Below are 72089 nucleotides of genomic sequence, written 5' to 3'. Positions count from 1 at the left end.
TCTTTTCTTATGTTTTTATATCAAAAATATTTTAATATGCAAGCCAAGTCTCATGTCTTTTTTCCATAGTTTTTTTTTTTTTTTTTTTTTTTTTTTAAACTGCCCAATGTTTAGAGAAAGTTCTTCCTTTTCATTTTTAACATACTCATTAAATGTAACCACAAAGTTTTTAACTATAGAACAATGTTCATTTTAAATTTCCATATTTTAAAGCAACACGATAATAATCAATACTTGAATAGCAAATCTTGCAAATATATTCACTGCAATATTATTACCCTGCCTTTTCTTCAGCCACGCACACTATAAACACAGTTCAACTCTTTACTGGCCATCAGCAGCATAAAAACAATAGAATATGGAAAGGCAAATGAGAGGAGTAGCTTACGGTGACGACGCAGAAAACCATACATCAGCACAGAGGGAATCCATGAATGATGGTGGGAGGGGAATGTTTTGGGTTAATCTTAGTGGTTGGAAGAAATTTGTAATTTGTTAAAGGTCTTTTTGGATTGGTTCACTTAATGTAGGTGGGAAGGGCCTACATGACATATATATATAAATTGCCTAAAGTAGAGCAGATTTATATGGGGGATTTCTTGCATTTATCGCCAGCAAATTCTTGTCTTTATCATCAGCAAATATACCGCTAGATTTAGAGTTTTGCGTTAGAAGGGGTGCGTTAGCTACGCGTGTTTTTTCCCCCCGCACCTTTAAACAACGCTAGTATTTAGAGTTCTCTGAAGGGCTGCATTAGGCTCCAAAAAGGGAGCGTAGAGCATAATTTACCGCCACTTCAACTCTAAATACCAGCGTTGCTTACGGACGCGGCCAGCTTCAAAAACGTGCTCGTGCACGATATCCCCATAGGAAACAATGGGGCAGTTTGAGCTGAAAAAAAACCTAACACCTGCAAAAAAGCAGCGTTCAGCTCCTAACGCAGCCTCTTTGTTTCCTATGGGGAAACACTTCCTAAGTCTGCATCTAACACCCTAACATGTACCCCGAGTCTAAACACCCATAACCTTACACTTATTAACCCCTAATCTGCTGACCCCACTATTGCTGACCCCTGCAGTTTATTATTAACCCCTAATCTGCCGCTCCGTACACTGCCGCAACCTACATTATAGCTATGTACCCCTAATCTGCTGCCCCTAACATCGCCGACCCCATTATTATATTTATTAACCCCTAATCTGCCCCTCCCCAACGTCGCCACCTACCTACACTTATTAACCCCTAATCTGCCGACCGGACCTCGCCGCCACTATAATAAATGTATTAACCCCTAAACCGCCTCACTCCCGCCTCAAAAACCCTATAATAAATAGTATTAACCCCTAATCTGCCCTCCCTAACATCGCCGCCACCTAACTTCAAGTATTAACCCCTAATCTGCTGACCGGACCTCGCCACTACTCTAATAAATGTATTAACCCCTAAAGCTAAGTCTAACCCTAACACCCCCCTAAGTTAAATATAATTTAAATTTAACGAAATAAAATAAATCTTATTAAATAAATTAATCCTATTTAAAGCTAAATACTTACCTGTAAAATAAACCCTAATATAGCTACAATATAACGAATAATTATATTGTAGCTATTTTAGGATTTATATTTATTTTACAGGCAACTTTGTATTTATTTTAACTAGGTAGAATAGTTAACTAGGTAGATTAGGGGTTAATAATTGAAGGTAGGTGTCGGCGATGTTAGGGAGGGCAGATTAGGGGTTAATACTATTTATGATAGGGTTAGTGAGGCGGATTAGGGGTTAATAACTTTATTATAGTAGCGGTGAGGTCCGGTCGGCAGATTAGGGGTTAATAAGTGTAGGTAGGTGTCGGCGACGTTGTGGGGGGCAGATTAGGGGTTAATAAATATAACATAGGGGTCGGCGATGTTAGGGCAGCAGATTAGGGGTACATAGGGATAACGTAGGTGGCGGCGGTTTACGGAGCGGCAGATTAGGGGTTAAAAGTGTAATGCAGGGGTCAGCGATAGCGGGGGCGGCAGATTAGGGGTTAATAAGTGTAAGGTTAGGGGTGTTTAGACTTGGGGTACATGTTAGGGTGTTAGGTGCAGACGTAGGAAGTGTTTGCGTTAGGAGCTGAACGCTGCTTTTTTGCAGGTGTTAGGTTTTTTTTCAGCTCAAACAGCCCCATTGTTTCCTATGGGAGAATCGTGCACGAGCACGTTTTTGAGGCCGGCCGCGTCCGTAAGCAACTCTGGTATCGAGAGTTGTATTTGCGGTAAAAATGCTCTACGCTCCTTTTTTGGAGCCTAACGCAGCATTTGTTTTAACTCTCGATACCAGAGTTAAATTTATGGTGCGGCCAGAAAAAAACCCGCGGAGCGTTAACAGCCCTTTTACCGCCAAACTCCAAATCTAGCCGTTAGATTAGTTGATTTAATTGTAGATAATTGTAGATAGTTTAGTTAATTAATTTATTGATAGTGTAGTGTTAGGTTTAATTGTAACTTAGGTTAGGATTTATTTTACAGGTAATTTTGTATTTATTTTAACTAGGTAGCTATTAAATAGTAAATAACTATTTAATAACTATTCTACCTAGTTAAAATAAATACAAAGTTGCCTGTAAAATAAATATAAATCCTAAAATAGCTACAATATAATTATTCGTTATATTGTAGCTATATTAGTGTTTATTTTACAGGTAAGTATTTAGCTTTAAATAGGATTAATTTATTTAATAAGATTTCTCCAACATTGGTGTGTCCGGTCCACGGCGTCATCCTTACTTGAGGGAATATCTCTTCCCCAACAGGAAATGGCAAAGAGTCCCAGCAAAGCTGGCCATATAGTCCCTCCTAGGCTCCGCCCACCCCAGTCATTCTCTTTGCCGTTGCACAGGCAACATCTCCACGGAGATGGTTAAGAGTTTTTTTGGTGTTTAAATGTAGTTTTTTATTCTTCTATCAAGTGTTTGTTATTTTAAAATAGTACTGGTATGTACTATTTACTCTGAAACAGAAAAGGATGAAGATTTCTGTTTGTGAGAGGAAGATGATTTTAGCAGACAGTAACTAAAATCGATTGCTGTTTCCACATAGGACTGTTGAGATGAAGTAACTTCAGTTGGGGGAAACAGTTAGCAGACTTTTCTGCTTAAGGTATGACTAGCCATATTTCTAACAAGACCATGTAATGCTGGAAGGCTGTCATTTCCCCTCATGGGGACCGGTAAGCCATTTTCTTAGTCAAGCAAACAGAATAAAGGGCTTAATATGGGCTATAAAACTGGTAGACACTTTTATGGGCTAAATCGATTGCTTTATTTGGACTCCATATGAGGAGGTTATGGACAGAGTTCACGCACTTAAGTTGGCTAACTCTTTTATTTTAGATGGCGCTTTGCAATTAGCTAGATTAGCGGCGAAAAATTCAGGGTTTGCAATTGTGGCGCGCAGAGCGCTTTGGCTAAAGTCTTGGTCAGCGGATGTATCATCCAAGACAAAATTGCTTAACATCCCTTTCAAAGGTAAAACTCTATTTGGACCAGAATTGAAAGAGATTATCTCAGACATCACTGGGGGAAAGGGCCACGCCCTTCCACAAGATAGGCCTTTCAAGGCCAAGAATAAGTCTAATTTTCGTTCCTTTCGCAATTTCAGGAACGGACCGGCCTCTAATTCTGCATCCTCTAAGCAAGAGGGTAATGCCTCACAACCCAAACCAGCCTGGAAACCGATGCAAGGCTGGAACAAGGGTAAGCAGGCCAAGAAGCCTGCTGCTGCTAACAAAACAGCATGAAGGAGTAGCCCCCGATCTGGGACCGGATCTAGTAGGGGGCAGACTCTCTCTCTTTGCTCAGGCTTGGGCAAGAGATGTTCAGGATCCCTGGGCACTAGAAATAGTTTCTCAGGGTTATCTTCTGGAATTCAGGGAACTACCCCCAAGGGGAAGGTTCCACATGTCTCACTTATCCTTAAACCAAATAAAGAGACAGGCGTTCTTACATTGTGTAGAAGACCTGTTAAAGATGGGAGTGATACACCCAGTTCCAATAAAGGAACAAGGAATGGGTTTTTATTCAAATCTGTTCGTAGTTCCCAAAAAAGAGGGAACCTTCAGACCGATTTTGGATTTGAAGATCCTAAACAAATTTCTCAGGGTACCATCGTTCAAGATGGAAACCATTCGAACGATTCTACCCACTATCCAGGAAGGTCAATTTATGACTACCGTGGATCTAAAGCATTGCGTACCTACATATTCCTATCCACAAAGAACATCATCAGTTCCTAAGGTTTGCCTTTCTGGACAAACATTACCAGTTTGTGGCCCTCCCATTTGGGTTAGCCACTGCTCCAAGGATTTTCACAAAGGTACTCGGGTCCCTTCTAGCGGTTCTAAGACCGAGGGGCATTGCAGTAGTACCATACTTGGACGACATTCTAATACAAGCGTCGTCCCTGTCAAAAGCAAAGGCTCATACAGACATCGTTCTAGCCTTTCTCAGATCACACGGATGGAAGGTGAACATAGAAAAAAGTTCTCTGTCTCCGTCAACAAGAGTTCCCTTCTTGGGAACAATAATAGATTCCTTAGAAATTAGGATTTTTCTGACAGAGGTCAGAAAATCAAAACTTCTAAGCACTTGTCAAGTTCTTCATTCTGTTCTACGTCCTTCCATAGCGCAGTGCATGGAAGTAGTAGGGTTGATGGTTGCAGCAATGGACATAGTTCCTTTTGCACGAATTCATTTAAGACCATTACAACTGTGCATGCTCAAACAGTGGAATGGGGACTATACAGACTTGTCTCCAGTGATTCAAGTAGATCAGAAGACCAGAGACTCACTCCGTTGGTGGCTAACCCAGGATCACCTGTCCCAGGGAATGAGCTTCCGCAGACCAGAGTGGGTCATCGTCACAACCGATGCCAGTCTAGTGGGCTGGGGCACGGTTTGGGACTCCCTGAAAGCTCAGGGGCTATGGTCTCGGGAAGAGTCTCTTCTCCCGATAAACATTCTGGAACTGAGAGCGATATTCAATGCTCTCAGGGCTTGGCCTCAACTAGCAAAGGCCAGATTCATAAGATTCCAATCAGACAACATGACGACGGTTGCTTACATCAACCATCAGGGGGGAACAAGGAGTTCCCTGGCGATGAGAGAAGTGACCAAAATCATAAAATGGGCGGAGGATCACTCCTGCCACCTATCTGCGATTCACATCCCAGGAGTGGAAAACTGGGAGGCGGATTATCTGAGTCGTCAGACATTCCATCCGGGGGAGTGGGAACTCCACCCGGAGATTTTTGTCCAGTTGATTCAATTATGGGGCATTCCAGACATGGATCTGATGGCGTCTCGTCAGAACTTCAAGGTTCCTTGCTACGGGTCCAGATCCAGGGATCCCAAGGCGACTCTAGTAGATGCACTAGTAGCACCTTGGACCTTCAACCTAGCTTATGTATTTCCACCGTTTCCTCTCATTCCCAGGCTGGTAGCCAGGATCAAACAGGAGAGGGCCTCAGTGATCTTGATAGCTCCTGTGTGGCCACTCAGGACTTGGTATGCAGACCTGGTGAATATGTCATCGGTTCCACCATGGAAGCTACCTTTGAGACAGGACCTTCTTGTTCAGGGTCCATTCGAACATCCAAATCTGGTCTCCCTCCAGCTGACGGCTTGGAGATTGAACGCTTGATCCTATCAAAGCATGGGTTCTCAGATTCTGTGATATATACTCTAGTTCAGGCCAGAAAACCAGTAACTAGAAAGATTTACCATAAAATATGGAAAAGATATATCTGTTGGTGTGAATCCAAAGGGTTCCCATGGAATAAGATAAAAATTCCTAAGATTCTCTCCTTTCTACAAGAAGGTTTGGAGAAAGGATTATCTGCAAGTTCTCTAAAGGGACAGATCTCTGCTTTATCTGTCTTACTACATAAAAGACTGGCAGCTGTGCCAGATGTTCGAGCATTTGTTCAGGCTCTGGTTAGGATCAAGCCTGTTTACAGACCTTTGACTCCTCCCTGGAGTCTAAATCTAGTTCTTTCAGTTCTTCAAGGGGTTCCGTTTGAACCTTTACATTCCATAGATATTAAGTTACTATCTTGGAAAGTTTTGTTTTTGGTTGCTATTTCTTCTGCTAGAAGAGTTTCAGAGTTATCTGCTTTGCAGTGTTCTCCGCCTTATCTGGTGTTCCATGCAGATAAGGTGGTTTTGCGTACTAAGCCTGGTTTTCTTCCAAAGGTTGTTTCTAACAAGAATATTAACCAGGAGATAGTTGTACCTTCTTTATGTCCGAATCCAGTTTCAAAGAAGGAACGTTTGTTACACAATTTGGACGTAGTCCGTGCTCTAAAATTCTATTTAGAGGCTACAAAAGATTTCAGACAAACATCTTCTTTGTTTGTCGTCTATTCTGGTAAAAGGAGAGGTCAAAAAGCGACTTCTACCTCTCTTTCCTTTTGGCTTAAAAGCATCATCCGATTGGCTTACGAGACTGCCGGACGGCAGCCTCCTGAAAGAATCACAGCTCACTCCACTAGGGCTGTGGCTTCCACATGGGCCTTCAAGAACGAGGCTTCTGTTGACCAGATATGTAAGGCAGCGACTTGGTCTTCACTGCACACTTTTGCCAAATTTTACAAATTTGATACTTTTGCTTCTTCGGAGGCTATTTTTGGGAGAAAGGTTTTGCAAGCCGTGGTGCCTTCCGTTTAGGTAACCTGATTTGCTCCCTCCCTTCATCCGTGTCCTAAAGCTTTGGTATTGGTTCCCACAAGTAAGGATGACGCCGTGGACCGGACACACCAATGTTGGAGAAAACAGAATTTATGCTTACCTGATAAATTACTTTCTCCAACGGTGTGTCCGGTCCACGGCCCGCCCTGGTTTTTTTAATCAGGTCTGATTAATTATTTTCTCTAACTACAGTCACCACGGTACCATATGGTTTCTCCTATATTTTTCCTCCTGTCCGTCGGTCGAATGACTGGGGTGGGCGGAGCCTAGGAGGGACTATATGGCCAGCTTTGCTGGGACTCTTTGCCATTTCCTGTTGGGGAAGAGATCTTCCCTCAAGTAAGGATGACGCCGTGGACCGGACACACCGTTGGAGAAAGTAATTTATCAGGTAAGCATAAATTCTGTTTTATTTTATTTCGTTAGATTTAAATTATATTTAACTTAGGGGGGTGTTAGGGTTAGACTTAGCTTTAGGGGTTAATACATTTATTAGAGTAGCGGCGAGGTCCGGTCTGCAGATTAGGGGTTAATACTTGAAGTTAGGTAGCGACGATGTTAGGGAGGGCAGATTAGGGGTTAATACTACAGGGAGTGCAGAATTATTAGGCAAATGAGTATTTTGACCACATCATCCTCTTTATGCATGTTGTCTTACTCCAAGCTGTATAGGCTCGAAAGCCTACTACCAATTAAGCATATTAGGTTATGTGCATCTCTGTAATGAGAAGGGGTGTGGTCTAATGACATCAACACCCTATATCAGGTGTGCATAATTATTAGGCAACTTCCTTTCCTTTGGCAAAATGGGTCAAAAGAAGGACTTGACAGGCTCAGAAAAGTAAAAAATAGTGAGATATCTTGCAGAGGGATGCAGCACTCTTAAAATTGCAAAGCTTCTGAAGCATGATCATCGAACAATCAAGTGTTTCATTCAAAATAGTCAACAGGGTCGCAAGAAGCGTGTGGAAAAACCAAGGCGCAAAATAACTGCCCATGAACTGAGAAAAGTCAAGCGTGCAGCTGCCAAGATGCCACTTGCCACCAGTTTGGCCATATTTCAGAGCTGCAACATCACTGGAGTGCCCAAAAGCACAAGGTGTGCAATACTCAGAGACATGGCCAAGGTAAGAAAGGCTGAAAGACGACCACCACTGAACAAGACACACAAGCTGAAACGTCAAGACTGGGCCAAGAAATATCTCAAGACTGATTTTTCTAAGGTTTTATGGACTGATGAAATGAGAGTGAGTCTTGATGGGCCAGATGGATGGGCCCGTGGCTGGATTGGTAAAGGGCAGAGAGCTCCAGTCCGACTCAGACGCCAGCAAGGTGGAGGTGGAGTACTGGTTTGGGCTGGTATCATCAAAGATGAGCTTGTGGGGCCTTTTCGCGTTGAGGATGGAGTCAAGCTCAACTCCCAGTCCTACTGCCAGTTTCTGGAAGACACCTTCTTCAAGCAGTAGTACAGGAAGAAGTCTGCATCATTCAAGAAAAACATGATTTTCATGCAGGACAATGCTCCATCACACGCGTCCAAGTACTCCACAGCGTGGCTGGCAAGAAAGGGTATAAAAGAAGAAAATCTAGATTGATTCTGCTTCCTGTTTGCCTGGTGTGTTATAGTGCGACTAGAAATCAAAAGACAGAACATCATTCAGCATCTGCAGAAGACAAGATAATAAGAATATTGTTGGGGGGGGCGGAGCTGACCATAGACTGAAATGGCCGCAAAACAGTGAAGCTCCGCTAGACTACAGGCACAGTTTGGGGATAAGCCTTTTTATTTGTTAATTTACTGCACACAAAAAGCATTAATAAGAGAAATAACCTGATTGGGATGCACTAAAATACAAAGCAGACCGCAAAAGACAACAAGACAGCCCTCATTAAGAAGATGGGAAAAGAGGCGCCAAACTCCGCCATTACTATGAAACTAACTGAAAGCAGACCATAAGACAAAAGGATCCCGAAAATCTGCTGAGGTCTGCGACGGAGAGATCACAGATTGGAGTGACTCTTAATCGGATGAGAGGACTTACTGGGGAAAACAGACGGACGGAACTATAACCGGAATTGACGGTAAAAAGTCGCCTGCAAATCACACATACACATGTGGAGCGCTATTAACAATAAAGCTTACACTGGGGAGACCTTAGCTTAAGCTATTAAACTGACTTACCGAAAGCCGGGCAGAGACCCGCACAACAAATACACGGCCGTCACCTCACCCTGCAGCGAAAAACAGCAGCAACAGGGGAAAGGGGAATAAAGCCGCCAGCCAAAAGTACACTTATTAAACGCAATAACAAGGGCACAAGTAACCGGAGACCCACGAAGTGGAACACATCAATATAGAAAAGACCAGTAAGTCCTTACCGACATTACAACTACACTCTTTATCTGTGACCCACATTACAGACATCCTGCCTAAATGATAAAATACTAATTCACAATCAGGCCTGAAAGCAGAATTAAGCACATATCTTTCATTTTCTGTTGCCCTTCCTTCCTGCTTAAAGCAACATAATAAATTGCAGCTAAGAGACTTAAGACGGTACACGCTGCCCCGTATTGCACTGTCATTAGCCTACAGCCTATAAGGCAGAAAGCAATAAAATCCTCAGGGTCCCTATTTCGGCAGCACCTAGCAATAACAGAGTGGGTCACTAAAATGACTTCGAAGAGGGCTCCCAAAGGGGAGAAAACCCCAAAAAGCAATTCGAGAAAAATGAATATGTTTTTTAAAACAACTCACACCCCAATGGCAGAAGAAGAAGACTCCCTGCAGACCTTAGAAGACACAGATAGCCACCAAGACCCAACATTAGACATACCACTAACAAAAGCTGACCTTAGAGATCTACCCACGAAGGATGATTTTTCCACATTCATTCACCAAGTGGGCCGCATGATCAAAGACGGGCTGGCAGAGGTTAAAAAGGAGGTCAACGAATTAGGTAACAGGATGGAATATCTAGAAGAACAATCTGAATCTCAGACATCTGACATTGACCTTCTGAACAGAAAAGTTTTAGCTCAGGAATCCCAAATATCTTTCCTACAGGAGAAGCTGGAGGATTTGGACAATAGGGGGAGGAGGCAGAACATTAGAATTAGAGGCTTACCAGAAAAAATTGCTCAAGATAATTTGTCCTCCTCCCTCCAAGATTTGTTCAGAACTGTACTAAAAGAACCTGATCTCACAGAAATCCCTCTGGACCGTGCCCACAGAGCACTACGACCACAACCTAAAGATACAGATCCCCCAAGAGACGTCATCATAAAATTCCATAAATTTACAGACAAAGAGAGGATAATGAAAGCAACAAGGCAGCAACAACTAATATCATACCAAGGGCATCAAATACAACTCTACTCTGACCTCAGTCCTCTCACGCTGCAAAACAGAAAGGAAAATCGATTTCTAACTCAGCACCTGCAAGATAATGGGATCTCCTATAGATGGGGTTTCCCATTTAGCATAAAAGTACTGAAGAATAACAGAATTCATGTGTACAAATCTACGGAAGATCTAGAACCCTTCTGCTCCCAACTTGGTATTCCACAACCCTCCCTACCATCACTGCAAGAGGAGAAGAACACAGAGGAAGTAGGACCATTGCAGCAAAGGCCCAGATGGAAAAAAGTCCAAAGAAAAAGGATGAGAGAACCAGCAGCATCTGGATCACCACCTAACTCAACCACAGAAAATACATGAACGGGACTTTTCTGATCTGAAAAGACTATAACCTACCCTAGAAAGAGACTGGTTGCCTAAGGACTCTATTAGACAAACAGAATGATCGGAGGTCTCGAGAGACTCTAAGGGCAAAAAATGGGAAGGTCTGTTGTATAGATTTAACAACACTGTTATGACCCACTATATACTAAGTCGCATAACAATTACTGAAACAGGTATGGAGGGAGGGGAGGGAAAGGAAGAAAAAGGGAAAGGAGATAATTAAAAATAAAATAAAAAAAAAAAAAAAAATTTTGTGATAATTACAATTAATAGCAAAGGTTAAGCTAAGTAACCCCAACTGTGTCTGGACCGAATTAGGTCTGTAAATTCCCCTAATTTACTTGAATTCATTCCCCATAGATACTGGGAGAATGGAAAATGTTTTCTTGGTTAATTTTTGGTTAATAAAATTGTTTTGTTTATTTCAAAAGTTTTTACAGGTTGTATTATATGGTTGGTCGGGGGTGTATCGGGAGAAATACCTGGACGCTCCACAGTCATCAGATGATTTCGACACAGGTACCACACTACACTGCACTACACGGGAGGGGGCTAGTCAACACACACAATGGCTCACAATATAAAACTTATCTCGCAGAACTGCAAGGGTCTAAACTCCCCAACCAAGAGATCTATAGCTTTAGCTTGGTTCAGAAAACAACAGGGAACAATAGTGTATCTACAGGAAACCCATTTCGCCAAACAAAGAATGCCCAAATTATATTCTAAAATTTATACCCAGCAACACTTCAGCTCAAACACTAATAAGAAGAATGGAGTGGGCATATTAATAAGCAGGGAACTCCCACTTCAAATCCTAGAACAACATTCAGATGAAGAGGGCAGATTCCTAATACTGGTAGGAAACCTTTACAATAATCCCATAACACTAATGAACATATATGCCCCCAACACACGACAGCTACGTTTTTTTAACAAAGCACTAAATAAATTAAGAGAAGTACAGAAAGGGATGGTACTGGTGGGAGGAGACCTCAACATGACTCTACACCCACACATTGACAGTTCTACAGGCAAAAGCCACCTGACTCAAAAACAAAGGATCCATATCACTCAAACATTGGACACACTGATGCTGATAGATGTATGGAGATTGCACCATTCTAGAACAAGAAGTTATACCTTCTATTCACATCCTGGGCGTTCTTACTCAAGAATAGATTACTGGCTGGTAGATCATAATAACATTGCCAAAGCCACCGACACAGAGATCCTCCTGATCTCATGGTCGGATCATGCCTCGATTACCTTGGACATAGTGTGGCCATCAATCCCCCATCGCCAAACCACATGGCGCTTAGATCCCACTATACTACATAACCCAGTTGTTAAAACTCAAATAGAGACTAATATTAAAGATTTCTTCCTACACAATTCACCAACAGCAACAAACGGTATGAATAACTGGTTAGCGCAGAAAGCTACAATCAGAGGTGAACTTATTAAACAAAAAGCGCTACTAAGAAAACAATATAACACAGAATATGATAAATTACTCTCTAACTTACACACCTTAGAAAAGCAACACAAACTCAATCCCCAGAGCGAGGAAATAACAAAATCTGTTAGTAAGGCTAGGGAGGCCTTTCGAACGCTCCTACAAAAAAACGCAATAAAGAAAGCATTCTACTTAAAAAAATGTATTTCCATAACAATAACAAAGCAGGCACTTGGTTAGCAAAAGCCCTTTCTCAAAAAGCCTTCCAGGCCCATATTTTTAATATAGATAACGATAAGGGACAGTCTGAGATAGACCCAAAAAATATAGCAAACACATTTGGTCATTATTATTCCAAACTATATAACATCACAAACCAAAAGGCCACAGACAACCCAGATGACCTCAGAAACTACTTAGATTCGATAGACACCCCGAAAATAACATCACAAGAAGCAGATATCCTAGACGCTCCATTGACATTGAAAGAGGTGCTAGACGCCATAGATACTTTACCTAATAATAAAAGCCCCGGCCCAGATGGCTATTCCAATGACTATTATAAAATATACAAATCTACCATAGCACCTCACTTGCTACAAGCATTTCAACACATAGATGAAACAGGGCATTTCCCAACAGAGTGTTTAGAGGCCTATGTCTCTGTGATACCCAAAACAGGCAAACCAGCCAACCTACCCAGCAGCTATAGACCTATTTCCCTGCTCAACACCGACCTAAAGCTGTTCGCAAAGATTATAGCAGAACGTATCAATAAGATACTACCCCAAATTATACATCTCGACCAGGCAGGTTTTGTCCCTGGAAGAGAAGCGAGGGACAACACCATCCGGACACTACAATTAATAGACTACGCTAAGGTACATAGAGTCGGGATGGTGGTTGTCTCCGCTGACGCTGAAAAAGCGTTTGATCGCTTAAATTGGAAATTTTTACAAGCTGTTCTAGACAAGGCAGGATTTGGAGAAATCACTATTAACAGAATTTTTAGCTTATACCGCAACCCATCGGCCAAAGTAAAAGTCAATAACATCCTATCAGATGCTTTCCATATACACAATGGTACCCGTCAGGGCTGCCCTCTATCCCCTCTTTTGTTTGTCCTGAGCATGGAGATATTGGCCCAGAGAATTAGGCAGAATAGAAAGATATCAGGTATCAAAATAGGGAAAGATGACTACAAACTCTCGCTCTATGCAGACGACGTACTACTTACCCTAACCAACCCAGTCGACTCCATACCTGAAGTACTAAAAGAATTCAGAGAGTTTGGATCATTTTCAAACTTCTTATTAAATGATCAAAAGTCTGAGATCCTGAATATATCCCTCCCAAAAGCTAAATACTCTGAATTACTACAGAATTGCCCATTCAGCCCTCAAAAAAAAAACATTAAATATTTAGGTATTTATTTATCACCCAAACCCACGGCACTATTTGAACAAAATTACCAGAAATTATACAAAGAACTGAAAAAAGAGCTAAGTAGGTGGAGCGAGAAAACAATCTCCTGGTGGGGGCGTATCCAGGCAGTGAAGATGACAGTGCTACCCAGAATTTTATACATTCTCCAAGCTGTCCCAATCTCCCTGACTAGTTCTTATCGTAATAAGCTCCAAAAATTAATAAACGAATTTACATGGGGAAAGGTTAAACCCAGAATCCTTAAAAACACAATGTATCGATCTACTCAGACTGGAGGCCTAGGACTCCCTAATATAGAGATATACTATAAAGCAAAATGCCTACAAAGGATCTTGGATTGGCACCGTAGTGTAGAGAGTAAGGCCTGGGTGGCACTAGACTCACAAATTCTGAAGTCCCCATCCCCAGGAGTGCTGTGCTGGGTAGAAAAGAAAAGTAGACCACCCTGGATCGGATCTTATCCGCTTTTTCAGCACGTTTTTGAAATATGGGATAGTCTACTATCCAAAGACCAGAAAATCTCATCCCTAAGATCCCCTATGTCCCCAGTATCGCCCAACGCAGAATTACACGGAGGGTTAGAACAGAAACTGAATAGGCAGCTGGATTGGGAGATAGGGTACACGGCTCCTATATATACTTTTCTACAGGGTAACAAACTCAGACCGAAAACGGACTTAGGGAATACATTAGGAGGAGCCTTCACAAAATGGTTGAAGTACCACCAGCTTGACCACTTCCTAACCACATCGGCAGACAAAGACCAAATGACGAGACAACCCACACCTTTCGAGCAATTATGCCTACAGGACCGGTCATTAAGACACACACTAGCATGGGCGAAAAAGGCCCTAATTACCACAGATAAAACAGACACCCCATTATATGTTAATCGTTGGCACAGGGAATTAGATAGGGAATTATCTGAAATAGAGTGGCAACACATATTTCACAACACAAAAACATCATCAACCTCCACCAAATTCCTAGAATTGAATTTTAAGATCCTAACTAGATGGTACCTGACCCCGGCTAGGCTCAAAACAATATACCCAGCAGCATCAGACATGTGCTGGAGAGGTTGCGGCAGTAGAGGCACCATGACCCATATATGGTGGGCATGTAACCGCATACAACCCTTCTGGCAGCAGGTGGGAGAATATGTTAAATCCATAGGCAACCAACAGAACGATTATAAAATCCAACTCCCCACGGCTTTATTAAATTTGCTCCCAAAATGTAAATGTAAAATACGGAGGAAATTAATCCAGCTAGCATTAAATACAGCAAGATCCCTAATTGTAGCCAATTGGAAGTCGCCAATAGTCCCCACACATCAGGCATGGGAATCACTCATGGGACACACAATCCAGCTTGAGGAATACGGATACTTTATCCGAAAAGACATGGACACATACCATAACATACAGTTCTATTGGGAATCACGTATGCACACACACTAAGATAACACATATTCATCTGGTCCTATGGGATCGGACAAGGCTGAATTAAGAAAAGATATACATGAATGGATAAGACCGGGGCTCTGGATCCACTTCGCGACCAACCATAGTTCTATTGTTCTTCGTTACTGTTTTAAATAAGAATTATTGAAAGCAAGATAATATGCGTTGTAAAATATGGATGACAAACAAATATCAGGGGCGAAATCTAACGCGCTCCATATATAACATTATTTCCTTATGTCTGTTTTCGCTCTTGAACTAATGTGAAATGCACTACATTGTTATGTAACGCTTTTTTTTTTCATCCAATAAACATTTTTTTCAAAAAAAAAAAAAAAAAAAGAAGAAAATCTAATGACATGGCCTCCTTGTTCACCTGATCTGAACCCCATTGAGAACCTGTGGTCCATCATCAAATGTGAGATTTACAAGGAGGGAAAACAGTACACCTCTCTGAACAGTGTCTGGGAGGCTGTGGTTGCTGCTGCACGCAATGTTGATGGTGAACAGATCAAAACACTGACAGAATCCATGGATGGCAGGCTTTTGAGTGTCCTTGCAAAGAAAGGTGGCTATATTGGTCACTGATTTGTTTTTGTTTTTGTTTTGTTTTTGAATGTCAGAAATGTATATTTGTGAATGTTGAGATGTTATATTGGTTTCACTGGTAAAAATAAATAATTGAAATGGGTATATATTTGTTTTTTGTTAAGTTGCCTAATAATTATGCACAGTAATAGTCACCTGCACACACAGATATCCCCCTAAAATAGCTATAACTAAAAACAAACTAAAAACTACTTCCAAAACTATTCAGCTTTGATATTAATGAGTTTTTTGGGTTCATTGAGAACATGGTTGTTGTTCAATAATAAAATTAATCCTCAAAAATACAACTTGCCTAATAATTCTGCACTCCCTGTATTTATTATAGGGGTTTTGAGGCGGGAGTGAGGCGGTTTAGGGGTTAATACATTTATTATAGTGGCGGCGAGGTCCGGTCGGCAGATTAGGGGTTAATAAGTGTAGTTAGGTAGTGGCGACGTTGGGGGGGCAGATTAGGGGTTAATAAATATTATGTAGGTGTCGGCGATGTTAGGGGCAGCAGATTAGGGGTACATAGGGATAATGTAGGTTGCGGCGGTGTGCGGTCAGCAGATTAGGGGTTAAAAAATTTAATTTGAGTGGCGGCGATGTGGGGGGACCTCGGTTTAGGGGTACATAGGTAGTTTATGGGTGTTAGTGTACTTTAGAGCACAGTAGTTAAGAGCTTTATGAACCGGCGTTAGCCCAGAAAGCTCTTAACTCCTGACTTTTTTTTGCGGCTGGAGTTTTGTCGTTAGACTTCTAACGCTCACTTCAGCCAAGACTCTAAATACCAGCATTAGAAAGATCCCATTGAAAAGATAGGATACGCAATTGACGTAAGGGGATCTGCGGTATGGAAAAGTCGCGGCTGGAAAGTGAGCGTTAGACCCTTTCCTGACTGACTCTAAATACCAGCGGGCGGCCAAAACCAGCTTTAGGACCCCTTAACGCAAAACTCTAAATCTAGCGGATAAGATGGATCCCTAGGGAGAATAGTTCCTATTCTGTTGTCCAGCAGGTACAAGACCCTACCTTTGTCATCAGCATATATATGATGGTAGAGATCATACCAAGTTTCCATAGATGTGACATGGTGCTTTCACAAGAATGTGTGGTCTGGTTCTAGGTAGCCCTTGTTCTTTTTTCCAGGTTAAAGTGGTTCAATGTTTGTGGTGGGTGTTGGTATTTAGTGTGTGATGTCTTGGAGGTCTTTCTTTGGTAGTTCCCCCCTCCAAAGGGAGTTTTAGTCAATAAAGAGTGATACTTGCAATACAGGTTTCACTGGGTGCTGTTTTGATTGGTAACTGGCATGGGGTCTGTTCTTGATGACTGGGTGGCCGATCTTTTCCACTTGGTAGCCCTAGGTTTGTCTTTCTTCTGTGGATGGTGTGTGTGCATATATGGGTTTTGGTTTTCTTTTAGGTTTCTGTGTTGGTCATGGGTATTAGGTTGTCCCAAGGTGAGCAAAGCCTCCAGCAGTATTAGATCTCTGACTCTCAGTGCAAATGTATGTGTTGTGATCTTTTTAGGGCTATTTAGTATGTATATGTAGTTTAATACTTTTAAGGTGACAAGGATTTAGCATAACTAGTGTTAATGAGTGTGTCCAGCACACAGAAAGCATTGATGTTGCTGGGATGTATAAAAGGTCAGCACAGAGGCCACTCATCCTGTGATCTGATATAAATAAAAAAAATCAATTTCCTGGACTCCATAGGGTCGTAAAGTGATGTAGCTCTCAGCAAAGCATTTCAGTGGACTACCCAGGACATAGTGGGTATGTCAATGTGGTTACCCACTGATGTATTCTCACCACATTTCATTCAGATATCAAGGCAGCTCCCAAAAGATTCCTCCTTCCTAACTGAAAATGTAGTGGATCTGGGAAGGCTAGTCAATCTGAGCCTAGTAATAACAGTGTTCAGGTAGTTATGTTTGCTTTGGGGACTTCCATCACCAAAAGTGAGTAGTTAGGAAAGTTATGCAGTGGTACAATAGTTTGTCTTTTTCAAAACTGTAAATAGATCTTCTGCAATCATTAATGATGTACAGGTCTACGACTATAAAATGGACCTGAGGTTTAGCGTGTGGCTGTTGCATACATGACATAAGTTTGCCTAGCAGTGTAGTAGGACACAGCAAACGGATTAGCGAAAAGGTGGCTTGGACTATTGCTGCACTCATAATTATATATTTTAAGGTTATAAATGTGCTAAATACAGTTATTTGCATTGATAGCCCAATTAGACCAATTATTACAGAGCCAATGTGGAAGGGATGAATAATGAGAAAAAGGAAAAACATTGAAATTTTAGAATGGCATAAACATTTGGCACCCATTTGCCAGTGAACTTTATTTTGTCCGGTGTCCTGGGATAGAAGACCTTAGCAGTTTGTATAGAGCTGTTCTGTTTTCTGGATACCATCTTGAATCTATTGTGATCTAGCATGGTCGTTCAAATAGTAATTTTATTATAAATTTTTGTTTCCTTTGTTGTTTTGTGACAAATTAGATTTTTTTTTCTGATGTCACTAATGATTCTACTTCTCCTCTAACTCTCAAATACAATGACTACAAGAAGCATTACCCACACTACACTGTTAGTTAACAAAAGTTAGTTAGTGCTGGTCTTCTGAGACTGTAAATGGGTGTCATGAGTGCACTACAAACCGTGGTAACCGTGGTAAGTAGAATCCAGGTTGGAGTTACAATACCTGCTGAAGCTTGGGGCCTCTCTAAAAGGCTTCAAGTTAGCATGGCCATTAGTACAGAGTGTGCTATGTATTGCGCTATTTGTTACCTGGATATCGAACTTGACCCTGTAGGTATTTTGGTGCCAGGACCTATGGGAGCGGTGTAAAAATGCCCTTTATAATGTCATTTTGTGCTTGGTTATTCTTTTCCTGGCATTCTTCATTATGAGCTGCATCTTTTATCCTGTCCTTGGAATGTTTTCTAGTTTATGCTCTTTGCCTAACCCTTGCCTGTACTGAACTGTTGACTGATTATCTGGCTGCTGACCTAAGGAACTGTACTTCGGATTTTTCTTTTGTTTATCCCTCTCGCTGAGATGTCTGGTACCTGCCTGCTTACCTGTTGCTGAACTCTGGCCTGACAACTGACTACTCTTCTGTTCATCTCCTGACAATTAAAGTTTGTGAAGTACTACTTTCTTGGAGCTAATTCAAGTTTGTTCCTGGCCTGGGCCTGCAACACATTTATTGAATAGTTGGTTCCAGTAAGCACATTAGGTAACTAACAATTTGTGTTATATTGGGGAACTTGCTATATCTTCTGGCATAAGTGTTTGGGTTGTGGGGGTCTCCAGTCATTGCAGAAACAATGCTCTTTTTGGTCAGGACAATAACAAAGCTGTTTTATCTGCTAAACAATGTTTTTTGGATTACAGAGGGTCTAGGGGTCAGGGTAGTTTCAAAATTTATGTTCAGTTAATTAATTGATCACACGGACTACTTAGCGGGGGGGGGGAAGGGGGATCAGCAGTGTAAGGCAACTCACTTTTAGAAATTAATCCGTAAATCGTTTTCTTTCTTCTGTATAGTTCCTATAAATGTACATTTAGATTAATTTACCATTCATTCTAACCTTAGGGTATTCTGTGTATGAGGAGTTTGAGTTGGGGTTAAACTTTGTGACTCATTCTTCCTGTATCAGACAGTTGATATGGTAAAGAAGGATTTAGTGGGAAGATGCAGTGTAGTAGGATGTTAAAGGTCCATCAAGTCTGTCATATTTATTTCCAGAGTGTAAACTTAGTTAAACTAATTTAAGCTCTACTGTAAAAAGAAAGGGATATCCTCATATAAATAAGGACCTTTTGGTATAGCATACCCCAGATTTCATGTCATTTATAGAGGCCCATTTATTTATAGAGGCTCCATAACCCTGTCCGCCTGCTCTTAGCAGGCGGACAGGAATTGTCACAATTCAACCCGATCGAGTACGATCAGGTTGATTGACACCTCCCTGCTGGCGGTTGATTGGCCGCAAATCTGCAGGGACGGCGTTGCGCCAGCAGCGAGGTCTTGCGGACCTGATCCGCACTGACGGATCAGGTCCACAAGACCGTTATTAAATAGGCCTCTTAATCTCAGACAAATTACACTCAATTATAGAAATTAAGTTTTTGGACATTTTAGATATAACATTACTCAAAATTACCGTACTTCTAGCACTTTAGAATTGTTTCACATTATTCCAGTTGCTAGAAATCAGACTTGATAATGTCCCCCTAATAGATGGTTTGTCCTTTGTTCCTGATGATATTAGTTAGTTCAATGTAAAATAGAATTCTAGGGGTAATGTTAAGTCTCCCTTGTTATAATGATACCGTCTCTGTATCAATAGGTGATATGTGATGTACTTTTATCCTGTCATAGTAATAGCATGTAATGAGAACTTTTCTAGACCTGTGAACTCTATGACTAGCAGACGTACTTGCTGAGTTATAAGATTGCTGAGGTTCCCTGTTGTTTTTCTATGATAGGCTCCAGTTCAGTTTTTTAAATATTTATTTTATTTTCTACTGTTTATTCCAAGTCTGTAATGACGTTTTTACATAACAGTTTTCTTAACTCTCTAGCAAAATATGTATTAGAAGTCCTAGGGTCCTAAAGGGATTGATTTCATAGTAAAGAGAAGGTGTATGGTTAATACACAAGAAACAAAATGCTGAGGTTCTAGATAATATTCTATATCATAACGATTAACCTCAATAAAATATGTTAAAATAGAAAATGAGGGCAGGCATATGGGACCCAAGAGTGGTCTCCTTTGATCAAGATAACCCCCTGTAAATTTGCTCTATGGTTATAAAGTCCAAAAAGGGCCTTATATGTGCACTGCTTGTACAATATTTTCTTTGAATTCTCTTGAAATGTTTAATGTAAACTTGAGACTTTGTGCTATTTGCTGCATGTATTGCACTATCTTTGTATTTTACTGTCTTTTGATATTTGTATGCCTTATATTGAACCTCAAATAAAAAATATTTAAAAGAAATTACTCAAAATGATCTTGTTATTAATTTTACATGTCATTACTTAATATTAATGTTATGGGGGAAAATGCATTCAAACATATTAGGTATTCCTCAAACACTGAAGTAATTAAAGTAAAGCTCTGTAAATTCTTGACAAAAAATACCTTTAAAAAGCAAAAGTTATTCCAGGTTTTTACAGTTTGTCTTTTGAAAATTGAATTAAAAAAAATGCTCTAACAAATAAAGCATTTTATTTTCAAACTGCAACATCCATGTATATGTTTCTTAACTTGTCACACGAGTGACAGATGTATACAAATAAGTTTGCACAATAAGGTTACATAAGTCCTGTGTAAATTGACACTAGCTGGAAATGCATGTTTGTGTACTTTTTGAGTAAACGGATACTGCTGTATTAATGTTTACTGGTTGATAAGGACGACTCCTACAGTCATATTGGGGGAGAGGGGCTTTCGTAAGACCCTTTTGAATATTTGATTTCCATAGCACAGGAACTTGAAGTTAAAAATAAAATACTGCAATGAATTTTAAAATGACTGTTACATGTAAGAAAGAAAAAGAATAAATAAAATGCCAATAACCTCAGCCTGTTGCTGTAGAACACTGGTTTTTAAACCTCCCCAGGTTTTCAGGATTACCTTGAGTGAGAGCAGATAAAATAACCATGTTTACTAATCAGCTGATTATTTCACCTGTGCTCCAGTTCAGATAACCTCAAATGGTGGCCTGTTAAGGAGTCCTAAGGGCAGGTGTGAAAACCAGTGCTGTAGAATAAACGTCACACATCATTTATATGGCTGTTAAATTAATTGTACTAGATGCTGTATACCTGTAGGAAGTGAGCAGTGGGAATATAAAATATGAGCTGGTATTAATAAGTCTATAGAAAAAGATTTATTTCACTAAATAGTATGAAGACAGGCCTCAATGGCAGAAATGTAAAAACAAGTAGTGGACGGAGAACCACAAGAAACAAAATGGCAACTTAGGACTGGGACATGCTGCGGATGGTCTTGTGTTCCTTCATTGCCTTTTCCCACTCCTTTCCATTGATCTGCTCCACGTGGATACTGCGCACTGTGCCTTCATCTAGGCAGTGTGGGGCAATCCCTGGACAAAACACATACAGCTTATTTAAAGTATGAACATGCTACTGATATGTTATAGAACACATATATGTAAAATGAAAATGAAAATAAAAGAGAACGAAAAAATATTCATTGTCATATTACACTAATTGTGTAAACAAAGTTATTTATATTTTATTTTTCTCACTCTGAGAGAAAAAAAAAACTTTATATGATGAACTTCCATCAGGTCAAACATTTTTCATATTTGTTTTTATGTTAAAAATAAAAAAGACAGTATTAACACTGAACCAAATCTTATTTCTAGAACAAGATCGCCTAAAAAGGGGATCAAGCATTTTCATACACATGGTGATTTTATTGGCCAGACAATTTATATTCAGGTTTTGGATACATAACAGACCACCCCCGTTTTCTCTTGTCCAGACTGCTGTACATTCCCAACTGATGACAGAACAGGCTAACGTGAAAGGTGACATTGACAAGAGAATAGCTAGATACATAACCAAATGGGAACCATATTTACTAAGCTTACCCATAAATGTGAAGGATACAATTCTAGCTCCCTTCCACAATAGTACATTCCTCATGATGGAGAACCTAAGGGGCAGATGGTGTATGACCTCTAATGAGATTACATCCAGGAGAGTGAGGAGTGGCCTTCAAACTGCGACTCTGACTTCTTAACCTATATAACTAGCGAATGCTCTGATATGTTTTGGTTTGTGTTTTCTTTTTTGTTATTTATTTATTTGATTGTTTATTACTGTTCAAAATTGCAAAAGGCGGCACATGAGACCTCCTCATACTACTTCTCAGCCACCTAGCTGTACCTGCTTTTGTAAGTTTGCAATTTTCTGTACTCACATGGGATGTGGCCCAAATACCTTTGTTGGTTTGTTTGCTAACTAAATAAAGAAATTAAAAAAAAAAGACACTTCTAAATCATTAGAGTATTTCCCCCCTAATCATAAAAACTTGCATTACAAAATGGTGATTGTATGTGGCAGTTAGAGACATGAAAGTGAAATATTATGCTATTTAAACACACTTTGAAATGTATGTGCTTGCTTGCTGAACTGTCCTCTTAGAAATCTACAACAGTTTGCTCTAGTTTTGCAGTTTTTCTTGTTCCAGCTACCATGTTTGCAATTTACTGGACTAAGCTTATATAATAAGACTGCCCCAGCCTTGCAGTATCTCTTCTTCCAGAAACCTTGTTTGCAATCTGCTGCTTCCCTTGCATCATTATACCTTGACTAACTAGTATCCAGTAGAGTATTTTCCCCAAATCATAAAAAAAATGCAAATTGGTAGTTCTATGTGGTAGTTAAAGAGCCATAAAAATGAAATAGCAAGCTATTTAAATACAATTTGTAATGCAATTGCCTAAAAATGCTGTATTTGTATATAGCTCGGAGATCTGCATCATATCATAATCACTGCTAATTATCTGTGAGTATAGGGAGCCATTGAGTGCTACATTTAATGCATATATATTTAAAAGTGTGTACTGCAATTGTACAGCTATGTTACTTCACATTTAAGTCCCTTTTAGTTATTATTTTGAATATTACGTGTAACAATGAATGGTGATACCTTCAATTTATTTGTATCCTTAATTCAGTGGATCAGTATATGCTGTCTGCATTTTTACATATATTTTGCGTGTTTTCCAGATAACCTGCACTGTTTCCAATTCTGCAGTTCATACCGAATGATTTCCCTTGTGCAGAACTGCCCCCGGGTCATGCTAGGCATATTTCAGATACATGAATCTCTCTCCCACCCCCCACTGGTAGGTTAATTGATGCTGCTGTCTGTTTACATAGATTTCTATAAAGAATACTCCTATATTCATATTTTCAGTATAGGTTGTGGTTTCAAGAGCAGCTATTTCAAATAACAAAATAATGATAAAGGAATTGTTTGAAAACAATTTAATACAGAACAGCAAGTCAAATTGATCATTAGGAGCACATTAAAGACGAGAGCAATATAAAGTACAATGTACCTTTAAATTCCAATGTATTACCTGGTTATGCTGGCTGAACTGCCTTCTTAGTAACTTGCAACTGTTTTGCAGTATTATTTTTGTTTCAACTACCATGTTTGCCATTTAATGGACTAAGCTTATATAATTAAATTGTCTAAACCTTGCAGTACCTCTTCTTCCAGCAACCTTGTTTGCAATCTACTGCATTCCCGGCATTATTATACCTTGACTTACTAGTATCCAGTCTCCAGCTGATATGTTTTCCATTACTTGCTGCATCTACAGTTTCATGTATCGTTCACCTTTCATCTGGCTCTATCCTATTTCACTACTTATTAACCAATGGGTCTAGTACCAAGACGATAAAGGTACATTGCTGAAAGGTGGCTTCGTTTATTTGTGAATTCTCTTATAACAGAAGAAATCAATAATGAATCCCCTAGTGTATGTGATATCAGTGATATGTCAAATGAATGATAGGCTTGGGGTATATTAAAAGTATTTATCTGGCCCTAAAAATGGCAATACATAACACAGAAATAGAGAATGAGCTCATTTTAAGGAGCCCTTTTCACCTTAAAATAAAGTTCAAGGAGTCCTAGCTAAATATATGAGCTCAATGGAAATATACATTTATAGTAAACTTCCAAATCTCTTCTAAATGTACTTGTTATCATAAAGGGCTTGATTACAAGAGGAGCCGTATTTAATGCTCCCGCTCGTATGCTAACTCGGCTAGAAGTAAGCTTTTTGTGCACGTTGGGTATCGCTCGTATTAAATTGAAAGTAAAAAGATTTTGCTTGCACGCTAACCCAATGCGCGCAAAAAGCCGAACTTAGAATATCGCAATCGTGTTAACGTATTCCCCCATAGAAGTAAATGGAGCAAAAAAAACATACTAGCGGGCAAACCTGATTGCATATTCTCAAGTGCGCTAACCTGACAAGAAAATAGGAATATTTCACATTCCAGTGTTCTTCACATAGCAGAATGTTATCTTTATTCATAATTACATATGTCTACATATATCTGATGGTAATTTGATGCAATATATATGGACGTTTTTGGCCTCAAGGGTTATAGAAGAGATAAGGCAATAAAATGTTAGTTTTCCATTGTTCTCTCCAAGTATTGGTGATTGGTTTATGGACAGATATAAGATAAAGAAGCAGGTATATGTACACAATGTGATAAAGTAATGAGAACTGATTATACGTACAAGTTCAACCCATTTTATTCGGTTGTGGCTTCAAAATACAAATAAGCTTTAAAAAAGCAAATCTTATACATTTTATACTCTAAAGTTGGTAAAAAAAAGTAATTGGAAACACATTAAGGGAAAACAATTTATAGTATATTGTCCCTTTAAATATCAAATTATTCAAAATGTTTTCACCTCTCAATAAGAAGAAGTTGACAAGAAGAATATTTGCTATTATAAACAATCAAAAACAAATACTTTAGAAAGATTATATTGAAAATACAGGCCCCAAAGTAGAAACTTAAAGGGACAGTCTAGTATAAATTAAGCTTTCATTATTCAGATAGGACTTTTAATTTTAATCAACTTTCCAATTTACTTTTATCATCAAATTTACTTTTTTCTCTTGGTATTCTTAGTTTAAACTAAACATAGGTAGGCTAATATGCTAATTTCTAAGCCTTTGAGGGCTGCCTCTTATCACATGCTTTTTAAATCTCTTTTCAACACAAAGAGACATAAAGTACACGTGGGCCATATAGATAACACTGTGTTCAGGCACAGAAAGTTATTTAAGATTTAGCACAATACAATGCTAAATTTAAGATAATAGATAATAAACAGTCACAGTCATGTGATCAGGGGGCTGGAAGAAGGTTCCTAGATACAAGGTAATCACAGAGGTAAAAAGTATATTAATATAACTGTGTTGGTTATGCAAAACTGGGGAATAGGTAATAAAGGTATTATCTATCTTTTAAAACAATAATAATTCTATGGTAGACTGTCCCTTTAATGCAACAAAAGTGAATACACCTGTGGTCACTGACACACAAGTTAGACCACTGAAACAAAATTGAGTACACCTACGATTTCCAATTAGCCTAATTGCATGAGCATAGTTGCCAGAACAGTCTATTTTTGGACCAATGGGCTGTGTCTATCTGCAAGTTTGCATCATCTCTCCACATGGAAACGAATTGCCAGAGGAATTGAAAAATCTGATTTCGAGAATTCACAAATATGGAAAAGTTTACAGGAAGATTGGTGACCAACTAAAAATCAGTCAAAATGCAGTTGCAGCAGTAATCAGGAGGTATATTATTATTATCATCGGTTATTTGTAAAGCGCCAACAGATTCTGCAGCGCTATAGATTGATACACAGTGCCAAAAATCAGAGCCACAGTGGCTGTCCTCCTAAAATTACGCCACGGACAGTGCGCTACTTGCACAATCAGACTTATCAAACAAATTTGGTTCAGGGATTATCGATAGAAATTGGAGTTTGAGTGACAGCTCAGACAGTGCTAAGGACATTGCATAATGTCAACTTCTATGGACAGCATCTAAGGAAAAAACCCTTGCTTGCTCTTTGGCTCAAAACTGCAATATTAAACTTTGCTAAACAACATGAAAAGCTTGATGAATACTGGGAGCACATTATCTGGTAAGATGGCCAAGACCGAGATACAATTTTTCGTCTCAGATGGGGTGCAGCATGTTTGGTGTGAACCTGGACAGGATTATTACAGTGAATGCATTGTCCCAACATGGAGGTGGGAGGGTGACGATATGGGGCTGCATGACTGAAAAAGGTGTTGGGGAGATGACATTTATAGATGGCACCATGAATGCATGCTCCAACATGACCTCCATAGGCAGGACCAATGGGAGGCATTGTTTACTATTATCCGGAACCAATCATTACACTCCTCAAGACACTAATGAGCGTTATTCACGGCATACAGCCTGCAATAGTAGAAACAGAGGCGCGCCCCTTGTCAGTGTCTTGATTGGACGCTTGCATTCTGAGTGACAGTGTAGGATCAGTTAGAATGGCCGTAGGTGATTTAGCGTGCAAACATTTTTGATTGACGGCCAAATAGACGTACCACCAAGCCTTCACTATGTACTGCCCCATTACATCATGACTGATGGCTAGGATATCCAATTAGACTACAGAAATTACGAATATTTTAAATTGTCAAATGCTCATTATAAAGGTGCTAGGTCTTTGTGAAATATCAATATATAAATACACCATTTAAGAAGCATTAGGTTCATTTACTTATATTATAGGTAACTATATCATGTACAGAGAATTAATGTATTATATTGCAGCAGGGGTGGTGTCATCGTAAATGATGGTCCCTGATTGGTCTGATACCTGATAAGTGTTGGGGGTGGGATGTGGGTGGATTTTCAGTAGCATAGCCCTATATAAGGAGGTAAAGAATTGTTTAGAAACATGCCTGAGGAAACAGTATATCTGAGAAACGCGTCGCATGTATTCCTTATGTATCATATACATTTTTAACACTGAGATGAGTGGTAAACTTTTTTATATGTTTTAATAAATTTACTTTTATACAAACCCACTCCTAGTGTTATGTATGGTACCTTTTTTGCTATGCTACTTTAGAGTGTTAACACTCTGACACCCACGAATCTGCTATTCTACCTTGGATCAGCTAGCTGGATTGCTGTAAAATCCAGCCGGTCTCTATGGGCATAAGTGATTGCCTCCACAACATGTGAGTATCCTGTGCACTTTGGGTTATTATTGCTACTGAACCATCATTGATCTGCACCATTGGCGCCTCTATCCTTTGCTTGCACTTCTAGATTTTTTCCAGTTGGATGCCGGTAGAGAGCTGCCTCTATGCTCAGCTAGCTGGACTGCTGTCGAAATCCAGCCTGTTCATACTGGCATAATTGAATGCCTTCACCTATTGTGAGTACCCTGTGTTCATATACTATTGGTACATTATAAGAATCCCCATTGATCTGCACCATTGGCGCCCCTTCCGTGTTGTTTTTTCTCCCACTTTTCCAAACCCACGTAATTAGCATAATTTAGCCCCGCCTATTTATTATAGTGCAGAATATATATATATATATATATATATATATATATTAAAACATGAAACTAAAAGGTATAGAACAAATGAGGAAATATGCACTATAGCAAGTAGGAGACCTGCTCCAGGTTTCTATATTTTTAGTGCTACTTAGTAGATCACTATTATAGCTGTAGCTGATCAAAAGATTAATTTCTCTATTAACAGAAAGTAGTTTAGATTTTGACCATTATCTTTACACCTGATTTATTCTTTTGCAAAAGGATTTTTTAAGTTCTAAGATTTCAATAGATCTGTATATATCTTATTTTACTTTAAAATTCCAACGGTGCCTTGCACAGATAAAAGACAATATATACTGTTGCTTATTTAAGCTTAAAAATTAACCCATAACAACCTACAAGTATAAATACAGTGCAAACTTAGTTTTAACTGGACAGTAGAAGGTAGACAGCACTGCAGAAAGATTCACACTATATCACATTTATAATTACATTGAAATAAAGGATTTGGCTGATTAAAATGTGAACCAATAAAGGATTTGGCTGATTAAACTGTGAACCTTGTGCAATTTAGATGAATAAAAGGAAACAGGAAGAAAAGATCATGAAACTTGAATACAAAACTACTTGAGTAACCTAAGCAGATCTGCTTTCCCAGAGCTAACTACTGAAATGTCACAGTTTGCAGCACTCAGCTGTGATCAAACAACAGTGACAAAGGGAGTGGGCAGTACACATTAGTACAATACTGATAAACCCCCAAAGATCAGATAATCTCACTGTTCTCTAAACTGAGTTCCACCATAACAGTTATTCACTGACTCACCTCACTACAGATGCTAAATAACCTGCACAAACAGGTCCTACCAGCAATTTCACATTAGGTTTCCAAGGGGATTGATTCATTCTCTATCAGGCTTACCACAAGATCATCTGTGTGATTCCTGTGTTAGAGCTGAATCAGAAGCAGGAAAGTTATCATCTTAATCCCCATGGCAAACACCTCTGTAAACAAGCAGGCTGCAGCTACCATTCAGTTCCTATATGCTTCTTTACATTATTGACAGTGACACCTGCTGGCGGAACTCAGAACTGCAGCAAAAACGTTTTTTTTTTTTAAATAACATGAGGAAGAGTGCAGGGACAGTCTGGGACATTTAAATGACAGGGACCCAAATTCCTGGACTGTCCCGGCAAAAACTGGACTGTTGGCAACTATGTTAATCTCTTCATAGGTGCCCAATGTGCACCAAGATGTTTTTATTTGCTGGATTTGTATCTGGTAATTAAGATTAATTTTATTTTCTCATCTTTTACTAACCATAACCATCAGGATTGGAGCGAGGTGTGTAGAAGCTTTGAACGCCACATGTCTTGCAGAACGTATGCTGAGCTTTCTTAGTGTTGAAGTTGTACGTGGTAAGGTTATCTGCACCCTAAACAAACCACATTACATAAAAATATATATAAGAAATCAATGCACAATAATATTTACTAAAATTATATTAAACATGTAAAAGGACCACTAATACTAAAACAAGCAAATGGTCTCTGACATACCTTCAAGAGTTTGAAGCGGGATCCAGGAATAATGAAGTGACGGTTCTGCTTCTTTACACAAATGCTGCAGCTATAGATATAAATATTAACAATGTTAATAAAAGCTAATATACATAATTCAAACCAAACAATAGGCAAAAGATAACTCATCAACAGTTTACTGGTTCGGTTAAAGAACACTATCAGCTCTGACAGGCATCACAGATTAATCTCCATTAACCTGCAATAGTAGTTTTTGCAACTAATGTATTAATTAAGCTGATCGCTATTTGAGATTTTTATATAAAGTATTTAGTTAGGCATAATGAAACAACTTTGCAATATATTTGTATTATTTATTTTGCCGTCTGTTTATGTAATTTAGCCCTAAGAAAATAAGCAATATAAATTTCTCAGTATTTTGAATGCACCCTGCTTACTTCTTAAGGCCTACCCTGCTACATATCTATTCCTAACTGACTATCAGAAAACAACTGCAAAACAAAGCATTTTATACTAACTTTGTGACTGTGGTTAGCATTGTTGTCTGCAGACTCAAGCCCAGATTGCCTCCTCCAAATAAGGCAAATGGTAGGTGGAGTTTGGCTATTGAGAAATAATTTCAGTAAAAAAGACATTCATTTGTTTTAAAAATGTTTAAACTTGGCTGATGTTATTCTATATTAGGTGTTTACTGTCCCTTTTATGCCAAAGTGTTTTACTCAGTGGTCAATGCCTACAAAAAGTGTGGTAACTCACCAAGACTTCCATTCCCTCACAATTAATATTGTTTTGTACACACACTGTATTTATATGTATATAATCTATACACTCCGGTTAATAAAAGCAAATTAAAACCAGTGAAGGGCTGAATGGTTGCCTTTGGGCCTGAGGATATTTGAGTTTATCCTCCTACAGGATGTTTCACAAACACCTTTAATTGCAAGGATTATTTTCCTTTGTGTGTACACATTTATTTCTTTTGCAAACCTCATTACAAGCTCTCTCTTGAAGAACTAAAAGGAATTCCAATCAGAAAGAAAGCAGAAACAAAAAATGATGATTCTTCCCTGCTTGATGAGCACATTTTTTCTTTGGTGAAACACTGAACCTTTTTTTTTTTAAACAACTTTAAAATAACTAAACTAGACACACACATGAATGCCTGTTGTTTAATGTCAAGATTCAGGGTGTCCATACATTGTTTTTAACTCACCTTCAGTTCCTCACACCCTCCTTACTCCCATCTCCTCCCTTTTAAAATGCAATAGTCTTGTTTCTGCTGAGGGGAGCTAATTAACCCCAGAGCAAGTCACACAGAAATGTAAGCACCATGTGTTCCACACAGTGCAGAGTGATCACACAGCAGGACCACTGACAGGCTTGCATTTAGTGTATTCTAGAAAGTCTTACTGCCCATTACTAGAGGATCTCACTAGCCCTCTAACCAGACTGTGCTGCAGCTCCTCCCACCAGCAGCAGCAGTGTTTACTGAAGTGCTTCTGTTCTCTGTCCAGAGGGATCTTAGTGTCCGCGTGCAAAAATAGTGCAGGAACTCCATTCCCACGCGTTCCTGCTGGACTTGACCCCTGGTTTTACTATATAAATGTATGTAATAACAATTTTTGAGTCTGAAACAGCATGTTAAAGGGACATGAAACAACAAAAAACATTTCATGCGCCTCCCTTTATTATGTGTGCCACCATTTTGGATCCTTCGTTACACCGCAGGTATCTGAAAGAGATCTCCTTTTGTATAACTCAATCATTGCACCAACAACTGTAATGTACCCTGCACTTGTTTGTGTATGTAATGCATCCCTGTAATGTTTTATTCTTTGTATAGCGCTGTGTAATCTGCTGGCGCTTTATAAATAACCAATAATAATACTACACATGTGTAAACACATCAGCACTGGCATGCAGTGAAAGCCACACCCATGACTAAAGGAACAGCAGGGATAACCTCAATACAATATAGTTAATATGTGGCACAGAGTACTTTTTGTCACTTTATTATGTGACACAAATAAATGTTGATGTTTTTTTTCTCTCTTCCCTCTCCTCCCCCCTTCTGCCCTTTCTCTTCAACCTTTGCATTCTTTATTTTATATTCTTTTTGCTATAATGGATTAAGGTAATGTACCAACTTTAAGACAAATGTTTTTGTTTTCCTGATGCATCATGAATGAGCTCTTATGAGACTTGATTAAGAAATCTTGATTGTTACTATAAAATATATTTTTTTAATTTTTTTTTTATAATTTTGTTTTGTATTTAAACTGTTAACAATAAATACAAATAAAAATGTATTTAACGTTTAAAGGGACATTAAACACTAAATACATGCTAGATAGAATGATACATTCAAAGAAAAGATTAGTCCATGACTAACATGTAGATGTATTTTTTAAAGTTTCATTAGGTGTTTAAAAAGTGACAAAATAAGTGTAAAGTTTTAATGTCTATAAAACACTGGGAGCTGCCATGTTGTAACTTGTGTTAACTTCTATGCTGTGGCCAATTAGAGACAGTTATATATAGGTCACTAGAGTGTGCAGCCAATGGTTGTGCTGGATTTAACAGTGTTCTGCACTTCCATTTCTAACAGGAACTGAAAAGCTCACAATTTCAGAATGGAATTACAGGCAAAGAGGACAAAATAAATAATGAAAGTATATTGCAGAGTTGTTTTATTATAAACAATTTATCATTTTATATTACCATCTCAAAGTGTTTAATGTCCCTTTAATGTTTTTATTTTAGTATCAAAACCATATTGCAATTTACAAAATAATCTGGAAAAACCTTGTTAAATAAAACCTCTTTTCCTTTATTTCTAACTTAACATTTATTATGTAAAGCATGTGACTCACTTGCAGTCAAAGACGTGAAGATCAGCAGATGCCCAAACCTCAAAGCGCACGGCCCCACAATGACAACCTCCGCTGTGCTTGACTAACCCTTTGTACTCACTAGAAGACACAAGAATACAACAGTTTAAATGGACCTTCTAATGGAAAAATAACACTCTCATTATAGTTAGAACAATACTGGCCCAGCAAACTATGGCCTAGATTTGGAGTTTGGCGGTAGCCGTGAAAACCAGCGTTAGAGGCTCCTAACGCTGGTTTTAGGCTACCGCCGGTATTTGGAGTCATTCAAAAAAGGGTCTAACGCTCACTTTTCAGCCGTAACTTTTCCATACCACAGATCCCCTTACGTCAATTGCGTATCCTATCTTTTCAATGGGATCTTTCTAACTCCGGTATTTAGAGTCGTGGCTGAAGTGAGCGTTAGAATTCTAACGACAAAACTCCAGCCGCAGAAAAAAGTCAGTAGTTACGAGCTTTCTGGGCTAACGCCGGTTCATAAAGCTCTTAACTACTGTGCTCTAAAGTACACTAACACCCATAAACTACCTATGTACCCCTAAACCGAGGCCCCGCCACATCGCCGACACTCGATTAAATTTTTTTAACCCCTAATCTGCCGACCGCCACCTACGTTATCCTTATGTACCCCTAATCTGCTGCCCCTAACACCGCCGACCCCTATATTATATTTATTAACCCCTAATCTGCCCCCCACAACGTCGCCTCCACCTGCCTACACTTATTAACCCCTAATCTGCTGACCGGACCGCACCGCTATTATAATAAAGTTATTAACCCCCTAATCCGCCTCACTAACCCTATAATAAACAGTATTAACCCTTAATCTGCCCTCCCTAACATCGCCGACACCTAACTTCAAAAATTAACCCCTAATCTGCCTACTGGAGCTCACCGCTATTCTAATAATAAATGTATTAACCCCTAAAGCTAAGTCTAACCCTAACACTAACACCCCCCTAAATTAAATATAATTTTAATCTAACAAAATTAATTAACTCTTCTTAAATAAATGATTCCTATTTAAAGCTAAATACTTACCTGTAAAATAAACCCTAATATAGCTACAATATAAATTATATTTATATTATAGCTATTTTAGGATTAATATTTATTTTACAGGTAACTTTGTATTTATTTTAACCAGGTACAATAGCTATTAAATAGTTAAGAACTATTTAATAGCTAAAATAGTTAAAATAATTACTAATTTACCTGTAAAATAAATCCTAACCTAAGTTACAATTAAACCTAACACTACACTATCAATAAATAAATTAAATACAATTCCTACAAATAAATACAATGAAATAAACTAACTAAAGTACAAAAAATAAAAAAGAACTAAGTTACAAAAAATAAAAAAATATTTACAAACATTAGAAAAATATTACAACAATTTTAAACTAATTACACCTACTCTAAGCCCCCTAATAAAATAACAATGACCCCCAAAATAAAAAAATGCCCTACCCTATTCTAAATTACTAAAGTTCAAAGCTCTTTTACCTTACCAGCCCTGAACAGGGCCCTTTGCGGGGCATGCCCCAAGAAATTCAGCTCTTTTGCCTGTAAAAAAAAACATACAATACCCCCCCCCCAACATTACAACCCACCACCCACATACCCCTAATCTAACCCAAACCCCCCTTAAATAAACCTAACACTAAGCCCCTGAAGATCTCCCTACCTTGAGTCGTCTTCACCCAGCCGAGCCAAATTCTTCATCCAAGCGGAGCAAGAAGAGGTCCTCCTGAAGACCTCCGACGCGGAACATCCATCCTGGCCGACGACTGAACGACGAATGACGGTTCCTTTAAATGACGTCATCCAAGATGCCGTCCCTCGAATTCCGATTGGCTGATAGGATTCTATCAGCCAATCGGAATTAAGGTAGGAATATTCTGATTGGCTGATGGAATCAGCCAATCAGAATCAAGTTCAATCCGATTGGCTGATCCAATCAGCCAATCAAATTGAGCTTGCATTCTATTGGCTGTTCCGATCAGCCAATAGAATGCGAGCTCAATTTGATTGGCTGATTGGATCAGCCAATCAGATTGAACTTGATTCTGATTGGCTGACTCCATCAGCCAATCAGAATTTTCCTACCTTAATTCTGATTGGCTGATATAATCCTATCAGCCAATCGGAATTCGAGGGACGCCATCTTGGATGACGTCATTTAAAGGAACCGTCATTCGTCGTTCAGTCGTCGGCCAGGATGGATGTTCCGCGTCGGAGGTCTTCAGGATGCTGCCGCTCCGGATGGATGATGATAGAAGATGCCGCTTGGATGAAGACTTCAATCGGATGGAAGACCTCTTCTGCCCCGCTTGGATGAAGACTTCTACCGGATGGAGGACCTCTTCTTGCTCCGCTTGGATGAAGACGACTCAAGGTAGGGAGATCTTCAGGGGCTTAGTGTTAGGTTTATTTAAGGGGGGTTTGGGTTAGATTAGGGGTATGTGGGTGGTGGGTTGTAATGTTGGGGGGGTATTGTATGTTTTTTTTTACAGGCAAAAGAGCTGAATTTCTTGGGGCATGCCCCACAAAGGGCCCTGTTCAGGGCTGGTAAGGTAAAAGAGCTTTGAACTTTAGTAATTTAGAATAGGGTAGGGCATTTTTTTATTTTGGGGGTCTTTGTTATTTTATTAAGGGGCTTAGAGTAGGTGTAATTAGTTTAAAATTGTTGTAATATTTTTCTAATGTTTGTAAATATTTTTTTATTTTTTGTAACTTAGTTCTTTTTATTTTTTGTACTTTAGTTAGTTTATTTCATTGTATTTATTTGTAGGAATTGTATTTAATTTATTTATTGATAGTGTAGTGTTAGGTTTAATTGTAACTTAGGTTAGGATTTATTTTACAGGTAAATTAGTAATTATTTTAACTATTTTAGCTATTAAATAGTTCTTAACTATTTAATAGCTATTGTACCTGGTTAAAATAAATACAAAGTTACCTGTAAAATAAATATTAATCCTAAAATAGCTATAATATAAATATAATTTATATTGTAGCTATATTAGGATTTATTTTACAGGTAAGTATTTAGCTTTAAATAGGAATCATTTATTTAAGAAGAGTTAATTAATTTCGTTAGATTAAAATTATATTTAATTTAGGGGGGTGTTAGTGTTAGACTTAGCTTTAGGGGTTAATACATTTATTAGAATAGCGGTGAGCTCCAGTCGGCAGATTAGGGGTTAATGTTTGAAGTTAGGTGTCGGCGATGTTAGGGAGGGCAGATTAGGGGTTAATACTATTTATTATAGGGTTAGTGAGGCGGATTAGGGGTTAATAAGTGTAGGCAGGTGGAGGCGACGTTGTGGGGGGCAGATTAGGGGTTAATAAATATAATATAGGGGTCGGCGGTGTTAGGGGCAGCAGATTAGGGGTACATAGGGATAATGTAAGTAGCGGCGGTGTACGGAGCGGCAGATTAGGGGTTAAAAATAATATGCAGGGGTCAGCGATAGCGGGGGCGGCAGAATAGGGGTTAATAAGTGTAAGGTTAGGGGTGTTTAGACTCGGGGTACATGTTAGGGTGTTAGGTGCAGACGTAGGAAGTGTTTCCCCATAGACAACAATGGGGCTGCGTTAGGAGCTGAACGCGGCTTTTTTGCAGATGTTAGGTTTTTTTTCCGCTCAAACAGCCCCATTGTTTCCTATGGGGGAATCGTGCACGAGCACGTTTTTGAGGCTGGCCGCGTCCGTAAGCAACTCTAGTATCGAGAGTTGAAGTTGCGTTAAATATGCTCTACGCTCCTTTTTTGGAGCCTAACGCAGCCATTCTGTGGACTCTCAATACCAGAGTTATTTTAAAGGTGCAGCCAGAAAAAAGCCAGCGTTAGCTACGCGGGTCGTTACCGACAAAACTCTAAATCTAGCCGTATGTGTTTAACCCCACATAGGAGTGGAACACGTTGCAGCTATTGAGCTGGGTATGGCCAGTGAGCCAATTAGGAGTGGCATACACATGTAGCCACCAATCACTGGCTGTGTCCTGCTCAGAAGCTCAATGCATTGTGACTTCAAGCAGCTCTTTGTGTGTTTAACCTCTTTTGTCGTGGTTAAACATTTAGTTTGCAAGGGAAACTAGTGTAAAAGGGCCATTATAGTATTAATATTATATGCTCTACTTTGTTAGAGCATGTCCCTTTAACACTAGAGACCCTGTAAATCTGTGTGTTTAACCCCTGCTGTGCATCTCATTTGTTAATTGGCTCAGCAGCTGTTCGCTCTGGACCAGCAGTTCTTTATGGCTTCTGAGCAGTACTTTAACTATGTACTTAACTCATTTGCAGGGGTTAAACAGATTGCATTGCAGGGTTGCTAGTTTTACCATTACATAGGTTGTGGCTTTATTACATGAAATACATGTTTGTTTTTAAACTTATCACTGATTACTTTTAAGATTTTCAGAAAAATCACTTCTGCTTTACACATAATACATTACTGTATTAATCTCCTACGTACCTTTGCCTTGTCATTAACAATGTATAACATAAATAAAAGAAAAGAGCTTTAATAAAATTGTATGGAATGGATAGAACATTGTTGTTGTCACATCTTTCTTTTAGTATATTGCGGTTTTAGATCTGACTAGTATAATGCCAATATCTGCCAACATAATATCTTAAGTCTATATATAAATAAATAAAAGTCCCAGAGTATCTGCACTCCTACTTCATATCCGGTCATCTACCAGGGTGCTAAGTTATAAATAAATTCAAATCAGAAAACAGAACTGCACTCACTGGATTTATCAAAAAAGAGAACATGTATTTACATACAGTGAAGTTTTGGGGTCCACAAACCCCTTCCTCAGACTCGTCTGGTCTGCAGTTCTGGTTTGTGATTATATATATATAACGTCAGATATTGGGTAATCCTAGAATTACCCAGGTAACAAGGATATTACCCAAGTGGCTGTGAGTAAAGTCTGATATATGATCATAAATCCCCATCAAACATATATAGCATGCACTGTAATTCCTCCATCTTCACTATCTTTTTTGCCTCCGCCTGGGGGTTTCAAGTTGTGGTGGGGGGGGAAACCTCATTCCCGAAGGTTCAATTGGGGTGGATGTCAGAGGATCGGCGGGGCGCCTTCCTTGAACCCATTACAGTACATCAGGCTTTACCCACAGCCGCTTGGGTAATGTCTGTGAATTTCTCACTTTATCCATAACATATATATATAATTTATTTCATCATGTTGTTTGAGATTTCAAAGGCACTCACTTAAAGGGATGTAAAAATCAAACATTTTATTTTGTGATTCAGACAGAGCATGCAATTAAAAGTTTTAAATTGACTTCTTTTAGCAGATTTGCTTGGTTTCCATGTCATTCTTTGCTGAAGAGATATCTAGGTAGGATTCTGGAGCACTACAAATCAAGAAATAGTGCTGCTATCTAGTGCTGGTGCAAATGAATAACGTTCTTGTAAAACTGCTGCCATCTAGTGCTTCAGACACGTGCACGCTGCTGAGCTTATGTCCCTGCTTTTTAACTAAAGGTACCAAAAGAACAAAGAACAATTGATAATTGAAATACATTACTGTAGAAAGTTGTTTACAAGTGCATGCTCTATCTGAATAAAGAGAAAATGCTTGGGTTTCCTTACTTTATAAACATTATGAAATTAAACTCTGCATTTTAATAATCTTTTTGTTAGTAGTTGTTCTTGCATGCAGTCAGGTCACAGCTTTTTATTTCAGAACGTCCATTAGGTGTTGAGCAGTTGTATGAAAACTTAAACTTTTATTTTTGCCTTTGAATTTTATATATTTTTTCAGATATTTATAATACATATTTTACATTTTTTTTCACAGGCAATGTTACTGTGTCTGTTTTTAATAAAACCATATTACAGTATCACTGCTTCTGTCACAGGATACAGCAATACGCGAGTTACAAGATGGATTCTGTAATGAGTTAAAATAAGAGAAAGGCTTTAAAGACGGCTGCAGGTACAGGAGGAAATGCAATAGTATTGTGAGTAGTAACTGTGCTACTGTAGTTGTACCCAGCTAATTACTGTCCCTTTAAATAAAAATGACAAATCTTTAATAAAAAAATGGATCATGAACTCTTTGAATAAATTAATATACTGCTAACAAAAATGTAGATAATGTACTGTTAACAAAATATAACTATTTCACAATGATATACCCAGTTCAATATAATAATATGGTACAGAGAATGCTACTACCCACGTAAACTATGGCCTTTTTTTGAGCATGTGCAGTAACATTGTAATACTTCTAGTTTAATTCTTTATAACTCTGAAACTACATAAATAAATTATTAGATGCCTTCTGGCTCAATATCCCTGACACATGTCATTTTAAGCAATGTTACCAATTTGCTTTTATCATCAAATTTGCTTTGCTCTCTTGGTATTCTATGTTAAAAGCTAAATTTAGATAAACTCATATGCTAATTTATAATCCCTTAAAAGGCCACCTCTTATCTCAGTGAATTTTGACAGTTAAACACTGCTAGTTCTTGTGTGCCCTATAGATAACATTATGCTCACTCCCGTGGAGTTACTTATGACTGCACTGAATGGCTAAAATGCAAGTGTGTCAAAAGAACTGAAATAAGGGGCAGTCTGCAGAGGCTTAGCTACAAGGTATTCACAGAGGTAAAAAGCATATTAATATAACCGTGTTTGTTATGCAAAACTGGGGAATGGGTAATAAAGGAATTATCTATCGTTATAAACTAACAATTCTGCAGTAGACTGTCCCTTTAAAGTGAATGAAGAACATATTAGTTATAACTAGTATTGGCTTACAGGGGCAACATCCATTCTTCAAAATGATATCACTGTAATGCAAGTTTAAAATAGTCTTTTTGAATAAAATGTCCCTTTAGTCTAATTTAATTTATTTGATTTTGTTGAAAGTTATCTTAATACACTTGCACTCTTCAATCTAAAAATCTAGTTGTCATTTTCTCTACATGTTCTGTTAATGCAGGAAAAGGTAAACGAGGAAGTGTGTTCTATCCATGACTGCTCTGTCACTATTACCATGGTGACTTCTCCATGGTAACGTAGCATTAGTAAGCTGTAGCTTGCAATTATACAATTCCTTTTTACTTCTGTTACATTTTGTCTTTAGACCTTGAAAAATAAAATGTGACAACAAACAGTATCACAGTTTTATGTGCAAAGCTCCAAAGGTGCCTCTAGTACATTACAAGTTAAACATTCTGAGAGAGCATCATTAGCCATACTTTATTTATAGGCTAAAGTACCGTAAAACACACATTTTCTATTCTATGCTTTAAAAAGAGTGCTTCAAATGTTTATCATCTATGGAACAGGGTGAATCTGAATAGGTTTATGCAGCAAAGTATCTGATGTAGGAGGAAGACTTGAAGTGTGTGTGCTTGCATGGCGGTGAGGAAGCCTTTAAAGGGACATGAAACCCAAACATTTTCTTTCATGATTCAGATAGCGCATACAATTGTAAACAACTTTCCAATTTACTTGTATTACTAAATTGTCCTTGTTTTCTTTTCATCTTTTCTTGAAAAGCAGAAAGGTAATTTCAGGAGTGTGCACGTGTCTGCAGTACTAAATAGCAGCAATTTTGTTATACATTAGCATGAACACTAGATGGCAGCACTATTTCCTGTCATGTAGTGTTCCAGAAATGTGTATGCTACCTATTTTAATACAAGTAACAATTTGATAAAAGAAGTAAATTGGAAAAAAAAAATTGTATTCTCTATCTGAAGGATGTCTGCACCGAAAATGAGTCTGTTGGTGCAATAATAGACTAACAGACTCACAAGGTGCACTTGTTAACCCCTTTATGCCGGCATCAAATTGTTAACATCGGAACCAGTGTTCATTTTGGCAGCAAATTTCTATTTAGTCTTAGTTTTAGTCTTTTGACTAAAATTCCATTTTAGTTTTAGTCGTATTTTAGTCATCTGAATTGTTTTAGTTTTAGTCGACGGAATCTCCAGTAGAATCTTAGGGGTGTAGTTAAAGTGTAATGCATTATTTAAGCATTTCTCTATCATTTGCAAACTGATTACATACTCCAGGAGTAAACATAACACCTGTTAATATTTATGGTATTAAGGTTTAAACATGCAATACAGACACAGATTTAGCCGTTGTGATATGTAACATCTTTATTAAACTTAAAATTAAATAAAACCAAGTTTCATAAACAAACAAGTGTAACTTTAACCCTTTAAGGACAAAGCTTTCTGTTTGTTCAATTGTTTTATGACGGAAAAATTCCGTCATATGTCCTTAAGAGGTTAAAATATAAAAAACAAAAAACAAAACTGTATTGGCTGTATTGAACAAATTACCCATAATAAAAACTTTAACAGTTCTCTGTTAATAATTAAAACAAGTATTAAGTAACTCAACACAACAAAAAGTTTCTGCGGCTAGCACAGGCACAGCATAACTTAAACCCATATTTGTGTGTTATGCTTATTTCTATAGGAAGAATCAATTCATTGTTCACAGATTTGAAAACAATTTGGCAACGATATTAGCACTGCTCTAGTACTTCCCAACTCATTATATACTCCTGGAGTAAAGGTTTATTAACCTGTTTCTATTTATGGTATTAAGGTTTGAACATGCAATACAGATTTAACAGATTTACCTGCTGTGGTATATAACATGTTTTTATTTATCTTAAAATTTAATAAAATTAAGTTTTGTGAAATTTACAAATAAAACTGTAATTGGATATGGATTGATTATAACAACTTGCATAAAATGTTTTTGTCAGCAAATTTTTATTTAGTTTTAGTCATAGTCTTTTGACTAAAATGCCATTTTAGTTTTAGTCGTATTTTAGTCACCAGAATTTCATTCGTTTTATAGTCATTTTAGTCTAGTTTTAGTCGACGAAATTAACACTGATCGGAACAAAGTAAACACTTGCTGTAAAAATGAAATCATGCGATCACGTGATTTCAAGGCTGGGATCGGATCATTGGGAAAGGCTTGTTGCTACTAGGCATACCCCCAACTCCAATCCAATCAAGATTGCATTAGGTGGGGGGCTGTAGGACGCCATATAAATGTAGGACATTCCATGCCCTCCTTCAGCAGTAAAGCCCAGCGCTGTAAGGGCTAAAGAAGTGAAGGTGTTAAATGGAGGTTGACTACAAATCTCTAGTAAATATCAACCATTATTATCATTATCATTTATTTAACACAGTGACGCAACCAGATTCTGTACTTCTGATGTGTAGATATCCTGATTTTAGGCTGTTACCTTATTGGAAGCAATTTGGAGAAATATTATCTTCTATTTTCTACTCCTAACAAAATTAATTGTATCTTTTTTGTATGTACAGTTTTTTTTAGAGATGTGGGATAAACATTAAATGGCAGATTAGGCAATGCTGAAATTTTATGAGACATTTGATTAAATAACCATGAAAAAATGTTTCCACCAAGGAGAAAATCGCGCAGGAAGATTTTTTTTTTGTTCATGCAACTTTTCTCATAACAAAAAAGGTCTTAATATAGATTGTAAGTAGGTGCCATGTTTAAATACACCAACTTCTGCTAAGTTTACAAAATTATAAAAAATAAATTGTGTAAATAGTGGAAGTCTCCATAACAAAGACATTAACATACGCTTGTGTGGGCGCTTTACAGGCCTAGTGTGGCAGTCATTGTAACAGCTGAGTTGATTTCAGTTTAATTGAGTTATTTACCCTTCAGTGACCAGGAATTTCTGGCACGGAGTCCCCAATTAAAATAATACTCTAGCAAAACTGAGGCCAAACCTTTAAAAACTAAAGACTAATACATTTTCTACAGTTATGAGACAAAAGTTTGAATTTACATCAAGAAATAATTATTGGATAACTAATCGGTACAACAGATAACAAAAAAAAACTCAGCACATCTCAGATTATCCAATACTTGTTTTAAAGACATTGTTATATATTCAAAGCATGTCAGTAATTAAGCAGTGCATTGCCAAAACTTGTACTTGTTTAAAAGGTTTGTCTTGCAAATCAAGAGCAGTTCAGTACACACCTTGAGAAGCCAGTTGGAATTCATTTTCCTTGTTTCATTTTTTGCATCCAAATAGGAAAAGACGTAAATAAATGTATGCTCTGAGCTAACCAATCACTGTGTAGTATATTGGAGGCTCAGGTAAATTTACCATACTTTTTTTCTTTTCTTTATTATTTATATACAATTTGAAACAACTTTGCCATTTATTTCTATTATGTTTTGTTCGCTTGGTATCCTTTGTTGAAGAATAGGCAGAGAAGCAGCACTACATTACTGGGTGATAGCATTAGCTGGGTACCTCTGATGAGCCCAAGACAAAAGGCATATATGTGCAGCTAGCAATAACCAGCTAGCTCACATTAGAACATTGCTGCTCCGCAGACCTACCTAGGTATGCTCTTTAAAAAAAGTATACTAAGAAAATTAAGCTAGTTTGATCATATAAATAAATTGCAACACTGTATCAAATTGCTCTATTTAAATGATAAAACTTTTGTTTTGACTTAACTGACCATTTAGGTATGATGAAAGCATTGGAATAATTTTACAGCAAAGCAGGTCAAATAAATAATGAATGTATATACCAGTTTTGTTTTGTTTTCCTTAAAAAAACATTTTAGATCTAAATTTTCTTCATTATCAGGTTTACAAGGTTAAAGGGACAGTCTAGTCAAAATTAAGCTATTCAGATAGGACTTGTAATTTTAATCAACTTTCCAATTTACATTTATCATAAAATTTGCTTTGTTCTCTTGGTATTCTTATTTGAAACAAAACCTAGGTAGGCTCATATGCTAATTGAGGGCTGCCTCTTATCAAATGGTTATTAATTCCTTTTCACAACAAGAGACTGATAGGAAGAACACATTTTGTAATTCCTTGTTTTACTGCATATTTAAAAATTCCTTTTGTTAAATCTCTATTTGCTATAGGTTGATACAGCTGTCACCAGTATGTGCCATTTATATGTGCCTATATGGCAACAAATGTGTGATACATAGATACGTTACATCCTAATTTACTCTTCAAGTATTTGTATTGAATTAGTGTCATCAGTGCTGGAACTGTAGACAGTTTTTTACCTTCACTTCACTAAATTCAAGGGAAAATATACTCAAACTTAAATGGTTAATTCTTTGTAGTAAACAAACAAAAAACTTTTTAATGTGAGTTCCTTATTTATTTCCTGCTTTTTAACTCTGAATCTGGTAGCTGTCTCCAGCCTCAGAATGCATCCTGATTGTATTTATAGAATTCTTGTGTCATTTCTTATACCTTCCCACACATATATCATATGGGATACTCTACAAGTAATAGCATTGCTGGAACAGTAATATAATTAGTCTCATACGTATACTTATTCATATTCCGTTGGAATGCTGGCTTCCTATTAGTTCCAGTGACATACACGCTCCTTTTCTAGGGGCATTGCTTCATCCTGGTGCACAGACTTTTATGATCTTGTTTTGCCTACCTTTACACTCATTCCAGCCTTTGTAATTTGGCTACAGCATATGCTTTCTTTTGCAAAGATAATTTTGCGTGTGTGTGTAATACTAGTGTGTGCACTATATTTTTATACATTACTAGTTTCATATACATGTAATTTACCATTGGTGCAAATGCTGACTTTTTAATTTGTATTTACTTTTTTTTTTATTTAAATGAAAAGATAGAGCCAGAGGCTATATTGTCAAAGCTTTTCTGCACTTTTGAAAGTGCACTTCTTAGGCTCCACATTATCACAAAGAGTACAGAACTCTTTAGTCACCAGTAAAATCTAGTTAATGCAAAATGCAGCTTTTAGTTGCTCAGGATGCCTTTCATTTGGTTACTTTTCAGGTCAGCTTTTAGAAAAAAACTACAGTCTTAGGAGGAGCAGAACCAGTGGGTCTATGCACTTTTGCTGCCCCCCCCTACTGGGAGCTAGCTATGTGCAGTCACCAATCAGCAGCTAGCTCCCGGTAGGGCATTGCTGCTCCTGAGTCTACCTAGGTATGATTTTCAACAAAGGATACCAAAAAAGGAAGCAAATTAGATAATAGATGTACACTGGTAAGTTTTAACATTGAATGCTTTGTCTGAAACATGAAAGAAAATGTTTGGGTTTCGTGTCCCTTTAAAACAATTTAAAACACACATAAAGGGGCGCTCTAATATAAAATAATATCTAATGATTTTTCTACAAAATTCAAAAGCTTTTCTAAAGGATTGGGATCAATCCCCATGAGTTTTACCACCCGCAGCTCCTGCTGTAGTTAGCACAGTAATGACGAATCTGGCTTCCTACAATCGTTGCGTGCACCACAAGGTGTTAGGGTTGCCACCTCAGCGATGTTTTCCTGGACATTTATGAGTTTAACATGCTGTAGGGTGTGCAGGGAGGAATATGAATAGTTTTGTCCAGAAACAATACATGCACACCCTACAGCATGTGTAACTTATAAATGTCCAGGAAAACATGGCTGAGGTGGCAACCCTATCGCCTTGTGGTGCACGCAACGATTAGAGGAAGCCAGATTCGTCATTGCTGTGCTAACTACAGCAGGAGCTGCGGGCGGAGGATCGCAGGGCTGTTTTCATAAAGAAAAAGGTAAGTATTTTAAAAAAAATGCTTCAATGTAAAGTTTAAAGAATGAAAGTGCCCCTGTTTTTAAGAGTATTTTTTAAAAAACGGGCACTTATTCATTAAAGGGACACTGAACCCAAATTTCTTCCTTCTCTTGGTATCTTTATTTGAAATGCAAGAATGCAAGTTTACATGCCGGCCCATTTTTGGTGAATAACCTGGGTTGTTCTTGCTGATTGGTGGATAAATTCATCCACCAATAAAAAAGTGCTGTCCAGAGTACTGAAACAAAAAAGAAGCTTAGATGCCTTCTTTTTTAAATAAAGATAGCAAGTGAACGAAGAAAACTTGATAATAGGAGTAAATTAGAAAGTTGCTTAAAATTGCATGCTCTACCTGAATCACAAAAGAAAAAATGTGGGTTTGTGTGTCCCTTTAAGCTTTACATTCACTTTAAATGCATAGTAAACTAGGCTCAGTGTTGCCAAATATGCACCAATATGGAGCTGAATATTTACAAATGTCCCTGTGAAATGTCCAATATGAAACAGTTTTTAACTCTTTATTGCATCACGTCTTACTGTATTAAGGATACAAAGGGCATATACTTCTGCTCACATGACACCTTGGGGCTGATTTACTAAAGTGCGGACGGACATGACATGATAGCATACGTTGTCGGCATTTATCATTGCACAAACAGTTCTGGTGAACTGCTTGTGCAATGCAGCCCCCACTAGCAGGTGGTGTCAATCAACCTGATCGTATTCAATCGGGTTGATTTCTGCCCACTGCTTCATAACTGCTGTTTCAGGCGAGCCTAAAGGCCCTGATTCAATATATGAAAAAGCGTATGATGAAAAATACATGAAGTGAGCTTTAAAAATAATCTTTTCCACATCTATAATAGTTTTTTAAATATCAAAAAATGGTGTCTTTAGCACAAACGAAAAGCAATTAGACAAATTGAATGAATTCTTAGGAACTATGTCTGATCAATTAGCTCCTTGTCCAGACGCACCACACGTGCAACAGCCAGAGTACAAGCTCAGCACCTGTTTCATTGACAAGCATGCAGTGCAATTATTTATAGAAGTAAAACCGTCAACAAAGGAGTTTTCATTTGCAAACATATGGCTAAATTGTACTTCTATTTTAGCACATACCAGTGAGCACAATATACAACAGACTGCACATAAAAGTCAAAATTAAGCTTTGGTGATTTAGAAATAATATAGAATTTAATAAAACAGTTTACTATTCACTTCTCCTATCAAATATACTTTGTTCTCATGCTATCCTTTGTTGAAGCTTAGCCCATTTTAAAGGGAGCAAACTAAGGCTGAACACAGACCACATTTTAAAGAGCCATAATATATCGGTACTATGCAGGGGTAACTATACAACGCTGAGTATATATTTTGAGATCAGCACCTTGTGCACATGTGCAGTGCTGATCTCTGTGCTTACACTTATGCTGATTAGTAATTATGCTCCATGGACTGTGCGTAGTCCTTACCCAATAATCAGTGCCCCTTACATGCGCATCAGGTGTACACACAAGGCGACACTAAAACATTTGTATAGAATTGAGCGTTGGCGCTAACTGTTATCCTAAATGCCTGGTTAAAAGATAAACTACTCCTCCTCAGTAGTTTAAAAAAGTGTAGGTGCTAAAATTAAAAAAGGGGGTAACTGGCGCTAATGGTTAAATTAGCTAGGATAACACTACCAAAATGGTGACTATTATATTAATAGACGGCTATCCGTTAGAGTAAAAAATAGAAATGTGGAAAAATGAACAAAATATTTTGTGTTTCAATTCTTAATTGGATATAGTGACAGCGTGTTTTAGTAAACAGAAAATGTGATAAAGGTTTTTACCTATGTGAGTTTAATACAAAAAATATTAAAATAGTGACGTGTATACGTTAGATGTGGTGGACAATTAAGGTCTATATGTATTACCAATTTTATATATTCCCTAATTATCTTAAAGGGACGCTGTACCCAAAAATTTTCTTTCATGATTCAGATTGAGCATGAAATTTTAAGCAACTTTCTAATTTACTCCTATTATCAAATTTTCTTCATTCTCTTGGTATCTTTATTTGAAATGCAAGAATGTAAGTTTAGATGCCGGCCCATTTTTTTGTGAACAACCTGGGTTGTCCTTGCTGATTGGTGGATAAATTCATCCACCAATAAAAAAGTGCTGTCCAGAGTACTGAAACCAAAAAAAGCTTAGATGCCTTCTTTTTCAAATAATGATAGCAAGAGAACAAAGAAAAATTGATAATAGGAGTAAATTAGAAAGTTGCTTAAAATTGCATGCTATTTCTGAATTACAAAAGAAAAATTTTGGGTACAGTGTCCCTTTAAGCAGGAAAAAATAAAGGAAAACCTAGGTGCTACATTACTTAATAGAAACGAAACATTTATGCTTATGTCTTCAATATTTTAATATATCATTATAACTACTATATATTTACTATTAAACCATTTAGATAACGAGCCGTTGTACTCATGCGCATGGCAAGTCCTTCTCATCATGCAAGGGGTTTGCCAATCAGGAGCAGTTTTTGGCAATCCTCCACACTACAGGATCATTGGTGGCCTAGTGGGCTGTACTTCCAAGCCTTCAATGGGAGTGCTGGTGATGTCGCAACAAGCGTGTGGTGGGGCAAGTGTATATGCAAGGGAGCTGGATAGGGGGAGGTGATTCAAACCTATAGATCCCATTTCCCTTAGCAGCTACAGATGATTAATCACCTGCTCTTTCTTCTTAATGAGCAACAAACCACCCAAAAGTAAAAAAAAAAATAAAAGTCTGAACATGGGAGGGGACATTTAGTGATGCACAAAATAAATCTAAAATGTTTACAGATCCACAATAAAAGTTTTTTTAAAAAAAACATTTTTGTACTAGACAAGTCCCTTAAAAAAATAAAGGGGCCCCTCTTTCAAAACTGGATACCCTTGATAATTTAGTAGGGTTATCACAGTAGTAACAGTGGTCACCTGGATATTTTCAATATTATTTACTAAAATCTTAACAAATATAAACATTTTTCAACATTTTTTTTGTTGCAGCCTTCTCACATGCAATGAAATATAAAGATAATTATGGTATATTTTAAACCTGTGGGCCTGCTGAAATGTACTAATGTACGCCTTTTATCAAATTGTTCTCTTGCTATCTTTATTTGAAAAAGTAGGAATCTAAGCATAGGAGCCAGACCATTTTTGGTTCAAATGTAGTGTAAGAGAATATCTCATAATAATAAAAATCTAATTCTTCTTAAAGGGACACTCAAGTCAAAATTAAACGTTCATGATTCAGATAAAGCAGCAATTTTAAACAACTTTCCAATTTACTTCCATTAACAAAAGGTGCACAGTTTTTTTTATATTTAAACTTTTTGAGTCACCAGCTCCTACTGAGCATGTGCAGAATAAGTGTGTATGCATTTGTGATTGGCTGATGGCTGTACCATGGTACATGTATGCATTTGTGATTGGCTGATGGCTGTGACATGGTACAGGGGGTGTGGACTGGAAATATACATAACTTTTCAAATTGTCAGAAAAAAATCTACTACTCATTTGAAGTTCAAACTAAGTGCTATTGCATTGTCTTGTTATCTTGCATTTGCTGATTATGCAAATCTACTGTGTTGACTGGTCCTTTAATTTCACTTGTAAATATAAAGTTTATTTTTATTAAAAAAATCTAACTTTTATTTCAAGTGATGACATAATAAATGCCCGCCCTTAAGAAATAGTTGTGGCTTACTGTATATTCTTTGTACAATCACAGCGCACCTAACTTCCAAATTGGGTTTCATGTTGAAACTGTTTATTTGATTAGCTAACAGGCAGTGAATGTCTGTGTACAACTGAGCACTAGCAGCTGCTTGCTAGGGGCTTGCTGATAAGCTGGGCTTTAATAAATAAATACATTTGAAAGGTGCTTACTATCTTATATTTCCCATCTACAGTGCCCCAAAACACCAATTAGAAACCACAAAAAGAATATAAAGTCTAGACAGGTCAGTATTACACACAACTATCACGTTCCTTATTGATTGCCATAGAAAAATATGTAAATAAAAGAAAGAGATGAAAGACACCTGGGAAGTCCTATCACTATACTATGAAAGAATTTAAACAAAAATGGGGCTTTTATTTTAATATTTTTTTCAATGGTTTACACATTTTATTACTTTTGTCCTTGATAAACTGGGCTTTATTGTAATACAATAATGCAAAAAAAAAAAAATGAACTTTACATTCTATTAACAAACTGGGGCACCCCATAGTGATATGGAGATAAGAAGCTGTAGGCTTTAAATATAGACAAATGACAGAGAAGATAACTAAACAGTCACTTTTTTCCCACTCTAAAAATTCCATGCATTTCCCAAACAATTAAGGTTATTTTACAGCTAAATGAAGAGTTATTTCACGACTCCTTTTCACTGTGTATCTTTATTTGCATGTCTAATGAAATCATATTTTATCTGGCTTATATTTAACACCTATACACACACATTCACACATATACACTCACACACATACACTCACATATACACTCAGACACATACACACTCACACACATACACTTACACACATACACTCACACACATACACACTCACACATATATACACGCACACATATATACACTCACACACATACACACACACACATACACACACATTCACACATATACACTCACACACATACACACACATACACTCACATATACACTCAGACACATACACACTCACACACATACACTTACACACATACACACTCACACATATATACACTCACACATATATACACTCACACATATATACACTCACACACATACACACACACACATACATACACACAGACACACACATACATACACCCACATACACACACATACATACAGACACACACATACATACACCCACATACACACACTCACACACATACACACACATATAGACACTCACACACACTGCAACACCAGAGAGACAATTTTAGCATTTTAAATACCAGTGCCCCTTCCTGAGCATACTTGTGCAAGGAATTGTGCATACAGATTCCTACGATTAAATACACACATAGAATGGAGCAAAACAGAGAACAACACTATCTAGTACTTGTGTTCACTTCTTCAATAAATCAGATACATCTGATAAGGGTATACACAGTGTAATACTGGTTCTATTTACCACAAACAGCTTCTCAGTAGGAACAAATAGAAATGTTATTTAACCTCTTAAGGACATATGACGGAATTTTTCCGTCATAAAACAATTGAGCAAACTGAAAGCTGTGTCCTTAAAGGGTTAAAGCTGTATATGATGCTAATATTTCCTACCTTTACTGTTGGCCTTTCAATTCTAATTAAAATACAGTATAAAGATGAAAATATGTAACATTTCTGTCTGTTCAGTAACAAAACAAAAATATTGCTAGGCTCTATATGTTCTACAATTCCTGTGTAAATAACAACATAAAAATAATTATTAATAAACAATAAACAACTAATGTATACAAAATCAAGAAGCTCAATAAAATATGTTTAAAATGAAAGGTTATAAAATGAAATTAATTACAATTAGATGATTTTAGATGAAGAAGAAAAAAACCCCATCAATTGGAATTAGTATCAAATAAAATATTTCTATTGTATGAATACAAACCACAGTATTTTATTCAACTGTGGTGTAGTCTATACTCTATTGAGAATATATAATAATAATAATAATAATATATTTTTGTGATTCATTTGTATTCCAAGCTCTTAGAATATTTTTTTTTACTTATTTAGTTATTTATGTTATTATTAATATAACCATGAATTTAATATCATGATTTAATATGATTGATTTAGTATTGCTATGTGCTTTGAGCCTGTTATTTTAATATAAAATATGTGATAACCTATTTGTGTGCTTGTATTGTTTGCTTCACTCTCTTGTTTTATTTGCCATTGATGTAAAACATTCTGAATTTATTTCAGGAAAAATTGCTATTAATAAAATGATTTTTAATCACCTGCTTTATTTATCACTATTACCCTCAGATTTACTGTAGTCAAAAATTGTGTCCAACATCATGATATTATATCATCTGTAATGTAATTTACACTGTGTGGTGCATGTGTTATGTGACAGGCATACAAATGTAAAATGAGAAAAAGTGACATTGGAGAAGATAATCAGCATTTGTTTGGAAAATTATAGACACATATTAATATAAAAATGTACCTTTCAATACAATGACTGATCTTTTATATGGAAGGCAGTAAGAAATGTAAGAGAGGCAAATAAAAGCAAAACAATAAATACATAAAAAATAAAGAAATTGTTGTTAACTAGGATTCATTAATATTTCTGCTGCTAAATGTGGTATTGGGGGATAGCAAATTCATTTGTCCTCTATTCAGTCTGGGCTTCTAGCCTCAGTTAATGGCATTGTAGTCTCACCCTATTATTCCCAGTATGGATGTAAACATGGAGTCCAATGGAGGTTCTATGAGACATACAGTAGAAAGCATCAATTGTACCCAGCAGACAATGGGATGATACAGAAAAACAAACAAAACAGAGGTCCTTAGGGCCAATCATTTATTCTGGATTAGGTATTTTATTGTTACATTGAAATATCATGCAGTAAACTTGAATAAAATAAATAAGAATGTGATTATTTTGTTAGCTGAAATGAATGGGTAGCCATGTTAGGGCTGACATTATTTTGCTGCCATGTTTTTGGTCCAGCATACAAATATATCTCTTATCCTGCAGGTTCACCACATCAGGTTTACATTTTCTATAATATGAAAAAGCTTACATATTTTTCAAGTAAAAACTTTGTTGTACAAAATTTTACAACATTATGATCAGCAGAGGAAATGAAACTTTTATTAGAAAACAACATCACAAGGCAACAACATGTAAAGACACTGGGACAACAAACAGGAAACTTTACATGGATCTTTTTAACAAGAAATTAACTATCGAGGGTTGTTGTTGTTTTAAGATCTATTATTATTATTATTATTATTCTATAAAATAATGATGGCAACAAAGGATTTAAAGCTAAAGTCGGTGCATAATAAACATAAACTAATGCTAATACCTCTGTGGCTGGCCAGATGCCCCACAACCGGGTGCTGTCACTCAGCTACCCCCTCTCGCCTTTAGCTGTCCCCTACTGATCACCCCCTCTCGCCTTTAGCTGTCCCCTACTGATCACCCCCTCTCGCCTTTAGCTGTCCCCTACTGATCACCCCCTCTCGCCTTTAGCTGTCCCCTACTGATCACCCCCTCTCGCCTTTAGCTGTCCCCTACTGATCACCCCCTCTCGCCTTTAGCTGTCCCCTACTGATCACCCCCTCTCGCCTTTAGCTGTCCCCTACTGATCACCCCCTCTCGCCTTTAGCTGTCCCCTACTGATCATACTCACTACGAGTCCAGCAGAAGTTTAGCTGCCTCCTCTGAGCTCAGACTTTGTTGCTCCACAAAGTTCACCCAGCGCTGCCTCTGCCCCCCTAGGTCCAGGAACACCGACTGCTCATCTTCCTCCTTCTTCTGTTCCTCCACCTGTTTCTTGATCGCTACCTTCTTGCCCTTGACTTTCTTGGAGCTGGACAGCTGCACTGCAGGTTTGGGTGCCTCCTGGATAGCCCCTGCAGCTGCCGCTGTCCTTGTGTGTCTCTCCGCTGCTCCCCCTTTCGAAGCTGGTTTTTTCGCCTTCACCATCTTGGCACTGGCTTGCCTGTCTTTATTCCCCCAGGGGGTCACGTATAAACGACTTAAACTAAAGCTGTGCTGGTGCGCAAATCTCTCGATTCCTTTCCCTAAAGCCCGTCACAAATAGAGAGCTAACATGGATCAGTCATTCCCAAGAAGAAGGTGAAGCTGTTTTTTTTCTTTTGCTTTGTTTAGCTGGTTCTATTTCTTTTTTCCAATTCTCTCGCTTCGCTGGACAGACAGCAGGGGGCAGTGAAGAGCGCTGTAGGTGACCTGCTCAGCCCTGCCCCGCCATGCTGGCTGTGTGTGAACAGGAGAATGTTGAAAGTGTTGGGAATGTGGGATAATAAATCTTTTCTAAAACGATATAAAGTGCAAATATAAAATTATTTACAACTTTAGAGCATTTTATTCTTGCACTATTGCTTGTATATAACTGTGTTTTTTTCCCCCCACAGGTATAAAACACTTTCAGGTAGAATACGAGTTGTGCGTTTGTCTTTTAACGCTGTAAAAATGGTCATTTCAACGTTAAAACAGCAACGCAGCCATTACAAGTCTTGTCGGTATAGCTGTACTGCAAGCCTTTTAGCCTGTCTACGAGCCTGTTTACGAGTGCGGGACTGACTCCACCACTATAATAAAGCTATTAACCCCTAATCTGCCGTCCGCCCATATCGCCCCCACTTTACTAAAGTTATTAACCCCTATTCTGCCGCTCCCGACACCGCCGCCACTATAATAAACCTATTAACCCCTAAACCGCAAGCCCCCCACAACAAAATATACTAAATTAAACTATTACCCCTAAACCGAAAGCCCCCCCACATCACAATAAACTAAACTAGTAACCCCTAAACCTAATGCCCCCCCTAACTTTATATTAAAATTACAATTTCCCTATCTTAAATTAAATTCAAATTTACCTGTCAAAAACTAAGTTTAAACTAACAAACTAATGTAACTTAAAATTAAACTAACTACCAATTAAGAAAACTAAAATACACATTTAAAAAATACTAACACTACTATAAAAATTACAAAGTATCTAATTACAAATTAATTATATTGTAGCTAGCTTAGGTTTTATTTCACAGGTAAGTATGTATTTATTTTTAAATAGGTATTATTTAGTTAATAATTGTAACTTTAATTTAGCTCTATTTTAATTATGTTAAAGTTAGGGGGTGTTAAGTTTAGGGTTAGGGTTACAGTTAGGTTTAGGGGTTAATAGTTTAATTTAGGTTGTTGCGATGTGGGTGCTGGTGGTTTAGGGGTTAATAGGTTTATTTAGTGGTAATGATGTGGGAGGCCAGAGGTTTAGGGGTTAATAACTTTATTTAGTGGCGGCGATGTCGGAGAGCGGCGGAATAGGGGTTAATAGATTTATTATAGTGTGGGCGATATCGGGAGTGGCAGATTAGGGGTTAATAGATTTATTTCGGTGTCAGCGATGTTGGGGGCAGCAGATTAGGGGTGTCTAGACTTGTTGTTTATATTCGGGTGTTAGGTTTAAACGTAACTTTTTTTTTCCTATAGACATCAATGGGGTTGCGTTACGGAGCTTTTCATACCGTATCGCAACCATATCGCACGCACAAGCCGGCTGTTTCAAACCTTGTGATGGCAGCCCTATAGAGGGTGAAATAACACAACTTTTGTTGCTTTCTTTAAATACCCTCTAGCGCACATAACTCGTAATCTACCTGTTTGTTAAAGTCAACTCCAGAGTTGCAATACACTACTGGGAGCTAGCTGAACATATCTGGTGAGCCAATGACAAGAGACAAATGTATATCAAAAAATCACCAGCCAGCTCACAATAGTATAGGATATGTACATATTCTTTTTCAACAAAGGATACTGAGAAAACAAAGTCAATTTAAAATAGAAAAGTGCCTTAACATTAAATGCTCTGTCAGAGTCATGCAAGTTTAATTTTGACTTTCCTATTCTTTATAGTTGCTTCCAAAGTGTAAAGGGTCTTAAGGGTTTAACCAACAGTTTGTTATTATTATTTTATTTATTTATATATATATATATATTTAGAGAGAGAGAGAGAGAGAGAGATAGATAGTTATACACACACACACACACACACACACAGGTCTTGACATCTCCACTAGCCCACTAGTCAAGGATGAGTATGAAATTATAGCTGATGTGTAAAAAACATTTGACTTTCTCCAGCTTTTTTCCTCTGGGCTAGTAAATTTTAAACCCTGACTTGTAAACTATCATGATATTTTTCCACCCGTATATATATATACTTCACTTATATTTTACGAGTTTAGTTGTTAGCCTTAGGCAATTAGCTTTATCAGATAACAGCCGCAAAACAATGCACTCTATACTAACATTATAGCTGGGTCTAGCCTTGTTGTCTAAGCGTAAGGGGTCGATTTATCAAAGGCTATGCCAGCCTTTCGCTCCCCCCTACTATTGTAGGTTCTCACAAGAGTATCTGCAATCCGTATTTATGAAGCAGCGGTCATTAGATCGCTGCTTCCCTTACCTCTTCACCACCTCTAAGGTGGCAAATTTCAATCTCCCTGGTCTCGTCCGACCAGGGAGATTGACAGCTCCTGTCTGCGCATGATTGGCTGCGCCCGGGCAGGGGGTGGCATTGCACAAGAGCGCAAAATTGCATTCTTGTGCAATGCTGAATTTCCAGCAGCGGAAATCAGGTCGCCAGAGGCGAGCTGTGGCGAACATTTGTTGAAGAGATATCTAGGTACGGGTCTGGAGCACTACATGGCAAGAAATAATGCTGCCATCTAGTGCTGTTGCAAATGGATAGCTGAGGTGAGTGGGAGAGCGGTCAGCGCCTAGGACTAAATACCGGCTACACTATAAAGAAGACCCCCTAATAGGTCTAAGGGAAGATACAATTAAGGATAAATAGGAGCGCCTAAGGCTTAGGTATAATTCAGGAATCGACACTCTGTGTAGTACAAATACATAAAAACTATTTATTACAATTTCTCATACAATAAAAACAACAAAAATATAGTGGATTTAAACCATAAGTTTGGAAGGTCCTAATGATTGGATCTTGGGATTAGAAAGGAGATTGTCTAAACTCCCAATCTAAAAGGTGCCACTGGGACCTCTATTTTAAAGAGGAAGAAGTGGGGGATCACCACTCAAATGGGTGAAGTGTTTTCTAACAAATGATTGCGATAATGGAACAGATGGGGGGGTCACCCCACCAATAGGTCACGATGTGCTTAAAAACAAATGATTGTGGGTTCACAACTCAAATGTGCATGTAATGTGTGAAAAAATGTGTAAAAAATATATAAATGGTGTGAGTGAAAAAAACAAAAAACAGGGGATCAAAACCGGTTTGTCCAATAAAAAGATAGTCAACAGTGACGTTGGAAAAAAAACAAAAAAACAATGTGGGATAATTAAACAGTGTGTAATAATACCACAAAAATAGCAATTATCTGAACAATGGATGATTAGTCCAATCAGATCAACAAATACAATCCACAATTTAAAATCATACACGTGAAAGTGATCAAGTGAAATGCACAGTGACAGATATTCTAGATTAAGACAGATTTATAAGTGGAAAAGACAAGCATCTAATATTAAAATAAACAACAATACTATAATCCATACATGAAAAATGACTTTAAAAATCCCTAAAAATGTCCTATAGAATGTCCAAAATAACAATAAGAGTCCATTGGGTAGAAAAGATCACTGATAAAAGACGGATAGATAAAAATGATAAAAAACGATCCTAGGAGCTGTCTTGGTCCAGAATCCTAGTCTGTACAACATGGACCTGAAATCAAAAGAAGAAAAAACTCCTCACATAAAGGGCCTAGAGGGTGAAGCCTATTGGTTAACAAACTTACCCCAAAAGCCAAGAATCCTGGTACTGTATGAAGCCTCACAAAGCTCTGGATAGTCTACGCGTTTCAGCCCAACAACGGGGCCTTTTTCAAGACAAATTACATTCTTGTGCAATGCTGAATTTCCAGCAGTGGAAATCAGGTCGCTGTGGCGGACATTTGTTGAAGAGATATCTAGGTACGGGTCTGGAGGACTACATGGCAAGAAATAGTGCTGCCATCTAGTGCTGTTGCAAATGGATTACATTCTTGCAAAACTGCTGCAATATAGGGCTCGATTTATCAAGCTGCGGCGGACAGGGGCGTACATATGCGTCCCTGTCTGCTGCAGCTCACCTCTGGGGGGCTGAATTCCACTGCCGGAATTCAGCACTGCACTGCACACAAGAACACAATTTTGCGCAATCATGTGTGGGCAGGAGCTGTCAATCTACCCGGTCGGATGAGATGGGAAAACTGAAATTCACCACCTTAGAGGTGGCGAAGAATTTAGGGAAGCAGCGGTCTGATAACCACTGCTTCATAAATACAAACTGCAGGTTCTCTTGTGAGAACCTGCAGTCGTAGGGGGGCGAAAGGCTTGCGAAGCCTTTAATAAGTAACTAACGGCTAGATTACGAGTTTTGCGATATGAGTGAAAAAGCAGCGTTAAGGCTTTTTTTCACTACCGCTGGTATTACGAGTCTTGCAGGTTTAGGGGCACCGCACACTTTTTTGGTCGTAACGCAACGTAATTACCGCAGCTTTCAAAAAGTCTTTTTTCAATGGGACTTCCATAGCACCGGTATTACGAGTCTGGCTGGGAGGTCAAAAAGTGAGCGGTACACCCTATACCGCCAAGATCGATACCGTAAACTGAAAGTCAGTAGTTATGAGTTTTACGCTACAAAGCTGTAGCATAAAACTCATAACTAAAGTGCTAAAAAGTACACTAACACCCATAAACTACCTATTAACCCTTAAACCGAGGCTCTCCCACATCGCAAACGCTAAAATACATTTATTAACCCCTAATCTGCCGCTCCGGACATCGCCACCACTATAATAAACATATTAACCCCTAATCTGCCGCCCCCTAACATCGCCGCCACCTACCTACATTTATTAACCCCTAATCTTCCGCCCCCTAACATCGCCGCCACCTACCTACATTTATTAACGACTAATCTTCCTCTCCGAACGTCGCCGCCACCATACTAAAGTTATTAACCCCTAACCCTAACCCCCACTAACTTTAATGTAATTAAAAAAATCTAAATAAAACCTACTATTAATAACTAAATAATTCCTATTTAAAACTAAATACTTACCTGTAAAATAAACCCTAAACTAGCTACAATATAACTAATAGTTACATTGTATCTAGCTTAGGTTTTATTTTTATTTCACAGGCAAGTTTGTATTTATTTTAACTAGGTAGAATAGTTACTAAATTGTTATTAACTATTTACTAACTACCTAGCTAAAATAAATACAAATTTACCTGTAAAATAAAACCTAACCTGAGTTACACTAACACCTAACCTTACACTACAATAAAATAAATTACATAAATTAAATACAATTAACTAAATTACAAAAAAAACAAAAAAAAACACTAAATTACACAAAATAAAAAAAGAAATTATCAGATATTTAAACTAATTACACCTAATCTAATAACCCTATCAAAATAAAAAAAAGCCCCCTCAAAATAAAAAACCCCTTGCCTAAACTAAACTACCAATAGCCCTTAAAAGGGCCTTTTGCAGGGCATTGCCCCAAAGAAATCAGCTCTTTTACCTGTAAATAAATTACAAACAACACCCCAACAGTAAAACCCACCACCCACACAACCAACCCCCCAAATAAAATCCTAACTAAAAAAATACTAAGCTCCCCATTGCCCTGAAAAGGGCATTTGGATGGGCATTGCCCTTAAAAGGGCATTTAGCTCTTCCACCCAAAACCCTAATCTAAAAATAAAACCCACCCAATAAACCCTGAAAAAAGCCTAACACTAACCCCTGAAGATCCACTTACAGTTTTTGAAGACCCGACATCCATCCTCAACAAAGCCGGCAGAAGTCTTCATCCAACCGGGCAGAAGTCTTCATCCAGATGGCATTTTCTATCTGCATCCATCCAGCGCGGAGTGGCTCCATCTTCAAGACATCTGGCACGGAGCATCCTCTTCAATTGACGTCTTCTTCTGAATGAGGTTTCCCTTTAAATTACGTCATCCAAGATGGCGTCCCTTAGATTCCGATTGGCTGATAGATTTTGAAAAATAAATAAAATTAATTATAAAATAAAAAATATCATAATTTGTTACTGGCAGACTGTCTGTCTGTAACAAATATGGTGGTGGGCAGTGGGAGGGTAAAAGAGCTGTTGGGGGGATCAGGGGTGAGAGGTGTCAGGTGGGAGGGTAATCTTTACACTATAGGAAGAATTAACCTTGCAAGGTAACTGATTAACCCCTTCACTGTATGGAATTTCAGAAGTGTAACATTTCACAGTGTTTATTTTTAAGTTGTGTGTAAATAATTTCAGTGAGTAACCCAAAGTTTGCAAAAAAAGTAAATTTTTTTTTTATATAATCCCATTTGGCATCTACATCTGAAGAAGAGACCTGTGTGGTCTTGAAAACTTATGGAATAAAAAAAAAAACTGATTTTGTTGGTCCATTAAAAGGTATCACAATCTACTAAAGAAGCAGCTAAATAGTGTCATCAAATATACCAAAATGGGCCTAGATCAATACCTTGGGTTCAGTGTTAATTTTGATAGCAAATTTTGATTCAGTTTTAGTCATAGGGGCCGATTTATCATCGGTCTGTCCAACATGATCCGCTGTAGCGTATCATGTCCGACAGACATCGCTGAATGCCGACAGCATACGCTGTCAGCATTTAACTTTGCACAGGCAGTTCTTGTGAACTGCTTGTGCAATGCCGCCCCCTGCAGATTCGCGGCCAATCGGCCACTAGCAGAGGGTGTCAATCAGCTCGATCATATAGGATCGGGCGGATTGCAGACCAGAGCCTCAGAGGACCAGTTATGGAGCAGCAGTCTTAAGACCACTGCTTCGTAACTGCAGTTTTCAGCGAGCCTGAAGGCTCACACGGAAACAGGGGCATCAGGGGCCATTCGGCCCTTGATAAATCGGCCCCATAGTCTTGGATAAAATGCCATTTAGTTTTAGTCATATTTTAGTAATCTGAATTGTTTTAGTTTAGTCGACTAAATATCATAAGATATAGTGTAATGCATTATATAAGAATTTCCAAACTCATTATATACTCTGGAGAAAACAACTATTAACCTGTTATTACTTATGGTATTAAGGTTTGAAGATGCAATACAGACACAGATGTAACTGTTGTGATATAACCTATCTTTACCTTCAAATTAAATAAAACCAAGTCTCATAAAGAAAAATAAATGGAATATTTTCTCATAGGGCCAGTAATTGGCTATGCATTGATTATAACAACTTGCATACGACATTCTTCATTTTTTCAAGCAGAAGTGCAACTCTAAAATATTAAATAGAACTGTATCAGCTGTAATACTATTGCACATATTACTGAGCCGTCTGTATAGGACTGGAAGTCCAAAGAGATTAGTTCTGATTGGATTTCTTCCCAAAACGTCCCTGCCCAACATTTTAGTATAGTTTTAGTTAGTCGACTAAAATGTCAATAGATTTTCATTATAGTTTTAGTCATTATAACTTTGTTTTTATTTAGTTTTAGTCACCGAAAAAGTGTTGTTGACGAAAACTATATATATACAGGTAAATAAATAAAACAGGCTCTATTTCTGTTTACATTGAGTGATAGCAAAAATGCAAAAAAATCTCTAGTACTTTGGGCAAGTTTTTCTCTGAAATTACCAGTATCGAAGGGGTTAATTAACCTTGATTTTGTTGGTCCATTAAAAGGTATCACAATCTACTAAAGAAGCAGCTAAAAATTGTGGCATCAAATATACCGAAATGGGCCTAGATCAATACCTTGGGTTCAGTGTTAATTTTGACAGCAAATTTTGATTTAGCAAAAAAGCATACGCTGTCGGCATTTAACATTGCACAAGCAGTTCTGGTGAACTGCTTGTGCAATGCCGCCCCCTGCAGATTGGCGGCCAATGCTAAACAGAAATAGTCAAAAGACTACGATTTATCGAGGGCCAAATTTTCCTTGATGCCTCTGTTTCCGCGCGAGCCTGAAGGCTCGACGGAAATTGCAGTTATGAAGCAGCGGTCTTAAGATTGCTGTTGTCGGGTTGATTGCTGTCCGCCCCTCAGAGCAGGCGGACCAGTTAAGGAGCAGTGGTCTTAAGACCGCTGCTACATAACTGCTATTTCCGGCGAGCCTTCAGGCTCGCGCGGAAACAGAGGCATCAAGGACCATTCGGCCCTTGATAAATCGGCCCCATAGTCTTTTGACTATTTCTGTTTACATTGAGTGATAGCAAAAATATAAAAAATTATCTGACACCCCCTGCTAACATTGACCGCCAATCTGCAGGGGGCGGCATTGCACAACCAGGCAAGTTTTTGTCTGAAATTACCAGTAGCAAAGAGGTTAATTATGGTGCAAAAAAAAATAAAAAATATTGTGAAATTTGAATAAATATTTCATATTTTTACCGTTTATTTTGGGGGGCGTAAAAGAAAACAAAGGGGGCAGTGGGTGGAAAAAGTTTGGGAACCAATGGTCTATCTAGTTTTATTTTGACTTTCATTTCGTATTTGAATACCAAATTCAGACTGTGCTAATTAGGTTCTGTCTTATCAGTGTTGATCCTTTTTATGTTTCTTGGTATAGGGTTCTGTAAATGTTTGTAGCACTTATCTTGTGCAAAATTAGTTTTCGGCACTTCAAGTAAAAATAATTGCTTGTGGCATCAGAAAAGTCCTTGTGAAAGTGTAGAAGCCTCTTACTCTTCACACTTCCAAGCAAATTCATACTTTTGTACATTATTCCCTTTCACCCAGGGGTCAAGTCCTACAAAACAAAAAGATGTGAAACTCACCAAGACTTCCACCCCCTCACAATTAATATTGTATTATACACACAAATACTGTATTTATATGTATACAGTCTATACACTCTGGTTAATGAAAGCAAATTAAAATAATTGAAGGGCTGAATGGTTGCCTTTGGGCCTGAGGATGGACACCCATGGTTACATTTTTACATGGCAGGGGTAAAAATTGTATTTGTAATTTAGTATTCAACGGATACTGAAAACTAAGAAGCCAGACAAACACTTTTTAGAACACATGAAAGGGTATTTGTATATAGATGATAATGAATAAAAAGCTAGGAGCCTTAGTAAACTTTTAGGAGATGTTACTCCCTGGCTCTCAGGATGTGTAATCTTCTGCCCCCAACGTCGCAGCCACTATATTAAATTTATTAACCCCTAAACCTGTCTAACCCCAACACTAACACCCCCTAACTTAAATATAATTTAAATATATCTAAATAAATATTACTATCATTAACTAAATAATTCCTATTTAAAACTAAATACCTATAAAATAAACCCTAAGATAGCTACAAGAGATAGGGTGTATTCAACCTCTTGTAACCATTGTGATATGTTGGGCGCTAGAGTTTTTTTCCAGTGGCGAGGTATCAATTTTTTGGCACTATTTCTAAGAACCCTTAGTAAGGAATTTCTGTAGTGGCAGTGTAACTGAGGGAAATTGTTAAGCAAGATTATCGTGGGGTCAAGTGTTATATTACAGTCAAGTTTTTTGTTAATATTATGTTGTACTTGTTCCCAGAAGGACCTTATTTTGGGGCAATACCACCATATATGTGACATTGTTCCCACTTCTCCACAATGTCTCTAACATTTCGAGGTAGCTGATGGGTATATTTGGTGTAGGCGTGACGGGGTGAGGTATCATCTGTATAGTATTTTATAGTTTGTCTCGACTATATTGGCTGAAATAGAGGATATATTGGTGTTTATGAAGCTTTTTTTCCAGTCATTAAATTGTAGATTGAGTTCTTTTTCCCACTGAGGTTTGTATGAAGGGGGTTTGTCTATATGGGTCGTTTGTAGTATTTTGTATGTTAGCGTGTAGTATTTTGTATGTTAGCGATATTACATGTGAATGGGGTGTCTTTAAGTTGGCATACATTTTCAAATGGAGTAAGTGCTCTGTTTAATTGATTTTTATGAGGGTGAGATTGGATGAAATGTCTGATCTGAAAGTATGAAAACCATGTGTTGAGCCGGGTACCTTTTTCGTCTTGTCATTCAGTAAATGTTTTCATGAGTCTGTCCTTAAAAACTAGAGAGATTGGATTGTAAGAAGTTTGTCCTTGGATTTGTACAGGGCGGTATGAGTTTAGGCCTGGGTAAAAAAATTGTTCAGTAGCGGAGTAAGAGGTGAGAAATGGCTTGAAATATGTTTATGGGAGTCTAACAATTTGTCCCATATTTGTATGGTCTCTCCTATAAGGGGATTATCGTAGACCCCTAGATACAGAGTTTTTTTAGGAATCCAACAGACGTCCCACTCCCTATGTGTTTCCAATGTGACCCACAATTTTGGGGGAAATATCTTGCAATCCGGGAGAGGTTTGTGGCCCAATAATAATTTATTAAATATGATAACCCCAGACCACCCCTGTCTTTGTATAAATATAATGCAGAGCTAGATACCCTTGGTTTGGAGTATGACCATATCAATTTGATGATATCTTTCTGAATTTTCGATAGAAATGGTATTGATGGTATAAGAAATAAGGTTTGCATCAAGTATAAGATTTTCAGGAGAATGGACATTTTGACTGCATTTATTCGCCCGGACCAGGATAGGTGTCCTGATCTGTGGCAGGAATTTAGTTCTAAGTCAATTTTGTGTTTAAAGTGATGGTAAATTCAGTGCAACTGCTCCACATATTTTGAAAACTCTTATCCTAACTAGCATATCGATATGCTTTTTTATTAAGTAAACTGAATAACTTCAATTTTAGTCCTGCTACATTACCCTTTTCAATTCAGCCTCTCTCTAACAGTTAGAGTTTTACATGGGGCTCATGTTGAGGCTATGATTGGCTAGAACAGATGTCACTCAAAGCAGGAGCTTCGAAAATGTTAGAGAGAGGCTGAATTGAAAAGGGTAACGTAGCAGGACTAAAATGGAAGTTATTTAGTGTACAGATGCCACTCAAAGTAGGAGCTTTGAAAATGTTAGAGAGAGGCTGAATTGAAAAGGGTAACGTAGCAGGACTAAAATTAAACGGCTAGATTTAGAGTTCTGCGGCCAAAGGGGTGCGTTAGCTACACATGCTTTTTTTTCCCCGCACCTTTGAAATACCGCTGGTATTTAGAGTTCACAGAAGGGCTGCGTTAGGCTCCAAAAAAGGGAGCGTAGAGCATATTTACCACCACTGCAACTCTCGATACCAGCGGTGCTTACGGACACGGCCAGCTTCAAAAACGTGCTCGTGCACGATTCCCCCATAGGAAACAATGGGGCTGTTTGAGCTGAAAAAAAACCTAACACCTGCAAAAAAGCAGCGTTCAGCTCCTAACGCAGCCCCATTGTTTCCTATGGGGAAACACTTCCTAAGTCTGCACCTAACACCCTAACATGTACCCCAAGTCTAAACACCCCTAACCTTACACTTATTAACCCCTAATCTGCCGACCCCGCTATCGCTGACCCCTGCATATTATTATTAACCCCTAATCTGCCGCTCCGTACACCGCCGCAACCTACATTATACCTATGTACCCCTAATCTGCTGCCCCTAACACCGCTGACCCCTATATTATATTTATTAACCCCTAATCTGCCGCCCCCCGCTATTGCTGACCCCTGCATATTATTATTAACCCCTAATCTGCCGCTCCGTACACCGCCGCAACCTACGTTATCCCTATGTACCCCTAATCTGCTGCCCCTAACACCGCCGACCCCTATATTATATTTATTAACCCCTAATCTGCCGCCCCCAACGTCGCCTCCACCTACCTACAATTATTAACCCCTAATCTGCCGACCGGACCACACCGCTACTATAATAAATGTATTAACCCCTAAAGCTAAGTCTAACCCTAACCCTAACACCCCCCTAAGTTAAATATAATTTAAATCTAACTAAATAAATTAACTCTTATTAAATAAATGTTTCCTATTTAAAGCTAAATACTTACCTGTAAAATAAACCCTAATATAGCTACAATATAAATAATAATTATATTGTAGCTATTTTAGGATTAATATTTATTTTACAGGCAACTTTGTAATTATTTTAACCAGGTACAATAGCTATTAAATAGTTAATAACTATTTAATAGTTACCTAGTTAAAATAATTACAAAATTACCTGTAAAATAAATCCTAACCTAAGTTACAATTAAACCTAACACTACACTATCAATAAATTAATTAATTAAAATACCTATAATTATCTACAATTAAACCTAACACTACACTATCAATAAATTAATTAAATACAATACCTACAAATAAATACAATTAAATAAACTAACTAAAGTACAAAAAATAAAAAAGAACTAAGTTACAAAAGATAAAAAAATATTTACAAATATTAGAAAAATATTACAACAATTTTAAACTAATTACACCTACTCTAAGCCCCCTAATAAAATAACAAAGACCTCCAAAATAAAAAAATGCCTTACCCTATTCTAAAATTAAAATAGAAAAGCTCTTTTACCTTACCAGCCCTGATAAGGGCCCTTTGCGGGGCATGCCCCAAAGAATTCAGCTCTTTTGCCTGTAAAAAGAAAACATACAATACCCCCCCCCCACATTACAACCCACCACCCACATACCCCTAATCTAACCCAAACCCCCCTTAAATAAACCTAACACTAAGCCCCTGAAGATCTCCCTACCTTGTCTTCACCACGCCGGGTTCACTGATCAATCCAGAAGAGCCTCCAATGTCTTGATCCAAGCCCAAGCGGGGGGCTGAAGATGTCCATGATTCGACTGAAGTCTTCATCCAAGCGGGAGCTGAAGAGGTCCATGATCGGGCTGAAGTCTTCTATCAAGTGGCATCTTCAATCTTCTTTCTTCCGGATCCATGGTCATCCCGCCGACGCGGAACATCCATCTTCACCGACGACTTCCCGACGAATGACGGTTCCTTTAAGGGACGTCATCCAAGATGGCGTCCCTCGAATTCCGATTGGCTGATAGGATTCTATCAGCCAATCGGAATTAAGGTAGGAAAATTCTGATTGGCTGATGGAATGAGCCAATCAGATTCAAGTTCAATCCGATTGGCTGTTCCGATCAGCCAATAGAATGCGAGCTCAATCTGATTGGCTGATCGGATCGGGATGACCATGGATCCGGAAGAAAGAAGATTGAAGATGCCGCTTGATAGAAGACTTCAGACGGATCATGGACATCTTCAGCCCCCCGCTTGTGCTTGGATCAAGACATCGGAGGCTCTTCTGGATCAATCGGTGAACCCGGCGTGGTGAAGACAAGGTAGGGAGATCTTCAGGGGCTTAGTGTTAGGTTTATTTAAGGGGGTTTTGGGTTAGATTAGGGGTATGTGGGTGGTGGGTTGTAATGTTGGGGGGGTATTGTATGTTTTCTTTTTACAGGCAAAAGAGCTGAATTCTTTGGGGCATGCCCCGCAAAGGGCCCTTTTCAGTAAAAAGGTAAGGTAAAAGAGCTTTTCTATTTTAATTTTAGAATAGGGTAGGGCATTTTTTTATTTTGGGGGTCTTTGTTATTTTATTAGGGGGCTTAGAGTAGGTGTAATTAGTTTAACATTGTTGTAATATTTTTCTAATGTTTGTAAATATTTTTTTATTTTTTGTAACTTAGTTCTTTTTTATTTTTTGTACTTTAGTTAGTTTATTTAATTGTATTTATTTGTAGGTATTTTATTTAATTAATTTATTGATAGTGTAGTGTTAGATTGATAGTGTAGTGTTAGGTTTAATTGTAGGTAATTGTAGGTATTTTATTTAATTAATTTATTGATAGTGTAGTGTTAGGTTTAATTGTAACTTAGGTTAGGATTTATTTTACAGGTAATTTTTTAATTATTTTAATTAGGTAACTATTAAATAGTTATTAACTATTTAATAGCTATTGTACCTGGTTAAAATAATTACAAAGTTGCCTGTAAAATAAATATTAATACTAAAATAGCTACAATATAATTATAATTTATATTGTAGCTATATTAGGGTTTATTTTACAGGTAAGTATTTAGCTTTAAATAGGAATAATTTATTTAATAAGAGTTAATTTATTTAGTTAGATTTAAATTATATTTAAGTTAGGGGGGTGTTAGTGTTAGGGTTAGACTTAGCTTTAGGGGTTTATACATTTATTATAGTAGCGGTGTGGTCCGGTCGGCAGATTAGGGGTTAATAATTGTAGGTAGGTGGAGGCGACATTGGGGGCGGCAGATTAGGGGTTAATAAATATAATATAGGGGTCGGCTGTGTTAGGGGCAGCAGATTAGGGGTACATAGGTATAATGTAGGTTGCGGCGGTGTACGGAGTGGCAGATTAGGGGTTAAAAAAATATGCAGGTGTCAGCGATAGCGGGGGCGGCAGATTAGGGGTTAATAAATATTATGTAGGTGTCGGCGGTATTAGGGGCAGCAGATTAGGGGTACATAGGGATAACGTAGGTGGCGGCGGTGTGTGGTCGGCAGATTAGGGGTTAAAATTTTTTAATAGAGTGGCGGCGATGTGGGGGGGCCTCGGTTTAGGGGTTCATATGTAGTTTATGGGTGTTAGTGTACTTTAGAGCACAGTAGTTAAGAGCTTTATGAACCGGCGTTAGCCCAGAAAGCTCTTAACTCCTGTTTTTTTTCTGCGGCTGGAGTTTTGTCGTTAGATTTCTAACGCTCACTTCAGCCACGACTCTAAATACCGGCGTTAGAAAGATCCCATTGAAAAGATTGGATACGCAATTGACGTAAGGGGATCTGCGGTATGGAAAAGTCGCGGCTGCAAAGTGAGCGTTAGACCCTTTCCTGACTGACTCTAAATACCAGCGGTAGCCCAAAACCAGCGTTAGGAGCCTCTAACGCTGGTTTTGACGGCTAACGCCAAACTCTAAATCTAGCCGAAAGTTATTCAGTTTACTGATGTTTTTATTAATAAAAAAGCATATCGATGTGCTAGCCTAGTTAGGATAAGAGCTTTCAAAATATGTGGAGCAGTTGGGCTGAATTTACCATCACTTTAAGTTGTTTGTAATTTAGGTTTATTGTCTGAGTTAGTGATGGTTTAATCACCAATCCCACATAATTTAGGGAGTTTGAAAGGAGAAAGTTTGTGTGTTTTTTTATGAATTCTATCTCTATTGGATATGTTTTTAGTGGCATTATTACTGATTTTCCCATATTAATGGAAAAGTTTGAATGTGTCTTGTATTCTGATAGAATGCTTAGCAGTGAAGGCAGAGTTTGTTGGATGTTTGTGAGTGTGAAGAGTATATAGTCAGCAAACATAAGAAATGTAATACTACATGTGGCCAGTGGCGTCACTAGGGTTGGTGTCACCCGGTGCGGTAAGTTATGGTGTCACCCCCCCCAGAAAGCAGACACACACAAAAACACAGGCAAACACACATACAAACACTCAGACACACTTAAAAACATACTCAGATGCACACACAAACACTCGGAAACACACTCAGACACACACACAAAAACACACACACAAAAACACTGAGACACACACACACACACAAAAAAACTCAGACACACACTTACAAAATATGTAAACTGCACTGCATTAATTATAAAGCGCATGCCTAAAGCTGCTCCCTGGCTCAGCAGAGCATCAAATGAAAGATAAACAGAGCACTCTAAAAATAAATCACTAAAGAAAAGGTTTAGGCGCAAACTATGAAAATTCTGCTCCCTGACTCTGTTCCAAGCCTGTCAGTGCACAGCCCCGGGCCGCGTGCCTACCGCTTCTTATGGCCAATCACCTCTGCACTCTGCCCACCCCCAGACCCCCGCCCGCCCTCCTACCTGTTGTCAGGATTTAAGTCTTGCCGTATCCTGTAAGGCAAGGAATTTATTTTCAAGAACCTCAACTGCTGAGTTAAAAGGAATAAACTTAAAATAGTATGTGTGTTGTTCAAAGAATACTGGGAATTATCATTAATTACTATCAGAGTAAAAGATAGTCCCAGACATCATAGTTCAGTTATTAGCAGGGGTTAATGGTGATTACACTACAGCTGCCACCTGTGAGTAAACACTAAACAATTGCAGCAGTGTAACACATAGAAACCCCAGTATGGATACGTAGAAAAATATAATTACAAACTAGTTTGGAACTTCAGTAGTACAGGCAATAAAAAGAGATCAGGCAAAAGGCAAAATAATAAGTAACTAACTTTAGTGAGTATTTTAAGATAGCTAGTTAAAGTTGGCTCAGATAGATTTAGCAATTGCAAATATATATGATAAACAAGAGTCTGGCTCATATATGATTTGAGTCACAGGAGAGTGAATGTTAATAGCAGGTCTTACTTGAGAAATTATTAGAGGGTCCGCAGGAATTAGGAGCTTGCAAGTGTGTTGCTGCTGTGTGAAGCAGGATGGCGTGTGACGTCACCGCTCTGTGAAATCCGGAACTGACAGGCAAAAAGGGCAGAGGCAGACACAGTTTGCAGAGAAGATAGGCTTGGCTGTAGCAGTCCTATAGCATAAGACTCCAATACTAAGCAACTAGGAGAGTGTGGTAAGGAGTTATATAGGGCTGAAGCAGGATAGACACTCCCATATTTAAAGGGACATGACATGACACCCCCCTCAAGGAGCAGCTCCGCGGCTCATGGATGCGGGCGATCAGGATTCCGCTGATGAAACCTAGAGATCAACCGGGGAGCAGAAATGTTAGCTGCGGGTTCCCAGGAATCTTCGTCAGGAGAATACCCCTTCCACCTGACAAGGTATTGAAGAGTACCTCGCATCTGTCTGGAGTCCAATATGTCTTGGACCTCGTATTCTGTATCAGGGTCCACAGTTACTGGAGTAAGTGGTACTTGGTCAGGAGGTGATCTAAGGGCTCGATACGGTTTCAGTAAGGAAACATGGAAGGTAGGGTGTACACGTATTGTAGGTGGTAACCTTAATCTCATAGCGTTCTCATTTATGATACGATCTATTGGATACGGCCCCGCGTAGAGGACCGACAATTTCTTAGAAGGAGTGGTTAACTTCAGATGTTTCGTGGAGAGCCAAACTAGATCCCCAACGGAATACTTTGGTGCAGGAGTTCTCCTCTTGTCATAATGTAGCTTGTGTATTCGCTTAGCATCATCAATAGCAGAGCAGACAGATGAGAAATTAGTTGCAATGTCATTAGTAGTCTGTGTGACAGATGGAGATGAAGAGTAGATGTCAGGTAGAAGATGGAAAGTGGGATGGAATCCATAATTAACAAAAAACGGAGTGAGCTTGGTAGTAGAGTGTACTGTGTTGTTATAAGTAAACTCTGCGTAAGGAAGAAAAGATGACCATTGATGTTGCTGATCACAACAGAATCCTCTGAGAAACTGCTCCAACCATTGGTTGCATCTCTCGTTCTGCCCATTTGTCTGAGGGTGGTAAGCTGTAGACAATCTTTTCTCTATTTGAAAAGCCTTGCAGAATTCCAGCCAAAACTTACTTGTGAATTGGGTTCCCCGATCTGTTAGAATAGTCTTAGGTAATCCATGATGTTTAAAAACATGAGTGAGCAGTAATTGTAAGGTTTCTTCAGCAGTGGGTAACTTCCGATATGGTATAAAATGACACATCTTACTGAACAAGTCTACCACAACAAGGATTGTGGTATCAGTTCCTGAGCGTGGTAAATCCACTATATAATCCAAGGCGATTTCTTCCCAAGGTCTACTTGGTGTTGCTACAGGCATAAGTAATCCATAGTGAGGCCATTTGCTTCTTTTAGATAAGGTACAAACTCCACAGGAAGAGATATAATCTGAGATATCCTTATGCATTGTTGGCCACCAGAAAGATCTATTAGCTAAATCTTGTGTTTTATGAAGGCCCGTATGCCCTGCTAGAGGTGCGTCATGTATAGCGTGTAAAACCATCTGCCTGGTGGATGGGGGAATATATAACTTGACTTGATGATAATGTAAACCATCTGAGCCCCGTTGCATAACAATTAGTGGTTTAGTAATATCTTTCTCTTGTTCTTCCTTAAGGAATGATGTGGAATCAAATGAAAAGGCAATGAACTTTTCTGTTGGAATGACAGTATCCTTACTAAGTAGGTTTGGTGGTTTCTTGTATTGTCTTGATAAGGCATCAGCCTTGCCATTCTGTGAGGAGGGTCTGTATGTGATAAGAAAATTGAACCTGGAAAAATATAAATTCCACCTTACTTGTCGTGCGGTGAGAGTCTTGGTGGATTGGAGGAATTGAAGGTTTCGGTGATCCGTGAAAATAATGATAGGCAGAATGGTACCTTCCAACAAGTGTCGCCAATGTTCAAGGGAGACCTTGATTGCCAACAGCTCTTTATCCCCAATGGGGTAATGTATTTCAGATGGAGTCATGATACGAGAGTAGAAGGCAACTGGATGTAACGGTTTCTTGAGAGAGAGTCTCTGTGATAGAATGGCGCCCACAGCATAATCCGAGGCATCGACCTCTAATATATATTGTAGTTCAGGATCTGGTATACTAAGAATAGGTGCAGAGGTAAACTGTGCTTTAAACAATTCAAAAGTCTTTTGACTATCTGGGGTCCAACGAAATGGAACATTTGCTTTAGTGAGGTTTGTTAATGGTCTTGATAAGGAGGCAAAAATTTTTATGAATTTCCGGTAGAAATTGGCGAACCCCATGAATCTTTGAATGTCTTTTTTACATTCAGGGGTAGGCCAATTATTAACAGCATCTATCTTGTTATCCTCCATGCTAATGCCCGAAGCACTGATGCAATAACCAAGGAAAGTTATGCTATTGGAGTTGAAGATGCACTTCTCAGCCTTGGCATATAAGGAGTTGCTTCTCAATCTGCTAAGGACTTGTCTGACATGTGATATATGTTCAGGTAGGGTCTTGGAATAGATTAATATGTCATCCAAGTAAATAACAAGATAGACATCCAGGATATCCTTAAAGATATCATTTATCAAATACTTGAATGTCGCGGGAGCATTACAGAGTCCGAATGGCATGACGGTGTATTCAAACAACCCGTAACGGGTGCGGAACGCCGTCAGCGATTCGTCTCCAGATCTTACTCGAATTAAATTATAGGCTCCTCTAAGGTCAAGCTTGGTAAAGAATTTAGCTCCCTGTAGTCTCTCAATAAGCTCTGGAATCAGTGGGAGAGGATAACGATTCTTTACTGTCCTTTTATTTAGTTGTCTATAATCGATTATTGGGCGTAAAGATCCATCTTTGTTTTTTACAAAGAACATCCCCGCACCTGCTGGGGATGTAGAAGGACGGATAAAGCCTTTCCTTAGGTTATCATCAAGGTATGTTTTCAAGTGGTCTAGTTCAGGTTTTGACAATGGAAAGATGTGTCCATAAGGGATATCTGATCCTGGGAGGAGCTCAATAGGACAGTCATACTTCCTATGTGGAGGAAGTTTTTCGGACTCTTTTTTACTAAAAACGTCATTGAAGTCAGCATATTCCTGAGGTATGTCTAATTCTAAAGGTTTCTCTATAGTATGCAGTATGAGTGGTGGGAAACAAGTTGTCTTACAGTAGTGAGAGTTAAAACAAATGGAGAATGGTGACCAGACTATACAGGGGTTGTGTAGTGATAGCCAGTTTAACCCTAGAATGATGGGTACAATGGGGGATGAA

At 38.2% G+C, this 72089-nt stretch overlaps 1 protein-coding gene across 1 annotated transcript; it reads right to left on the bottom strand.

The window, feature by feature from the left end:
• Positions 1-21326: 21326 nt before the first annotated feature.
• On the bottom strand, positions 21327-52652 carry CENPV (centromere protein V). The gene is made up of 5 exons (XM_053706109.1): positions 52112-52652; positions 32022-32120; positions 29167-29236; positions 28928-29042; positions 21327-21565 (listed from the first exon to the last, which is right to left on the bottom strand). The coding sequence occupies exons 1-5, from the start codon at positions 52405-52407 to the stop codon at positions 21441-21443; spliced, it is 705 nt and encodes a 234-aa protein (XP_053562084.1). The 5' UTR covers positions 52408-52652; the 3' UTR covers positions 21327-21440.
• Positions 52653-72089: the final 19437 nt, after the last annotated feature.

This window comes from Bombina bombina, chromosome 3 (genome assembly GCF_027579735.1).
Source record: "Bombina bombina isolate aBomBom1 chromosome 3, aBomBom1.pri, whole genome shotgun sequence".
NCBI lineage: Eukaryota > Metazoa > Chordata > Amphibia > Anura > Bombinatoridae > Bombina > Bombina bombina.
The sequence above is the reverse complement of the archived record's forward strand: the minus strand, read 5'-3'. Positions and strand labels throughout refer to the sequence as shown.

Coding starts and splice junctions, on each gene's coding strand:
- CENPV (XM_053706109.1), bottom strand. CDS start 52,407: ATGGTGAAGGCGAAAAAACCAGCTTCGAAAGGGGGAGCAGCGGAGAGA. Junction 32,121..52,111: donor AAACTTCTGCTGGACTCGTA/GTGAGTATGATC, acceptor TGTGTCTTCTAG/TGAGTACAAAGGGTTAGTCA. Junction 29,237..32,021: donor CTTCACGTCTTTGACTGCAA/GTGAGTCACATG, acceptor TTATATCTATAG/CTGCAGCATTTGTGTAAAGA.